Below are 72,089 nucleotides of genomic sequence, written 5' to 3'. Positions count from 1 at the left end.
TCTCCTTGTTCTCATCAGAGGATCCTCTCCTAGAGATATGATTAACTTTATTTGGCCCAGCGGTTGTACTTCGTTGCCCGTGAATCCATATAGGGGAGTGACCATCTGTTGAAGTTCACTCGGGTCAATCTGTAATTGATCAAAAGCCTTCTTGAGTATAATATTGGCAGAACTGCCCGTGTCTATGAAGGTACGAGAAATAGCATAGTTGGCTATCACGGCTTTGATAATCAGGGCATTATCATAGGGTATTTGTAACCCCTCAAGATCTCTAGGCCCAAAACTTATCTCGGGACCAGCTGCTCGCTCCATGCTGCATCCCACGGCATGAATTTCCAGTCTTCGGGCATCTGCTTTCCTGGCCCTATTAGAATCTCCATCGGTGGGCCCACCCGCGATCATATTGATATTACCCCGAACGACATTACTCCTATTTTCTTCTTGTCGGGTTGTCATGGCTTCAGAAGGAGCCTTTTCCAACACCTGGCTTGTACCGGCCGGGGTAGGCAATGTCTCTTGCCGAGGTTCGACCGGGCGATATTCCAATTTAAGCGGGCTTTGCTGCCTGGGGTACTGCTATCGATAATAATTTTGCCTCTGGTAGCGCTCTTTGTTTTCTCTTTTATTTCTTAAAACAAAACAATCTTCAGTATGATGACTGCTAGTTTTGTGATAAGTGCACCATCTTCTTGGTGCCTCTGACTGTATCTCCACATGCTGCACTGCTTGTGGGCGATATTCTGGATGGCGATGAGGTGGATGAACCACCCGAGGTCCCCTAGGTGGTGGGACAGGAGTAGAAGCCTTTTCCTTAATAGGAATAGGAGAAGAGGTGGTGCTCTCTTTTCTGCGGGCGGCTTGAGCTTCCTCAACATTAATAAATTCAGTGGCTCGTTCAATTAAGGAGTCAAAATTGGCAGAAGGATTTCTTACCAGATCTTTAAAGAAATCATTATCATTTAAACCCTGAGAGAAAGCACTCACTAAGATTTCAGTAGTAGCATTAGGTACATCGACAGCTACCTGATTGAACCTTTTGATGTAGGCTCGGATGGACTCTTTGGATGCTTGCTTAATTGAAAATAGACTCCAAGGAGTCTTATGATACCTCTTGTTACTGGAAAAATGGTGTAGAAAAACTTTCTTGAAGTCTTTGAATTTTCGGATGGACTTTTCTGACAGTCTCTTGAACCAACGTTGTGCAGCTCCTCCAAGGGTAGTAAGAAACATCCGACATTTCACCCCATCAGAGAATTATTGTAATAATGCTACGTTCTCAAATTTCAATAGATGATCTTCTGGATCTGTTGTTCCAGTGTACTCGTCGATCTGAAGATTTTGATACCGCTTAGAAAGCGGATCATCCAGTACACTTTGAGAGAATGGGGAGATGACTTTTTCTGGTGAGCTATCGCTGGTTATCATTTTAATCTTACGCTTTTCTTTGTCCGGTGCTTCACCAGAAGATTCTTGGAACACGGGCCTTCGACCCCCCTGCTCCATGGGAGTATGAAGAAAGGCTCACGGACGTCGCGTTGGAGAAACTACAGTTGGAGGAAAATATGCATGTTCCTCTTCTTCCGGCTCCTTTCCTTTTCGATGCTCAGTAGTTGAAATCGCTGGATTATGAGCTATTGGCAGAGTAGTTCCAGTATGAGCTTGAAGTTGTTGTTGTTGTTGTTGAAAGAATTTCTGGACATGAGAATTAATGAGGAAATCCAGATCTTCACGACTAATGGTAAGTAGGCTTGATTTTCCAGCCTCTTCCATCTTGTAGTCTCAGATTCAGGTGAACTTCCCACAGACGGCGCCAAATTTGATCTTGTCTGAGAAGCTTGACAAGACAGAGATCTGAGAGAAAAAACCTACCGCTGGTGAAGAATAATACCTGTAGAACAACGATCCGAGAAACCCAAATCGGATCGGAAAGAACAGCCACCGAATGCTCTCCTTGCACGAAGATCCAATGACGAGAAAGAAATCCAATCGAAGAGAAACCAGACTCGAAGCATCCAGGACTTCCTGCACACAAGAAATCAGCCAACACTATCGTTAGTGACCTAAGACCGGGGTGGGAATCCCTGGCTAGGCCCTCCGACGCTCAAGTTAATGATCTCTCTTGGGGTGGAAGAAGGAAGAAAAAGAAGAAGGAGGAGGAGAACAGTAGTTGAAAATTAGGGTTCTGAATGTGCGCAATGATGTGAACTTACCTAGCCAACGGTGAGGATTCCCTTTTTTATACCACTTCATATAACCTCCGTAGTCATGAAGTGGACCCCGGTTTATTAGAGTTTGTTATAAGATGACGTAAGCTGCGCACTTGCGGTAAATGACTTTTAAGGAATCTTTTTTGTACCCCAGATGTACCTTCTTTATCGTCTAGTACCTGCAAAATAGTCTAAAAACACATTTCCCACCAAAACATATAATACCTATCATACAATCACATATTGCAAATATCTTCCTGCACCGCTTTATTTGAAATATTACTTCTCCTTTGTTTCACAAGTTCTTTTAAAGTATTTCTACCTTTCCTACTCGTCCCTCCTATTTTTACTACATCATAGATAACTTAATATACTAATGTTTCTTGTATTGATCGAGGCTGAGTTTAATTAGGTTTGATCAATTATTATTACCTCTCATGAGGCTCCTGGGGCAGTGCTCGTCCGGGCTCCTTTATGTTTATTATTCTAGCTAGCCCTGGGCTATATTTTATCAAGTATCTTTTCAAGGTATTAGTCAACCTGGTCGATATTGGCTTTCCTTCTTAAAGGCATGTCTCAGTCGATATTAGTCTACTCACTCGGAAGTATATGTAAAATACCGAACAAAATAATAATTAAATAATAAGGTTATTTGACAAATAATCTTATTGGATTTTTCAGAAATTTTTAGAAATTTTTTGAGATTTAATTGGAGCTCGAATGATGTAGGTTAAAGAGATAAATATGGGGCTAGGAAAAAGTCTGTTTAAACTATCTTATTTAAGCGATGAAAAGTTTATTTTATTTTATTTTTTTCTATTCCTTTATTTGTTTTTTTCCCACGTGCCCTAGCACGCTGTTTCCCTTCTCTTCCTCCCTCAACCGGCGCCGACTTCCTCCTCGCGTCACCGCAGCATCACCGAGCCCTAGCCATCTCCTCATCGCCGACCCCTTCTCCACCCTCGTTCCTCTTCCTCCCTCGGCCATCTCCGCACGGACGCTCCCCGATGCCGACGCCTCACCGAAGCTTCATCTGCGTTGCCCACAGCCGCATCGCCGAATCTTTCCTTTCTTCTTCGTCGAGCTAGCGCCGCTGGCCCCTATTGCCTCTCCATTCCGGCACTTGGGCGCCGTCTTCTTCTTCCCTTGGCCACCGATGGATGTGTGCTGTCGGGGGTCCACCGTCAGAGAGGGGGCAGCTAGGGTGTAGCTCATCAAGGGTACCTGATTTGGAGACTAGCAATGCTACCTAGTTCTGGCCACCAATTTTTGGGAGCAAGCTTCTTCGGTTACGGATGGAGGACAGTGCAATTGGATTTGGGTACATATTTCCTTGATTCGTGCTTGAAGGTAAATCCAAATTGGGTGTGGAATGTTAGGGATAAGCTAATCTAATTAGGTCATGAGATGATTAGGGTTAATTAATGAATGAACCTAATCTAGTCAATAAGAAGGATTAAATGAAGTTAATCCTAATTTGATCCCTGAATTAGATTAATTGAAGTTAATCATAATTAGGATAATTAGGGATCGTTTAGACTTGGGTTTTCCCTTTTGGTGGGATCTTGGGGTTTAGCTAAATATTGTAAGTCTGACTAACTAAGCTGCACATTACGGGATTGCAGGTTTTCCCTTTTGGTGGGATCATGAGGGATTTATTCTGATACAATCTACATTTAAGGCGGGTACTTCTTGCTTTGTTTTCTTCTAGTACTTTGACCTTAGTGCATGAATTATTTTGGATAAGGACTGTGTACCTTGACTCCACTCTTATTTTTTTCCTGTGCTTGATACTTCCACGTGATCTTTGAGATATTCGTTTCCATATCTATACAGTCTCTAGTTGTTGTCCATGATAAGTAGCAGATATTAGATACCATATTTGTATGCTTGACTGTTGTTTATTATGTACTATACTGAGCATGCGAGCTTCATGTAGCATACCTGTTTCTGCTTATATATATATGATGACTGTTGCATTGTTTGCATCATGTCATTGCATGCATGTCGCATCCTCGGCCACTCGAGAGAGTGGTAGCTGGAGTTGATGCCGCTTGTCCTGTCGTGCCGCACTCGGCCATTCGTGCGAGTGGTAGCTGGAGTACGAGCAGCAGGGACCCCGTCGCAGATGTAGCTAGTTAGCTACTATGCAACTGTCCCCTCGGCCATTCATGTGAGTGGTAGCTGGAGTGGTGTACAGTCTGTCACTGACCCGGCCTCTCGACCATACAGGGGTCATGGTGCAGAGAGGTGGGCGGGAGTGACCATCCGTGCATACGCTGTTGTTATTATATTTGTTTTGGCTGCTGCTGTCTATATATGCTGTTATTGCTTACTTACTGTCATTGTTCACATATGCTGATATGCTTACTTGTGTTGAGATATGTTCTCGTTGTAGATGTCTAGTCATTGAAAATTGGTATATACCTTGCTTATTACCTCTGTAGTTATGAACAGTAATGTAGCAGATTAGTATCAGTTCTGACCTACTATACCTAGCCTAGGATATGGTTTCAGGTATGAGCATTTGTTTTGGTTCTTTTGTAGTATCTGCTATTTCTGTATAAGACTGTATACTCTTGGCTCACTTTCTAGTTATATGTATGTTTATGCACTATCTCTTTCCTTACCCGCTGAGTTCCAATACTCACCACCCTGCAAAAATGGTTTTCTTTCACCAGGTAACAGGTAGATGAGTCATGGATTCTTGGAAAGATGCCGGCTGCCAGTCCCACGACACACTCGAGGATAGTTTCTTTTTCTAGTTTTGGTTGCTAACGCTATTTATGTTTTGGTTTTGTGAACTTGGTATTGTATGCTTCGATATGAATTTTGGAGTCCCGTCTGGTGGTTGCAGACATTTTTGTTAGTGTCGTTGTTAGTTTTACGTTCGTATCATTTTATGTCTTCCGCTGCTATGTGTTTACGTTCAGCCATGTAGGCTTATTAATTGCGTGGTGATGTTGTTTATATTTTGTATATATAGTCCAGCCGTGTGTGGTTGATGTATATTTTGTATGTATTAATGTTTCAGATTGTCACCCGTACAGGGGAGATGCTGCCGAAATTTCTTCGGACAGGGACTCCTCTGGGGGCGTGACAGTATATCCCGGCCGATATTGGCCTTCCTTCTTAAAGGAATGTCTCGGTCGATACTGGCCTACTCACTCGGAAGTATATCCCGGCTGATATTGGCCTTCCTTCTTAAAGGCATGTCTTGGTCGATACTGGCCTACTCACTCGGAAGTATATCCCGACTGATATTGGCTTCACTCGGAAGTATATCTCGACCGATATTGGCCTTCCTTTGAGTTATATGTTGATTGATATGGGTCTTCCTCCTTGGTGGCATATCCCGGCCAATATTGGCCTACTCACTCGGAAGTATATCCCAACTGATATTGGCCTTCCTTTTAGGTATATGCTGATTTATATGGGTCTTCCTCCTTGAAGGCATATCCCGACCGATATTGTCCTACCTCTTTTGAGGTATATCCCGGCCGATATTAGCCTATCTTCTCCGTTTGGTTATCTCCTTTCCCTTCCTTATCAGGGACCTATGAAATCTAACCCATATCACTAAAAGCCTAGCTTTTGTGTAAACATTTATTTAGAAATAAAAAATCACAGTGGTCAATATATACATTTATTTGTTAAATGTAATTTGTTCAATTAATTTATATAGTAGACAACATGCTGTGTGGTATTACACACAGAAGATCATGTTGTCGGTTCTTTATAAATTATAAATAGTTGCTCGCGACTAAGATGGAAAGGAACAAACCGTTGAAGTAGTCATAGTGTAATTAAGTATTAGTTTATCTTAACTAATAAATTACACTGATACACTTCAAGTGTATTGAGTAGGATCATTTTAGGTAAGTTCTTTTTGTACTGACTTTATAAAAGAACTAGACCTTATTTATTATGGAAGTGTGTGCTCTTAATCCTAATATAATAACAAACACATATATTTAGTATTTATTTCTTTGACTTATCAATGGGTGAGATTTAACTCGATAAGTCAATAAGCCCGATAAGTTGGGAAATTATATTACTTATAGTGTGTGTTGTTGATTATAGAAGGAATCTGTGTCCTAGTTATCTAGGTTGAGAATGTCCCCAAGAGGAGCTCATAAGGATTGGCATGTTAAACCCTGCAGGTGGACTTAGTCTGACATGACAATGAAGTTGAGTGGTACTACTCTTGGAGCTAAAAATTAATTAAGTAAGTTGTCAGTAACTTACTTAATTAGTGGATACTCATTATCTTAAACACAGGGAGACTAACACACTCATGATAAGAAGGAGCCCATAATGTAATTTGGGATTGGTGCGGTAGTGCGATAATAACTCTCTAGGGGAATGAGTTATTATCGATGAACTTGAGTTGTGTGTTCGGGGCGAACACGGGATACACAAGCTCATCGGAAGGCCAAAACCAATTCCTCCTCTAGGTCCCTGTCGTAGCCTCATTAAAGCCTTAAGTTCATCCAAATATAAGCCCATCTTGGTGTCCAAGAAGGGGGTCAACCCAATGCTTGGTGACCAAGCAAGGGCCGGCCACATTGTCCTCTTAAGGGGTCGGCCCCTTGCTTGGTGCCCAAGCAAGAGTGGGCCGGCCACACTAATTCAAACAAGGAGGGGTATTTTTGAATTTTTAAAATATTCTCTTTGTAGAAAACTACAAATTTTAAAAGAGATATTTTAAATTTAAAAACTTTCCTTATTTGAATTAGGTCACATGTTTTAAAAGAAAGTTTAAAAGTTTTAAAACTTTCCTTTTTTAACCATCCTCATGGTTTAAAAAAAAGGGAAGAGAAGTTTTAAAATTTAAATTTTCTATCACCGTGTTAAAAAAGGAAATTTTATAAGAGAAGTTTTAAATTTTAAAACATGGTTTTAATTTTTAAAACTTTCCTTTTTTAACTCCTACTTTAGGAAATTGAAAAAGAGCTTGTAAAATTTTATAAGAGGATTTCTTCTTGTAAAATTTTAAAATATATATATATATATTTCCTTATAGGGGCCGGCCACCCTTGCTTGGTGCCCAAGCAAGGGTCCGACCAATAGGATTAAACCATCATCCAATCAAATATATGATTGGTGATTGATTCAATCAAGAGGGAAGAAAAGGAAAATTAAAAGGGAAAAGGAAAAACAAGAGGAAGATTTTAATTTTTGTAAAAATTATTCCCTTATTTGCCTTGGGCAAGTATTATAAAAGAAGGGGAGGAGAGGCTTCATGAGTTAATGAATTCTTTTTCTCTCTTCTCTCTAGTCTCCTCCTTAGGGCCGACCCCTAGTTCTTTATCATGCTAGGGCCGCCCACATATTGCTTGTGGTTCCTTTAAGTGGCCGGATACAAGAAGGAGGAGAAGGAGAAGAAGAAGAAGAAGAAGAAGAAGGAGGAGGCATCTAATTCTAGTCTCTTGCTTGTGCTCTCTCATGATGGCCGGATCTCTCCCCTTCCCTTTCCCTTGCTCTCTTTGGTTCCTAAATTGGTGGTGGTGGCTGTATTTTAGAGGAGGAAGAAGAAAGCTCTTTGGATGGTGTTCATCTTGGAGGATCGTCGCCCACACGACGTCCAAGGTGAGGCGAGGAATATGGCAGAAGATCTTGAGGTCATTAACATACAAAGAGAAGGTATAACTAGTAATTTTCTTCCGCATCATACTAGTTATTTTTCTTTGCATGAATTCCAAACACAAGAGGCATTAGATCTAGTTTTTCGAATTTATTTTTCAAGTTTGTGTTTTCTTTGTTTTTCGAATTTGTGATTCGATTGTTCTTTTTGGTTAACCTAGAGTTATTTAAGGAAATTAAATATTATCTTTTCTTAAAAGGCTTTGTCTAGGCGGTGGTGGTTGCTCCCATATCCAAGAAGGTCATGTGTCTCGCCATACAGTCCTGGAAGCCAATTTTGGAAATTAATATTTAATGGAATTAATAACATAGGTGGATTTGAATCAATAATGTTAAGTTTCGCTTGTGATTAAAATCTAAACCATTAAGAACAGATAAGTTAAATTTGGAATCAATGATGTTAAGTTCCGTCTGCGATTCCTAATTTAACTTCTAAAGAACACAATAGGTTATTTAAGGAAATGTTCGACACTTGTACAAAATTTTTGTACAGTGGAACCGGTACAATTTTCCTAGGACTAACCAATAATTGGTATCAGAGCTAGGGTTTGCCTCTGTGTGTTTAGAATTCAAATAGGTTATGCACATGACATACATAATTTAGGTAGGATAATAGTAGGATGTGCTAACTTTTTGGTTGCAGGCTCCAACTATTATAGCTTATATATGTTGTGTGCAATTGGAACCTTGGACATGTCAAGGGTATTATTGTGTGCATGATTGTATGTAACTAATATAGCAGATGCTGTATTATCCCTAGGATTTTAGAATTTTATTTTCGATCTAGATTTTATGTACATTCCCTCGTGGAATATAAGATCGACACATGTAAAATTCTATTTTTGTCGCGGATCGATGCTTGCGAGGCATGGTACTTTTGAAGCACCAGAGGCGCAGAGGAATAAGAAGCAAGATGGATGCGACGTCTTGACCCGATGGCGGTGACTAAAGGTGGCAGCAGCTAGGGTTGGAGCATACGGAGGACAGTGATGGAAAAGGCCATAATAGTTGAAAAAATAATTTTCATATTTATTGCTTTTATTTACTGTGATGTGTATGTATGCATGTGATGTATGCTAGGATAGTTTAAAATTCCTCACTTTAAATAACTAAGTGGGAGAGGGATTTATTTTAATAAATTCCATGGTCTCCATTACTGGTTTGTAAGTGATGCAAACAAACTTGCGCGTTGGCTCTGAGTGCCTTCCTCTATATCGGATGAGTTTGTTTACGGATCACTAGATCAAACTTTCATTTAGGATAACTATAGGAAATTAATTAAGAGCGTGTGATCTTCCACATCGGAATGGGCACAATCTTATTAATGGACTTAGTGTCAAGTAATGGTATACACTTAGGCACGTCTAATAGTATCCTCCCCATCGGAGGCACTGCTATTATTTGTGTGACCAAAGGAAAACCAACTATTAATTTGTCAAAAAGATAAGTTGACAAGATAATAAAATTAAAACCCCCTCTTACAAATGTCGAGTTTTTGTATACGTCCACACTATCGTGGCATACAAAATTCACGGTGTATGAGGTAATTTTATTTGTCAGGATGAAAAGAAAATAAAATTAATGGGAAAAACTCCTCTTACAAATGTTTGGTTTTGTATACGTCCACACTATCGTGGCATACAAAATTCACGGTTTTTGAGGTAATTTTATTTGTCATAAAGATTTATTGACAAGATAATTTATGGGTAAACCCCTCCTCTTACAAATGTTCGAATTTGTATACGTCCACACTATCGTGGCATGCAAAATTCCCGGTGTTTGAGGTGTTGGTGAATTTAAATAATATTGTTTGAGGAATCAATGTTATTTTAAATTCAAAGTTTTGACCAAAATATTTGATCAAAGATAGACCAACTATTAATTTTATTTGTCATGAAGTTAGGATGATGAGATAATAAAATTAATGGACAAAATCTCCTTTTTAAATTTGTATACGTCCACACTATCGTGGCATACAAAATTCACGAGGATTTTAAGGAGTTGGTCTTGACCAAATATTTTTGTGATTCTTAGGATTTCAAATGTTAGTCAATCCCCTAGTTGTTATACTATAGAAAAGACTTAGTAGTCTCAATTATAATGATTTGAAATAGGACTTGGACATTAAGGTAGACTGTCATCTTAGAACTGAAAGCAATATAGGTGTATTTAATTCATTAGTTGTTGAAACATGTTTAGTGGTGTTATCTACCAGTACCTGGAGTGTAGATACAGATGTCACTAATCATGTCTGTAATTCATTGCAGGGTTCCAAGAAACCCGACAGCTATATGAAAAAGGAAAACATCGTCTACATGGGCACTACTGCAAAAGTAGCAACTATTGTAGTGGGAGATGTTTATCCTCTGATAGGAATAAAATATGGATTTTCAGAAATTGTCTTTACGTACTAAGTTTAGAAAGAACCTGATTTCAGTTTCTAAACTATTAAAGAATAGATATTCTGTCTATTTTGATAACAAACTTGTTATCAAGAAAAATAGGGAAGTTATCTGTTCTGGTACGTTGGTTGACAATTTATAATCCAATAACTCCCACGATGCAATAAATGGAAATTAATAACACATTTTCTAACTTTAATAAGAGAAAGTAACCTTCGGAAATGAACCAATTATATTTTTGGCATCTAAGGCTAGGTTATATTAACTTAAGTAGGATTCAAAGGATAATAACCAATGAACTCTTGGGTTCATTGGTAGTGGAAATTTTTCCAACCTGCTAGTCTTACTTAGAAGGAAAAATAACCAAGAAGCTTTTAAGTCTAAGGGGTATGGAGCCAAAGATATGTTGGAATTGGTTCATTCTGATTTGTGTAGACCTTTGACTATCCAGGCAAGAGGTTGTTTCGAATATTTCATCTCTTTTATAGACGACTATTCGAGATAAGGATACATTTACTTGACACGCTACAAGTCTAAGTGCTTTGATTAGTTCAAAGAGTACTAGGCTGATGTGGAGTAACGTCAAAGTTAAAGTATCAAGACACTACGGTGAAATCGTAGTAACAAGTACCTCTTAGGAGAGTTTAGGAGTCACTTATCAGAAGTCGGGATTTAATCCCAACTAACTGTACCTGGTACACCCCAACAGAATGGTGTAGTAGTAAGAAGGTATAAGGCTCTTATGGAATAATTAGATCGATGATGAGTTATTCAGAAAATTACCAAATTCATTTTAAGGATATACACTGGAAACGGAAGTGAACATAGTACCTTCTAAGTCAGAACTCTCTACTCCCATAGAATTGCAGAATGACATAAGTCTTGTCTAAAGCATATTCGGATTTGGGTGGTCTAGCACATGAGAGACACTGATAAGTTGGACATGAGTTCACTTGTTTGTGAGTTATCTTAGAAAAACGAAAAGAGGTTTATAGTCCTTAAAAATGGAAGGTCATTGTTGGCACCAATGCCCGATTTTAGAAAAGGACTATACAAGCCCATGAGTAAAAATTGTTCTTAAGGAAATTAAATGACACGTCTAATCTAGTACCAACTGTATAAAATGAAATATTATAAGAAACTGCAACACGTATCACAAATGATACACAATTGCAGAAAGTGCCTCGTCATAGTGGGAGGGTTGTTAGGCAACCTAAAAGATTCATGTTTTGGAAGAGTCTTTGGATTTGATCCCTGGTGGACATGAACCTGATCCCCGTGTTGGAGTGTATACTAAAAGTCTAGCTTTTGTAGACATTTATTTGTTAAAATAAAAGAATCACATTGGTCAATATCTGCATTTATTTATTAAATTTAATTGTTCAATTAATTTATATAGTAGACAACATGGAGTGTGGTGTCACACTCAGAAGATCATGTTGTCGATTCTCTATAAATTATAAATAGTTGCTCGCGACTAAGATAGAAAGGAACAAACTATCAGTATAGTCATAGTGTAATTAAGTATTAGTTTATCTTGACTAATAAATTACACTAATACACTTTAAGTGTATTGAGTAGGATCATTTAGGTATGTTCTTTTTGTACTGACTTAGTAAAAGAACTAAACCTTAGTTATTATGGAAGTGTGTGCTCTTAATCCTAATATAATAACAAGCACATATATTTAATATTTATTTCTTTGATTTATCAAAGGGTGAGGTTTAGCTCGATAAATTAATATGCCCGATAAGTTGAGAAATGATATTACTTATAGTGTGTGTTGTTGATTATATAAGGAATCTGTGTCCTAGTTATCTAAGTTGAGAATGTCCCCAAGAGGAGCTCATAAGGTTTGCCATGTTAAACCCTGCAGGTGGACCTAGTCCAACATGACAATAAAGTTGAGTGGTACTACTCTTGGAGCTAGATATTAATTAACTGAGTTGTCAGTAACTTACTTAATTAGTGGACATTCGTAATCTTAAACACAGGGAGACTAACACACTCATGATAAGAAGGAGCTCATCATGTAATTTGGGATTGGTACGGTAGTGCGGTAATAACTCTCTAGTGGAATGAGTTATTATCGATGAACTTGAGCTGTGTGTTCGGGGCGAACACGGGATACTCAAGCTCATCGGAAGGCCAAAACCAATTTCTCCTCTAGGTCCCTGTCGTAGCCTCATTATAGCCTCAAGTCCATCCAAATGTAAGGCTCTTCTTGGTGTCCAAGAAGGGGGCCGGACCATTGCTTGGTGACCAAGCAATGCCCGACCACATCCTCTTGAAAGGGGCCGACCCTATAGCATGGTGACCAAGCTTGTAGGGGCCGGCCATAATAATTCAAAAAGGGAGGGTTGTTTTGAATTTTTAAAATCTTCTCTTTGTAGAAAACTATAAGTTTTAAAAGAGAGATTTTAATTTTTAAAACTTTCCTTATTTGAATTAGGCCACATGTTTAAATAGAGAGTTTAAAAGATTTTAAAACTTTCCTTTTTTAACCATCCTTATGGTTTAAGAAAAAAAAGGAAAAAAAGTTTTAAAATTTAAATTTTCTATCACCATGATAAAAAAGGAAATTTTATAAGAGAGTTTTTAAATTTTAAAACATGGTTTTAATTTTTAGAAACTTTCCTTTTTTAACTCATACTTTAGAAAAGAGAGTTTGTAAATTTTATAAGAGGATTTCTTCTTGTAAATTTTTTTAAAAAAAATATTTTTCTTTTCCTTTTAATTATGGTCGGTCACCTTGCTTGGTGCCCAAGCAAGGGCCGACCAATAGGATTAAACCAAATTCAATCCTAAACCAAATAGGATTGATCATAATCATTGATTGGTGATTGATTCAATCAAGAGGAAAGAAAAGAAAAAATAAAGAGGAAAAAGGAAAAACTCTTGGATGATTTTATTTTTTGTAAAAGGTTTTTCCTTATTTGCCTTGGGCAAGTAATATAAAAGAAGGGGTGAGGGGACTTCATGAGATACAACTCTTATTCTTTTGCTTGGGTGATCTCTTGGTGTGGCCGGCCCTCTCCCTTCTTCCTCTCCCTTTGCTCTCTTCTCCTTGGTGGTGGTGGTGGCCGGATTTTAGAAGAAGAAGGAGGAAGCTTTTGGGTGGTGTTCATCTTGGAGGATCGTCGCCCACACGACGTCCAAGGCGAGGCGAGGAATACGGCAGAAGATCTTGAGGTCATTAGCTTACAAAGAGAAGGTATAACTAGTATTTTTCTTCCGCATCATACTAGTTATTTTTCTTTGTATGAATTCTAAATACAAGAGGCAATTAGATCTAGTTTATCGAATTTATTTTTCGATTTTGTGTTTTCTTCTTTTTCGAATTTGTGATTCGATTGTTCTTTTTGGTTAACCTAGAGTTATTTAAGGAAATAAATATTAGTTTTCCTTAAAAGGCTTTGCCTAGGCTGTGGTGGTTGCTCCCATATCCAAGAAGGCCATGTACCTCGCCATGCAGTCCTGGAAGCCAATTTTAGAAATTAATATTTATGAAATTAATAACCTAGGTAGATTTGAATCAATAGTGTTAAATTTCGCTTGCAATTCAAATCTAAACCATTAAGAACAGATAAGTTAAATTTAGAATGAATGATGTTAAGTTCCGTCTGCGATTCCTTATTTAACTTCTAAAGAACACAATAGGTTATTTAAGGAAAGGTTCGACACTTGTACAGTGGAACCGGTACGTTTTCCTAGGTTTAACCAACACCCCGGACATATGACAAAGCACTCCAAGATAAAGATGCAGCATCTTTGCAAAGAAAACAGAATTAGAATATATGTATTCTAATAGAGTCTGGGAGCTTATAAAATCACCAAATGGTGTAAAAGCCATTGGGTGAAAATAAGTCTACAATAGGAAAAGAGAGATAAATAGGAAGGTAGAAACTTTCAAAGCAAGGCTTGTTGAAAAAGGAAACTTTTTCACCGGTAGCCATGCTTAAGTCTATCCAGAGTCTTTTATCTATTATTTCTCATATGGACTATGAGATTTAACAAGTGGATGTCAAGACAGCTTTCCTTAATAGAAGACTTGAAGAAAACATCCATATAAAGCAACCAGAAGAGTTCATTGCAAAGAGCAAAGAGCAAAGAGCAAAGAGCATCTTGTGTGTAAGCTCAATCAGTCTATGGACTGAAGTAAAGCTTCAAGGTCTTGGAACATCCGGTTTAATAAAGTAATCCAGACCTATGGATTTATTTTATAACCGAATGAGTCTTGTGTATACAAGAAGTGTGATGGAAACGTGGTGGTATTTCTTGTACTATACGTAGATAACATTTTTGGTAGTTGAAAATAATATCAAAGTGTTGTCAGAAGTAAGGGTATGGTTGTCCAAACAATTCGATATGAAGGATTTGGGAGAATGCATATATTCTTGGGATCAAAGGGATCGTAAGAAAAGAATATTTTACTTATCCCAATCTTCATATTGAAACAATCCTTGCTCGTTTTAAGCATGCAAAACTCCAAGAAAGGTTTCTTACCTTTTCAGCATGGAGTAGCTTTATCTAAAGAGATGTCTCCGAAGACATCAAAGAAGATAGAGGAAGTGAAGGCAGTTCCTTATGCTTCGGCTGTCGAAAGCCTAATGTATGCTATGCACGAGATCAGAAATCTGTTTTGCCAAGGGCATAGTTAGCAGATATCAAAGTAACCCTTGACAAGGACATTGGACTGCAGTAAAGCATATATTGAAGTACCTTAGAGGCACTTGAGATTATATGATAGCTTACAAGGCAGATTATTATGGTCCCTGTGGGTTGCATGGATTTTGACTTCCAATCGCATAGGGACAATAGTAAGTCGACCTCGGGGTTTTATGTTTACTTTAGGAGGTGAAGTCATAACTATGGAAGAGTGATAAGCAAAGGTGCTTTTTCAGACTCCACCATAGAAGCTGAGTAAGTGGCAGCCTCTGAGGCAGTCATAGAAGCTGTATGGCACAGATACTTCATGATGGACTTAGACATGTTTTCTGGTTTGCCCAAAAATTATTACAATTTATTATAATAATAGTGGTGCAGTAGCAAACTCGAAGAAACCATAAGTCCATAAGGCAAGTAAACACAATAGAGCGCAAGTACCACCCAATACGAGAAATCATATAAACGAGGAGAAGTTGTTGCCGCCTAGATTGCATCAGGTGATGACCTGTAGATCCTTTCACTAAGGTCCTTATGGCAAGATCTTTTGATGGGCATGTTGAAGGGTTGGGAATCAGATGTATGGCAGCATTTATGGCAGCATAATCTTTTAGTATAAGTGGGAGATTGTTAGAGTGTATACTAAAAGCCTAACTTTTGTATAAATATTTATTTAAAAATAAAGAATCACAGTGGTCAATAACTACATTTATTTGTTAAATATAATTTGTTTAATTAATTTATATAGTAGACAACATGGTGTGTGGTGTCACACACAGAAAATCATGTTGTTGATTCTTTATAAATTATAAACAGTTGCTCGCAACTAAGATGGAAAGGAACAAACCGTTGAATTAGTCGTAGTGTAATTAAGTATTAGTTTATCTTAACTAATAAATTACACTGATACACTCTAAGTGTATTGAGTAGAATCATTTTAGGTAAGTTCTTTTTGTACTGACTTTATAAAAGAACTAGACCTTAGTTATTATGGAAGTATGTGCTCTTAATCCTAATATAATAACAAACACATATATTTAGTATTTATTTCTTTGACTTATCAATGGGTGAGATTTAACTCGATAAGTCAATGAGCCCGATAAGTTGGGAAATGATATTACTTATAGTGTGTGTTGTTGATTATAGAAGGAATCTGTGTCCTAGTTATCTAGGTTGAGAATGTCCCCAAGAGGAGCTCATAAGGATTGTCATGTTAAACCCTGCAGGTGGACTTAGTCCGACATGACAATGAAGTTGAGTGGTACTACTCTTGAAGCTAGATATTAATTAAGTAAGTTGTCAGTAACTTACTTAATTAGTGGACATTCATTATCTTAAACACAAGTAGACTAACACACTCATGATAAGAAGGAGCCCATAATGTAATTTGGGATTGGTGCGGTAGTGCGATAATAACTCTCTAGTGGAATGAGTTATTATCGATGAACTTGAGTTGTGTGTTCGGGGCGAACACGGGATACTCAAGCTCATCGGAAGACCAAAACCAATTTCTCCTCTAGGTCCATGTCGTAGCCTCATTAAAACCTTAAGTCTATCCAAATATAAGCCCATCTTGGTGTCCAAGAAGGGGACCGGCCCAATGCTTGGTGACCAAGCAAGGGTCGGCCACATTGTCCTCTTAAGGAGTCGGCCCCTTGCTTGGTGCCCAAGCAAGAGGGGGTCGGCCACAATAATTCAAACAAGGAGGGGTGTTTTTGAATTTTTAAAATATTCTCTTTGTAGAAAACTACAAGTTTTAAAAGAGAGATTTTAAATTTAAAAAATTTCCTTATTTGAATTAGGTCACATGTTTTAAAAGAAAGTTTAATAGTTTTAAAACTTTCCTTTTTTAACCATCCTCATGGTTTAAAAAAAAAAGGAAGAGAAGTTTTAAAATTTAAATTTTCTATCATCATGTTAAAAAAAGGAAATTTTATAAGAGAAGTTTTAAATTTTAAAACAGGTTTTAATTTTTAAAATTTTCCTTTTCTATCTCCTACTTTAGGAAATTGAAAGAGAGCTTGTAAAATTTTATAAGAGGATTTCTTCTTGTAAAATTTTAAAATATATATATATATATATTTCCTTATAAGGGTCGGCCACCCTTGCTTGGTGCCCAAGAAAGGGGCTGGCCAATAGGATTAAATTATGATCCAATCAAATATATGATTGGTGATTAATTCAATCAAGAGGAAAGAAAAGGAAAATTAAAAGGGAAAAGGAAAAACAAGAGGAAGATTTTAATTTTTGTAAAAATTCTTCCCTTATTTGCCTTGGGCAAGTATTATAAAAGAAGTGGAGGAGAGGCTTCATGGGTTAATGAATTCTTTTTCTCTCTTCTCTCTAGTCTCCTCCTTAGGGCCGACCCCTAGCTCTTTATCATGCTAGGACCGCCCACATATTGCTTGTGGTTCCTTTAAGTGGTCGGATACAAGAAGGAGGAGAAGGAGAAGAAGAAGAAGGAGGAGGAGGAGGCATCTAATTCTAGTCTCTTGCTTGTGCTCTCTCATGATGGCCGGATATCTCCCCTTCCCTTTCCCTTGCTCTCTTTGGTTCCTAAATTAGTGGCGGTGGCTGGATTTTAGAGGAGGATAAAGAAAGCTCTTTGGGTGGTGTTCATCTTGGAGGATCGTCGCCCACACGACGTCCAAGGCGAGGCGAGGAATACGGCAGAAGATCTTGAGGTCATTAACATACAAAGAGAAGGTATAACTAGTAATTTTCTTCCGCATCATACTAGTTATTTTTCTTTGTATGAATTCCAAACACAAGAGGCATTAGATCTAGTTTTTCGAATATATTTTTCGAGTTTGTGCTTTCTTTTTTTTCGAATTTGTGATTCGATTGTTCTTTTTGGTTAACCTAGAGTTATTTAAGGAAATTAAATATTAGCTTTTCTTAAAAGGCTTTGTCTAGGCGGTGGTGGTTGCTCTCATATCCAAGAAGGCCATGTGTCTCGCCATGCAGTCCTATAAGCCAATTTTGGAAATTAATATTTAATGAAATTAATAACATAGGTGGATTTGAATCAATAGTGTTAAGTTCCGCTTGCGATTCAAATCTAAACCATTAAGAACAGATAAGTTAAATTTGGAATCGATGATGTTAAGTTCCGTCTGCGATTCCTAATTTAACTTCTAAAGAATACAATAGGTTATTTAAAGAAAGGTTCGACACTTGTACAAAATTTATGTATAGTGGAACCGGTATGATTTTCCTGGGACTAACCAACAATTCATTGACTTATACAAATATAAGTGAAACACAATCTACAAAATGACTTTAAAATTTAAGCATGGTTTATCAATATATGAGTGTAGATTTATGCTAACTTACTATAACGAGGTGAAATTGTAATCTCAGCGGTTCCTTTAGGATGACTTTCTACTATTTGAAAGGAAGGTAAATCATGAGAAATTTCAACTAGTAATAGTAGTGCATGTAAGGATGGATTGAGATAACCAACAGGGCATTTCGTATTGCTGGAAATCGATCCAAATCTATTGACAATAATACTTTTGTATAAACTAATATAATTGTGTCAATCCATGGAAACTACTATAACAATATAATTGATTATACGTTAAGAATCCATCCATATAAAGAGTTTTTTTTTAATTTTGCTATAATTTAATTTTCCATTGTATATACTCCCACTTCAAGAGTACTGCTTTATGTCCTATGTAATATAATATTGAACTAGTTAAATGTTTTGCAAAACCACTTATTTCATAAAATTGTTAGAGTTATTTAAGAAAAAAAATATTATGCTACTGGATCATCTATGAAATAGCAAACGCACAATGTCTAAATTTGACAAACTCGACCTACCCAACTCAAGTGTGATGGGAGTGGATACAAGGCTGAGCAAGTACTCTGCACAACCTCGATCTCATGGGCAGTTGTAGCAACGAACCGTTCTTCTCTTTCGCTCATGCCTCTTTGTTTGTGATCTAAATTTATTAGAATTAAAAAACTTATTGAAACGCTTTACCAGTAGTGCTGCTTCTGATTGGTTGATCGAGGCTTCAGAGTCAGAATCATTTGTTCTTGCCTTTAAAGCAATGTTCTGACTTGTTTTCTCCACTTCATTGGGCTCTGCAATCCGAGATCCGTGAAGTTCAAAAGTTGAAAATAAATTTTCTAAAGTACTTACCTCGAAGTCCTTAGAGATGTAGTATGCATCTACTAAGGACGCCCATTCTGGAGTTCTGGGGAAGGCGTTGAACGCATACCGGATCGAGTCCCGGTTCATTACTTCTTCTCCAAGGTTGCTTAGTTGAGTTATTAGCTCCTTTATCTTTGCTTGGAGTTGCGCTACCTTCTCGCCTTGGTTCATCCGGATGTTCGTAAGTTGAGTCCGGAGGATATCGCGTCTTGCAAGCTTCGCTTCGGATGTACCTTCATGAAGCTCCAGGAATTTTTCCCAGAGGTCTTTCACGGAGTCGTAGCTTCCGATCCGACTTACCTCTTGTGGTGGCAGCACACTAAGCAGGTGGAACTCTGTCTTTCCATTGGCGACAAACTCGGTTTGCTCCTTGTTCCACTGATGCTCTTCTTTGTATTTCAAAAATTCAAAACCATATTTCATAGTTAGTAAAATATCGAAGTCGATTTTAAAAAATACTTCCATCCGGCGTTTCCACATCGCGAAGTCTCCTTTAAACTTCGGGGGATGAATGCTTGTTCCGGCCATTTTCTTGATCTTCGTAATTCAGTCGGCGGTTAGTCCTTCTGAGGCCGTCTTGCTCTGATACCAATTGTAGGTGCAGCGGAGGCCGGCAAGAGGGGGGTGAATTGCCTGAAAAAATAAAAGTATACCCTCCTCGTCTTTCAACTCAAACAGATAGCAATAATAATAAAAATAAAAAGCAGAAATAGAAGAGAGACAGAATTTTAACTTGGTTACAACCCAAGGGGTTGTTAATCCAAGGCGGTCGGAAATCGCACTAGCAGAGTCTCCTTCACTGTAGGCGAAGAAGCCTTTTTTACACACTTAGAGCGCTCACTAGTTGCTAGGAATGAATACAGAGTTGAAAGAACAATTGATGAATAATTCCTAGCTCCATGGGCCTTTATATAGCCGCTGAAAATTCTATCTCGGATGTCCAAGGCGCCTCCAATAGAGGTCCAAGGCACCTCTAAGGGACTGAGCGGATAGAACTTTATCCGCAGCGCAAACGGTCATTTTGACCAGATGAAGGTGCCTTCATCAAGCCTTGAAGGCGCCTTCAAGGTGAAGGTGCCTTCAAGCCATGATGAAGGCGCCTTGAGCAGTGTTTCCAGCACACTTGCTTCTTTGCTTCAGCTTCCGAAGTTCTGTTCTTTTGGGTGATTGCGGCCAACCGGAATAGGGCTCACCTGAACCCAATTCCCAACCTTCTCCTCAAGCAGCCTTCCTCCCCGGCTTAACGTCCCTTGAACGCCGCGCACGTTCTTCTCGTCCACTAGTGTACTCTTCCGCAGCTCTCTCGTCCTTCGGACACACCGAGCCCGTCGACTCCCTTCCCGTGTCGTCCTTCTCGCTAGCTGCATCTTCCGCTCGACTTCCTGTGCTCCTATGCTCCTACACACTCAGACATAGGGATCAAACACAAAGCAGGACCTAACTAACTTGGTTGATCACATCAAAACACCCACGGAGTCTAACATATTGGTCTTTGTTCGTAAGATCATTAAGTCTTTTGTAGTTGAAGACCATTCGCTCCTTCCCTTTTATCTCTTTTCTTGTTTTAGGATCAACTGTGGTTTCGGAATTGACTATAATTGTCGTGGTCCTATGTCGGCTCTTACTAGGCCTAATTACCCCAATTTCCAGTAGTGCTTTGATATGTTTAGAGAAGGCTTCATTCTGGAGCGGCATCAGGTGTTTCAAGGGTCTATCTTCAATAATAAAATCTGGATTTTTGATGTCTAGCTGACAGACAATTTTATTTTTTGCCCATTGTTGTAGTGGGTTGTCACCAATATATCCTTGGTCCTTTAGCTGTTGTAGTAAGGGACCAAATTAGGTTTTGAACCTCTACTGGGAAGGTCCATTAGAATAGTTGACTATCTCCTTGATCTGGATGTATTCTTCTTCTTCCAGATCAAGCTCTTCTATTGTTGCAGCTACAACAGGTAACGCGTTAATGGTGGTGAGATTCTTATAGAAAGTTATGACATTGCCTTTGATGCGGAGTCCACCATGCATTGCTCAGATGAAGTTGCATCCAATTATCATTTAAATATTATCCCTAGTACCATGGGGAAACTGTATGTATATGGGATTTGGAATATGTTCTCACCAAAAAGCATCCTTCCCTACTTCATTTTCATGTTAGTCGTTTGTTGCGAGTTTATCCCACTGAAGCTCACTATGAATGTATTCTTTTCCAGGGCCTCTGGGGGTACTGACCTTTGATCTACGCAACAGGTAGTCGCTCCTGTGTCTAGTATGTCCTTCAGGGGAAACCTTGGTACTCTGGGAATTTCCATATCAACTATAAGATTATACAGCATATTCTTCACCAGTTTAAGACCCCTGGCTTCTTGCACTGCAACTTGGTGTGTTTCTTCTAGGAGCATGCTAGCAGTTTTTGTTTCAGCTTCCTTCTCTTTTTCCAGCTGCTGGAAGTCTTGACCCGGTTCCTTTTCTAGTAATAGTGCCTCATACTGGGTTTTGTAGTATTCAACTTCCTTTTGAAGGCATTCTATCTCGCCTTCACACCACAAATGTAGTATTGCTGCTTTTGTAATAACTTTCTCGGAAAAATAATTGAGCTGGTGCAGATGGAGCGATGGGTACCTCCTTGTTGAAGTAATAAGGTCCGCAAAGATTGCACGCCATGACCAAGCATCTTGGGCAATGAATCCTTGCTCTTTGTAATGTAGCCCTTTTGCAGCATATACAATTACTTGGCTGAGGGGGAATAATGGGCTCGTTGTGGTGCCATTCATGTAGACAACTAAGTTGTTCATTTGTTACTCTAATTTTGGGGTGATAGCCTCCTTCTAACTATCCAAGCATAAGTATAGAATGGTTAGATAAACTAAGAGTTAGTATGGACCTTTGGAGATCTTCATCGTCCTCTTCTCCTTTAGAAATGTTGAAAATGGCGTCACTTTGGTATTCTCCCTCTTGTACTGATAGTATATCACAGTCATCAGGGATGTCAAGTTGCTCAAATATTGCGACCCGTTTGATGTTTCTGCGCTCATTAGGGCACTCTTGGGCAAAGTGGCCTTCTTGCCCACACAGATAACACATGCACTTTTTGTTTTGTATGAGGTGCTTGCATTTTTCAATCCTAGCATGGGATTCATGTGACTTGCCCTTATAAGTCTTTGAGCGCCTAATGCCATATTTCTTCTTCTCTTGCCCTTTGTAGTAGCCTGGTATTGGAATTTGGCTATAGAAAGATAAGTTCTTCAAAGCTCGCTTAAATGCTGCATCTTTGCATTCTTGTTCTAAAAATTTATAAGCAAAAAGTATCCTTGGTAAGACACTGGCGTTCAGTCCTGGAAACTTGGTGTCAAATGTTGTTTTTATAGTTTTGGCTGCTAGTCTCATATAGTCATTCAGGTACTGGATGATGTTCTTGACGTTATCTCAAGAGAGTTTATCCATATCTCGATAAGCAGTGTCCTGGATGGCTATTGATCCTTGGTAGGATCTTCAGAAGAGAATACCCTTCTCATTTGCGAGAGGATATTCTGAGTGCCTTCTCTCCCTTCTCCAGTATTAATGAGGGCTTTATACTCTGTTGGGTAGCTCATGCGCCATTGCACCCATGTTATCTTCTCAATTTCTCCCAAGAGATTCTCTATGTAGTCTATTTTATCTCTGGGATCAGTAAAGGCCTAATTGGCGACATAGTTTTTTGTGATTGATTCTCAGCGTGAGAATGCATCATCAAAAAGGCCTAATTGTTTTGGGATAATGAACATGGCGCCTCCTTGTTGCTAGGTCGACGGTAGATTCCACATTTCATTATTCATTCCAGCCCTGAATCTCGTTCTTGCAGCCCTTTGTTCATAAATGGGTTGGGGTGTTGATGGGCCTGGTTCCCCTCTTGCAGGTGGGTATCCAGGCGGTCCCATAGTCGTGTCCTCTGGTAGTCTGTAGGGGAAATTACGATACTGGTCGAGTATACTTGCTGCTATCGTTCCTCTGGTAGAGAGATTTGGGTTAGACACCTGAGGCTAGGATACTCCATACCAATTGCAATCAGCTGGATTTGGAATTCCCCACCACCTTCCAATGCGAACGGATTAATGAAATCCTCAGAATCTTCGTCATATGAGTCCCAAATAGGTTGGTCGTCATGTTCACTTTCATGTGGGCTAGGCTCTGTCATGGAGGCGAGAAACTGAATGTGTTCAAAGAAACTATCAACCTCATCAATTTCATCTAAGGAAAGGTCCATGGACCGGAGTGCAGAGGCCTCTGGGCTTGTATCCCCTGTATGATTTTCCAGAGATGAGCCTAGGTTGGCGTTGCCTCTTTTTATCTCAATAATAGGTAGAAGGTATCTCTTCTCCAGTTCCTCAAGGGTGATGTAATGTCGCCGCCTAGGTGCCACTGGTGGTTCCTCCGCTTGTTGTTTTGGAACCAAAATATCCCATAGTGTTGGTGTCAACGTGGGTTGCTGAGCTGTTGGTGGTGCTGTATCATGTTGCCTGCTTGTACTAGGGATGTCGGTGGAGCCGAAACCTTGAGTTCCCCTACTAGTTGTAGATAGCTCGGATATCGCTATCATTTCTGGCAGTAGTATTTTTTGTAAAGATAATCTGGGCTATAAATTCGCCCTGGGGGATTGCAACATTGGAGTCAGTGTGGTTGAATGCAAGAATAATGATCTCACCTCTGTAATCGGTGTCAATTACTCTTGCACCAATGTCGAGGCCTAGTTTCCATGCAGTTCCTGATCTAGGGGCGTAATAAAAATAAATAGGTTGAAAAGTCTTTTAACTGTGCACTTTAAAGCACGCCGATAAAAATTTATTTTAAAATTTAATAATATTTATTGGTAGTGTGCATTCTTAATGGCGCTATTTATATATGTATAATAAATATTACTAGTACGCTCCACACGTTATTAATATTAAATTTTAACAATGAACTCTGTACGTCATAGAAAAGTTTATTGATAACGTACTTTTTCTACACGTCGTTGTTTGCATAAATATTATACTATCCACAATGCACATAATTGGACACGCCATAAAATCTATTATTAATGGTGTACTTTAATCACGTTAAAAAGTTACTTTTGTTGTAATGAAGGTTCACTCAAGGTCTAATAAATTTATGCCCTTAAAGATATGAATTCGATTTAAATCATGAAAAGTTGTTAAAATTTTCTAAAAATTCTATAAGATTATTCCTTAATTAATATTTATTGTTTTATTATTATTTAATTTCCATATATAACATGTGGTCATTGTTTACTTGATGCTTAAGCAGATTAGCATTTTAGTTTGCATCAAATAAATGAGGAACCTTAATTTCTATTCTTATCCAGGGAGACGAAGAAAGAGTGAGGAAAGAAGATCACCAATGAGGGAAAAAAAGAGTATCCTTAGAGAGTATCGATGAGGGAGAGGAATGATACAAGATCATTACACAAATGAGGAAAAAGGCACGAGAACATCTACAATAGAGAGGAAGGGCATGAGATCACCAGGACTATGGGACCGCACATTTTTGAGAATCAAATGCGGAAAACTAAGAGTAGATTAGATTTAAAAAAAAAAATATTTAACAAATAACATAAAAATAAACGAAAATTTAAAATAAATATTATTAAAGATAATTTAAAATTAAAAGTAATCTTTTAAAAAAATAATATAGAATATCAAAATATCATAAATTAGGGGCTCCAATAAAATTGGAACCATAGTTATAAACATTAATAGCTTGTCTTGAGTGCTTTGAAATATAGGAAAATATTCATTGACTTATACAAATATAAGTGAAACACAATCTACAAAATGACTTTAAAATTTAAGCATGGTTTATCAACATATGAGTGTAGATTTATGCTAACTTACTATAACAAGGTGAAATTGTAATCTCAGCAGTCCCTTTAGGATGACTTTCTACTATTTGAAAGAGAGGTAAATCATGAGAAATTTCATCAAGTAATAGTAGTGCATGTAAGGATGGATTGAAACAATCAACGGGACATTTCGTATTGCTGAAAATCAATCCAAATCTATTGACAGTAATATTTTTATATAAACTAATATAATTGCGTCAATCCATGGAAACTACTATAACAATATAATTGATTATACGTTAAGAATTCATCCATATGAAGAGTTTTTTTTTTTTAATTTTGCTATAATTGAATTTTCCATTGTATATACTCCCACTTCAAGAGTACTGCTTTATGTCCTATGTAATATAATATTGAACTAGTTAAATGTTTTGCACAACCACTTATTTCATAAAATTGTTAGAGTTATTTAAGAAAAAAAAATATTATGCTACTGGATCATCTATGAAATAGCAAACGCACAATGTCTAAATTTGACAAACTCGACCTACCCAACCCAAGTGTGATGGGAGTGGATACAAGACTGAGCAAGTACTCGAGCACAACCTCGATCTCATGGGCCTATCCCCGACTCAAATTGGAAGATCACAGGTCATGCCATTTTGACTCGATTTGTGCCATCTGCTAAGTTAATTTATTTGTAAAATAGTTTACACTAATATACTTTTATTTCTAAAAAAATCATTTTAATAGAAAAAATATATGGTTTTTTCTACTATTTAGATGTGATTATAAAATATGTTAGAAAATATATTTGCTGGCATATCTTTTTTGTTTGAAACCAATGGCCAGGGGAAAATGAAAAGAAAAGAAAAAACAAAAGATCTTGGCATTGCCTTTCATGGGAAAGCATCATCTTTAATTGCAGTCACACACATATGACACGACTTCCTCTTCGACTAGGACCTCCCTGGCCTCCATTGCCATTTCTTGCTTCTTCAGTTATTTTTCTTCAAACAAAAATGAACCTCACACTTGGCTCTACTTCAGAAACTACCTCCAATTCGATCAATCATATTGCTCCATATGTTTCGGACCATAATTTGCACGGGCTTAAAATTAAATACAAGCTTTTTAAATTTGTAGAATTAATATATTTCGCAGGGAGGCACAGCCACACTTTTTTCCTGAATCATGGCTTGTTTCTACATCAGTATATGATGCTTGTATTTGCCACATTGTATTGATGGGTAGAGAGAGAGGGTTTATCTATGGTTGCTGTTGCAAGTTGGAATTCCTGTGCACTGATATTTTCTACCAAGGGAGTAGAATTCATTCATTATGGTTTTAGACTTGTCGCTCCTGATGTTTGATCACACAAGGCCACTGATGTTTGAGTTGGAGGAGCCGTGAGCAAATTCCATATCTCGTTTGAATAGAGTTTCAGAATTAGAGCCTGTGCACTGTCCTCTAGTTTCAGAATCTGTGTGGCGTCTGGGAGATTGCAGCTACTTGTTTGACTGACTGTTTTCTACAAATACCCGGCTCGCAAGCCTAACAATTATCTCCTCCCCCTCTCCCTGCTCTCGCTTCTCGTCCCCTCATTCCAAACTCCGGCTTTTGTTTACGCCGGCCGGAGAATGAGGTTCGACCTGGAAATCCCCGTCCCGTGGAGTGACGAGGACAAGGAGAACGAGCAGGTGCACCTGATGTCATTACCTCGTCCGCCGCCGCAGAAGAGGCTCATCGTCGGGTACGCCCTGACGTCCAAAAAAGTGAAGAGCTTCTTCCAGCCGAAGCTCGAAAGATTGGCTAGGTGAACCTTATTTGCCTTGTTTTACTTCTTTCTGCCATATGGCTGTTCTTAACCTTTTCGAAATGTTCGATCAGATTTTTTTTTTCTTTTCAAGTTTTCTTCTGTTAGACATTAATTAATTACATTGCTAACGGTTTAGTTCATTGTTTACAATCTGATTTGTCCCTGATCTATGCTATGCTGCTGACTTTTTGATGAGACTAATTAATTTTTATTGCATCGGATTTGCAAGTCGCTTCCATTTCAATGTTCATATATTGAGACATGCAGGAAGAAAGGGATTATATTTGTGGCAATTGATCAGAGCCGGTCTCTTCTGGATCAAGGTCCTTTTGACATTGTTCTTCACAAGGTCAGTAGTCCAAAACTTGATGATCTTTCATTTAATCACTCAGAAAAATTAGCCTAAGAATGATCAAGGCTAGCACTAAACTTTGGTAGATAGATGAAAGATCCTTATTATGAAAACAGGCAACAGACTGTAGGCATTTTCCTTTTAAGAATTCCTCTTACTGGCACTTTTTACGATCCTTGAGGAAATGCATTCATCCAACTTTTCTTATCAATCTATAATTTTTTTTTTTTTTTTTGCAGTTCACTGGAAAAGAGTGGCAACATGTCCTGGAGGTAAATAAATAAAAGTCTTCATTCTTCCCTCTTTAGCCGATCCGGATAGTTCATCATCTAAATTGTGCTCATTTAACCAATCTGAATGATAATAGTTCAGAGTAATATATGGATTGCTAATGAGAGATCTAGAATACGGTACTTTGAGCTATTCTGTACTGTGATTTCTAATTTCATGATTGTTGATAGGATAAGTGTCAAGATTTCATACATCTTTGTCCATTCTCTTAGTTTTCGATGTCTCTTGAGGTTGCATTTAAATATGCATGACTTGGGATTTTTTTTCTCTCTCTCTCTTTTCATGTCTTTACCCTCTTTTCCTTATTTTTTTTGAAGGATTATAGGGAAGAGAATCCAGGAGTTACTGTTCTTGATCCCCCAATTTCCATACAACACCTTCATAATCGACAATCAATGCTTCAGGTCGTAGTCGATTTAAACTTGTCGGACAGCTATGGTAATTTGTTTTAGTTTTGCTTCTACCCTTAGTTTGTTTCATCCAAACTTCATTTGTTAAAGAAATTAGTGTGCAATATATCACTTGACTAGAGAATTTTTGAGGATTTTGAGATTCTCTTTGCTAACTTTTAGTAGGCATCAAATATTTTTTTATTTATTGCTTTTGCTTCTAGTTTGGAACAATTATAATCGATACCGAGTCGAAATTTTCAATTCTTTTCTAGGTAAAGTTGGCGTTCCAAAGCAACTAGTTATTAGCAAAGAACCATCATCAATCCCTGAAGCTGTTAGCAAAGCTAGGCTTGGTCTGCCATTAGGTAATGCCCTCCTTCAACATCTTGTTGCCTTCCAATTTTTGAATCAAAATATCGCATATCATGTTCTAAGAGAGTTATGTCTGTGATCAACTCATAATTCTTTTAATTATGCATGCAGTTGTTAAACCATTACTGGTGGATGGCAGTGCTAAGTCTCATGAGTTATCACTTGCCTATGATGAGTGTTCATTGTCAATGCTTGATCCACCCTTGGTTCTTCAAGAATTCATTAATCATGGTATGTGATTTTTGGATGTTATCTGACTAGTTAGTCTCTGCATATATTCCTTCTAAAACATTTTCCTCACCGTTTCAAAGGTGGTATTCTCTTCAAGGTCTATATTGTTGGAGAGGCAGTAAAAGTTGTTCGTCGATTTTCCCTTCCCGATGTCGATAAGCGGGAACAGTTAAGCAATAAAGGCGCTTTTCGGTTTCCTAGAGTTTCATGTGCAGCAGCATCTGCAGATGATGCCGATTTAGACCCTAGTATTGCTGGTAGGAGCTGTGCAATTCGTGTGGTCTCTATGTATAATGATATTCGGCAGTAGTTTGTCACTGATTTGAACTTTATAATCGATCTAGAACTCCCTCCAAGGCCATTGCTTGAGAAACTTGCCAAGGAGCTCCGTAATCGACTGGTCAGTTGGATTCTACTGGTGTCGTATTGTACCGAATAATGTTTTGTAGGCTAGCATAATATAATCTTGTCTCGTGTTTATCACGTATAGGGCCTTCGATTGTTCAACATAGACATAATCAGAGAGCGCGGAACAAGGGACAGGTTTTATGTTATAGATATCAACTACTTTCCTGGTAAGTGGGCACATGTATGTTTTGGTCTTTCTCATTCATTTAGGTATTTTTACCATATGGAGTCAATGTTTATTACTGAACATGGCTTAGATATCTTTACCGTATGGAGTCAAACCATGTTATATGACTGAACATGGCAGCTAAGTATTTTCCTAAACCCTAAATCCTAAATCCTAAATACTGCATTATTAGTTAGTAACTAAAGCATCTCATTTTTCCACGTTATGCAAATTGTGCCATGCTTTAACAGTTCATAGAACTGCATTTGCGCAGGAAAATTGTTTCTTCTCGCACCAACTTATTCAAATAATTCTCACTTTTGGTCACTAGTCCATTTGGAGTTTCCTCTATAGTTTTGAATTCAATTGGTCTTCATTGTTGATCGCATGATAGGTGTTTATATAACTAGTCTTGCTTGTGTTTCTCCTGAGACAAGTTACTTATATGGTTGCAGGTTACAGTAAAATGCCAGAATATGAGCACATATTTACCGATTTTCTTCTCGGCATTGGACAGAGCAAGTATAGAAATAGAAGGCGACTTAGTAGCAGTCGAACGTCTCGACCAAATCCCAAAACTGACGAAATTGCGTCCAGCTTCTAAATGCAAATGGCTCGAGAATACATTTCAAGTCATAAATCTAAAGCTTTACGTTTGTCTTGGTTTTATTTATTTTTTATTTATTTATTGGCGTTTCTTTGTTTATTTTTCTAAATAATGGCGTGGGCGTTGATATTTTTGGTAAGAAAATTATAGTTTGCAAACCTAGAGTAATGGCTTTGTCAAATGGAATTAACTCATTCAACCCGCTTAGCCCAACCAATTTGATTGGTCCATTCAGACCAACCTGCTTGATAGGTTCATCCAATGTGATCATCTTGTTTGTCACGAACCATCTAGCTCGTTTAGCTTAATCAGCCTACTCAACGTGCTGGGTCTACTTAATTAAGTTGTTGCCTGCCTAGTTCACATCATAATATAAACTTTTGAATGCTTAAACACTTATATATTTGATGAATGGAATGAATAAAAAATAACTATTATTTATAAAGAAAAAGTCATTCTTCCACGAGAAACTGATATCCTAAATTAATTTTTGCAATCAAATTAAGTATTTATTTTGTGAGAATATGTATAGTATAGTTATTTCCATAAACCAAGCATTGTCGGTTTTATTTTACTTACGGAAAGATAAAGGGGAAGCTAGGAAAAAGTTCCTTAATTGTTCCATTTTCTTCAATATAAGGCTATGTCTACTCTTGAAGGAGAGGAGGGAGGAGGGGGAAGCGAGGAAACGGGGAGTGAAGAGAAATATTTCTAGGCTCCAGAAAGAGGTTAGTACTTGAGCTCTTTAGAATAGGTGATACAGTGTTCATCAGATAGGACGATGTGTAACCAGATGAAAATGATGGAAAATCTAAACGATCATCTCCAACAAAACGAATCATCGACTAATTATCAAATGGAAGTCATTTCTTAAATTATCTATGGAGTAAGAGGCATAATTTGCTAATATCCTTAATGAACAATAAAGTGGTTTTTGCCTATTTGGAGGACAAATGGGTTCTATATTTTGTTGATACTTCAACATTTCTCACTACCAATCATTTATTGAGAATCTAATTTAGGAGAAAATAATACATTGCACTTACAAAACAACCTCTATCTAGGCAAAAATCAATTTACTTTCAAGGCATTTAAAACCTATAGTTGGAAAATAGTCAAAGACTACACCGCATGAATTTAAAGAACAGAATGCTCAGTGCCATATTGCATATTGCATTTCCAAAACATGACTTGTATATAAAACACTGTTGATGGAAAGACAAATCAGAAACTGAGTTCAGTTGATATGCTATACATGCAAAAGCAGCTATTTCCCTAGCAAACTCATGAACAGAATGAACCACTGAAAGAATCTATGAATAAGAAGAGGGGAAAAACTATGCAATGTATTGGCTTATTGAATAACTACTAAGATGAAAGCATTTTACCCAAGGAACCCTGGCTCATTGCCTCCGAGGTTGCAATTAGGGGAGAAGTTCCTTCGACCCCGAAGACGTGCAAATCCCAATCTCGGACCACCTGTAACCATACTGCCAATTTGGGGGAACCAGTCATAATATCCCCCTATCATCGGAAATCTGTGTGGAATAAATGCGACAAACCGCATATTCGGCATAGTAAATATGTTCCTTTCAGTCCTCTTGTCAGCATTCTTTTTTCTCACCCAGTAATTTGCATATTTATCTTTCCAGCTTCTTCCTATAAGTAACCTTTCATTAACATCCCCAAATTCCTCAAGAAACTTCTTCTTCCAAAGATCGTTATTTGATGATAGATACCTCAACTCTGAACAAGTGCAGCCAACCTTAGAAACATCGATGCCTGAAAGGAACTCGAAAATCATGATCTTAAGATCTGTAGGAAGGAGCATAAAGCAAGCTGGCGATTGCAATCCATTCTTTTGACAGAGATCAATGAGAAGAGGCAACGAGAGCATATCCTTGACAACCTTCCACAGTTCAAAAATCTCTATTTCTTCAGATCCGCTGAGGGAATCAAATGATGAGGACAATATAGGTGCCAACTTTGGCAGATCAAAACAGACTCGGTAAACATCCGGATGAGCTCCACTCAGGAATCCATAAACCGTGGCATAATTCCCTATCACAGAGAACCTCAATATGGCTGTCTTGGCGTTCCTTCCATCACGGGCTCCTGTGAGTTCAGGAAGAGTGTAATGAATCGAAAAGTTAGAAGCTTTTGATGACCATCCTTCAGGCAATCGAGATCCATAGCCACTTCCACCATCATTAACTACGAAGCCTGACTCAAGAAAAACAGCTTGGATGGTGATCACAAGCCGCCCCAAAATGCCCTCAGCCTCCCCCTTCTCCGCTTCCATAACCCTCTCAAGAAAACAAGGAACCGAGAAAGACTTCCCCGTTATCATGTGCTCTACGTCTACCTCCATTTTGTCATCTTCTTGAATTATTTCCTCTTGTCGAGATACAATCGGCTCTGTGGCTATGGCGGTGGAATTATCTGGAACCAAAACTTGCCCAATACTCGAGCTATCTGCATTTACCTTCGAAGCATGGACGGGGGAAGACAATAGAGCTAGATTCACAGATCGAAGGCTTACCGATGCACCACCGTCATCCCCGAGATTATCCATCAGTGAAACCGGATGAAGATTCGATATTCCCATTGGAGAGGGGCGGGAGGACGCGGACGGGGCTAGTGTTTGGGAGTCGGAGGCAATCGAGAAGTAAATGAGGTCTCCAGAAGTGAGCCCGATAGCTTGAAGGGAGTCCTGGTCCGATGAGGCGAAAAGTTCGTCCTTGCGGTTGAGGGAGAGGCGAACTGACTCCGGCAAGATCGAGGAAGTCGAGGCGGCGGTGGAGAGGGCGCGAGCTACGAGGGTTTTGAGATGGTTGATGGAGCAGGGATCGGGGGCTTCGATCCTCAGGGTCTCCTTCGTCGCCATGGAGCGGATCCGAAGCTTCATGCTTTCTTCGATTGGAGCTTGGCTTGGTTTGGCGAGAAAGAAACGCCTATTCGGGTGGGCTCATCCGGTCAAACAATTTAGCAAATTAGGTTCAAATTTTATCAGTAAGCCCTCCGTGGGCCGATCTATCTAGGCCCGTGACTCGCACAGGTCGACCCACGATGGGTTTAGATTGACCCTAAGTTTTATGTCATTTTATTATCTTTTTTTGTTATAATTTTGAAATAAAAATGGTATTGTTCATCTAACATAAGTATTTGTTTGTGTACATTTATATTTAAAATACATATTTGTGGATATATTTAATTGATGAAATCTTTCAAATAAAATGTTAAAGATATGAAATATTTTTTTAATTTTTTTAAAAAAAATTAATGGTCTCGCGGGTTGATCCGCTAAATCCGCAACACACCTTGGATTGGGTTGGGTTGGAAATTTTCTAATCCGCCATATTAACGGGTTGGTTCGTCTCGCCACGGGTTGGCCCGTCTCGTCACGGATTGGCCCGACCGCTCTATTTCTTAAGATTAGTTGTCTAAAAAAATAAGTCAAAATTTTAAGGATTTGAGTTTTCCAAATTATTATATAACTTTTTTACATTAAACATTTTTATATATAATTTAGGTATTCTATAAGTGGACGGTCGATCCCATGAATGCCTATCAAATAAATTCAAACAATATGGATGGATATCATGCAGAAGAGAATTCTATAAGTGGACGGTCTATAAACTTTATATTCTCAAAAAAAAATAAAAAATAAAAAAATAAAACACATAGATGAAGACTCCCAACGCTATTACTAATAAACTCCATGGACGTTCAAAAATATCCAACATCAAATTAGAATCATCGTTATATGAGAACAAGTCCCGCCACTTTACCACTGCGTTATATATTTAGAATATTCTTGAATATATAAATATATATATCTTTCTTAATATTTTCAGGGCTATAAAGCTTACCGTTTTAAGGTAATTTATGTCGGAGATTGCCTTCCCTAGATGGGCTTCAATAAGGTAATCTAATCAATAAGATATTTTTATTTTATTTCTAAACTTATATTAGTATTTGATTATTTTCAACTACCTTTTTCTGCATCTCTTCTTATGGCAAAGCAGCATCTTTGAATACCTTTAGAATCTATACATTTGGAATCCCCTTTTTTTCTCCCATTTCTTTCCATCTTAATTCTATGTCTAATAATAATAATAATAATAATAATAATAATAATAATAATAAATAAATAAATAAATAAAAAATAAGCGAACAAATTCAGAGATGGGCCATGAATTATAAGAGTCTTGAGACAGCTTGTTATCTTGGTTGTCCCATGATAATGATGCAACATAGATTATTTTTTTAATTTTTTACACCGAGTTTTAACTTTAATAAATTAATAAATAAAATTTTTTTAATAGATGATTGAACTAAAAATATTAGACAGGAGGATCATTATTTTAATAGCGAATAGAAAACTTCTATGAATGAGACCAATTAAATAGAATTAATTAATAATAATAAATAGATAAAAGATTGATGAACAAATTCAATGATGGACCATCAATTCTATAAATTCAATGATGGATCATCAATTCTATGAGTATTGAGATAATTCCTTTTAGTATAGATAGGGAGTGCATGGTTCTGTGGTTGAAAGGTTCAGGGGTTGATCCTCGGGGTGTCACTGCCTGGGGTTAACGTCTCCGCCATACACTTTCCACCTGTGTACCTGCATTTACCTCCCTCCATATCCGTGGGATCGGCTCTAGGGGGGCTGCTGATGTGGCGGTTCCACATTTTATTGAGACAATTCCTTTGTGAGACCGGCTCTATGGGGCATGTGGCGATTCCACATTTTTTTTTTTATTGAGACAACTTCCTATCTTGGGATAATGCTAAATCCAGATCAATATAAAAATATTTTCTTATTCATACAAAATCAAAAGCTTTCATTTCTCTTGTGAAACTCTCATGACAAACTCTGATGGACTCGGGGATCTAACACCGTTGGCAAGCTCACGAACTCAAACTTGATCATGAGTCGCGGTCATAGCCTAACCACCAATCGATGATCATAATAAACTTGTTGCTTGGCCACAAATTATCAATTGTAGATTGTGTGCGAGCGATAGTCGCTATCACAGGCTGGTTATGAATCACGACTGCAAATTAGCCACAATTTGCAATGTTGACCTGATTGTGAATTTGTAGCCAGGCCGCGTGGATCATGGTTGTAAAGTAGGTTTGTGTGTGTGTTTTTTTTTAGGGAGGGTCATTTTTTTTCTTTCTTACCTTTTTTTTTTTTTTTTCTATTTTTCATTTCTGACTATGATCCTTTATCTTAATTATTTTTTAAAATAGTACCTAAACTCTAGTATTTTTTTTTTGAGGTTGAAATGATATTTTTGATAAGCTAGTAGTCAAGAAAGTAGGGTGAGAACGAAATAAATGGATTTATGTAATACAAGATTTGCTTTTAATGACGAAATGAGCAACTACAATAGAAGAGATTGATATTTTGTGCACTAGGGCTTCGAAACTGTGGACGTGGTGACATAGAGGGAGGGAGCTTCAATTTCTTCAAAGAGTCGCTTTTTCGATTTTTTTTATTATTAGAATATTTTTTTAGTTTATGTTAAAAAAATAGAAACTCGATCCAATTAAAAAAAATAAAACAGTAGACTCGAAGAATTCACTTCCTGTTTTTTTTTTAAAAAAAAATAATTAATTATATATAATGTAAAATATAAAAGAGGAATAAGAAACATATATAATAAAAAAATATAACACTCAGACAAATTGATGAGAGATTTTTTTTTTTAATGCGGAGATGTGTGAGTTTTTTAACTCATCATATGTCACTTACAAAAAAACATCATTTGCAACTAATTAAAAAAAACGTCACAAATTCTTTTGTGACAAAATCTACAATGGAAAATTTTCGTCACTAATAAGGCATCACCAAATTCTATAGCAAATAAAGAAAATTCGTCATAGATTTTATGACAAACTTAATTTTATCGCAAAATTTATTGTAATTTTACGACAAAATAAAATTCATCACAAAATTCACAAAAGCAAATTTGTGACAAAAATAGTGTTTCATCGTAGATTTGCGAAAAAAATGAATTCGTCAGAGTTTGTGATGAATTCATATTCATTGTTGATTTGTGAAAAAACATTTTCATTGCAAATCTGCTATGAAAACATTTTCGTCGTAAATCTACAATGAAAATAGCTTTTCGTGGTTGATTTGCGACAAATATAGATTCGTCGTAAATCTACGATAAAATACTATTTTCTTTACATATTTGCATAGTGATTTAGTTCGTGATAAAAAAATTTCATTGCAAAATTCATCACAAAACTAAAAATTTTTCCTCAAATTTTTACATTTTATCATGTATACATTTGTAACCAAACATGTTTAATTGAGATTAACATACACAAAATTCATACAAGACATCATATTCATACAACACACAACGATACAAATACTTAGAAGTTTCCTAACTAGAAAAGGCTCACATCATCGATGACATTCAGTTTTGTCACGTCTATGGACATATCATTAAGGGATTTATCTACACCAGATGTCATGCCCCATGACTGGGGACCGACCGGGGACTGACATCAGCGTTGCTTTCAACCCAAAGTTCGAAAACAAGTAGCCTTGGTAGTATCGTAATTGCTACATAAAGTCAGTTTTTACTTTCCTTGTTGGGTGCTACTTGGAATTCCGTTTTGTTTCCCTTGTTCAAAAATTTGTACAAGAACAAAACTTTTCCTAGTAACCCGTGTGCTATACAGAAGTTAAACTTGGATTGCAAACGAAACTTAATATTATTAATCCAAGTTGTTCTTCAGAAGTTAAATTTGGATTGAAAATGGAACTTAACATTTTTACTCCAAGTTCAACCCATGTGTTTTTCAGAAGTTAAACCATATTACAGAAGTTGATTAAATATCTATTTCAAAGATTGACTTCCAGGTTAAACATGGCGAGACACTCGACCTTCTTGGATATGGGATCATCCACCACTTCCTAGACAAAACCTTTCAAAGAAATTGAATATTTAAACTTCTTACAGTAAACTTAGGTTTAACTATAGAGACCACAATAGAAACACAAAATCGAAAGACAAAATCAAAAATTCAAAATCGATAGCCTCTTGTGTTGGTATTTCAGGATCCATACAAAGAACAAAAAGTAATTATGTAGTAAAAATAAATAATTAGTTATACCTTTCTTTGCAGCTAAAGACATCTTGATCTTCTGTTGTATTCCTCTCCTCCTCTTGGACGTTGTGTGGGCGACGATCTATCAAAATGAAATCCACCCGAACCTTATTCTTTGCCTACAAGTTTCGACCACCCAAGGAATGTCAAAATAGGAAACTTCCTTCTCTTCTTCTTCCCCTCCAAGCAAACCGGCCACAAGAAGATGGAGCTTGATGTGCCGCTGGCCTTAAGAGAAGAAAACAAAGGGAGAAGGGAAAGAGAGAAGGGTCGACCACCAAGGAAAATAGAAGAGAGAACTTTAGGTTGTGTTGTACCATAAGGCGTCATCTACCTCTTTTTTATAATCCTTGGTGAATGCTAAAAAGGAAAGTTTTAAATATAATTAAAACTTACTTTTAATTCCAATCATGAAAAAAAGGAAATTTTAATAATAATTAAAATCTCTCTCTTTTAAATTTCCTATTGTGATGGCTACAAAAGGAAAGTTTAAAATTAAACTTCTCTTTTAAATCATGGTTACAAAAAAGAAAAGTTTTATCAAAAATAAAATCTCTCTTTTTAAACCAATATAGATGACAACAAAAAAAGAAAGATTTTAAAATTTAAAACTCTCTTTTAAAACCATGTAGATGGCTTCAAAAAAGGAAAAATTTTAAAATTAAAATCTCTCTTCTATTCCTTTGTAGATTGCTATTAAAGGAAAGATTTTAACAAAAATTAAAATCTCTCTTTTATTTCTTTAGTGGCCAACCCCTTGCTTGGTCACCAAGCAAGGCTTGGCCGGCCACATCTTGGACACCAAGATGGGCTGGCCAACCCCTTGCTTGGGCACCAAGAAAGGATGTGCCCGACGCCTAGCTTGAGTAAGAAGCTGGACTTTGGGTGGATAAAAAGGCTTTTAATAAGAGGCTATAACAGGGACCTAGAGGAGGAATTGATTTTGGCCTCCTGATGGACTTGAGCTTTCTGTGTTCGACTCGAACACCCAACTCAAGTTCATCAATAATAACTTATATCACTAAAGAGTCATTATTGAACTACCGTATCAATCCCATATTACATTATGGTCTCCTTCTTATCATGAGCGCATTAGTCTCCCTGTGTTTAAAATATTGAATGTCCATTAATTAAATGAGTTACTGACAACTCACTTAATTAATATCTAGCTCCAAAAGTAGTACCACTCAACTTCATTGTCATGTCGGACTAAGTCCACCTGCAGGATTTACATGACAATCCTTATGAGCTCCTCAAGGGGACATCATCAACCCAGATAACTAGAACACAGTTTCCTTCTATAATCAATAACACACCATATAAATAATATTATTTCCTAACTTATCGGGCCTATTGATTTAACGAATAAATCTCACCCATTGATAAATTAAAGAAATAAATACTAAGTATATGTTCTTGTTATTATATCGGGATTAAGAGTACGCACATCCATAATAACAGAGGTTCTGTTCTTTTATGCAGTCAGTATAAAAAGAAACAACCTCAAATGATCCTGCTCAATACACACATAGTATACTAGTGTAATTTTATAGTCAAGATAAACTAGTACCAAATTACACTACAATCATTTCAATGGTTTGTCCCAATCCATCTTGGTTGTGAGCTACTATTTATAATTTATAAGGAACTGATAACATGGTTTTCTATGTGACACCACACACCATGTTATCTACAATATAAATTAAATGGACAACTGCATTTAACTAAATGCAGACATTTGACCAATGTGATTCTTATTATAAAATAAATGTTCATACAAAAAGATAGGCTTTTAGTATACATCCTAACATTCCTAACATAAAAAATACACTGTTTTCACTATTTGACGAATTAAATTACATTCTCCTAATTAAATTAAGAAACTCATAGTTGTAGTAGAATATAGTCCTCCTGCCCGTAATTAGTGCCGGTTCACCATCCCCAGAACTCAGTTTGCTCTCTATCCTCGATCTCATTCTCGGTACCACTTTTGTCTCTAATTGAAATGAGTTATAAGAGGTGAGTGATTTGGGAATTACTCAGTAGGCAGGGGATAAAACATAATTACTGAAATTCTTACAAAGTAGTAGTAAAAATAACAAAAAAAAATAATCTAGACACAGATTTTCACATGAGCACTTAAATTAAATCATATTCCTCGTGGCTTAATTGATATTAGATCTCTAAAATTATCCCTCCTAGAGGAGAGGTCGGAGATCAAAAATATTACAGAAGTCGAACATGTTCAGAATACATATTCCTATCATTTAGTTTATAATCAGTCTAGTACCCAAAATTATAGAAATAACAATAATCGATAATCAGATATGTTCAGAAGTCAAACAAATTAATTTTTAAAGAATAAAAACTATTGCCTTTAAAAAAATCTAGAATTTTCTTAATAGGTCCACTTACTCGTTCCTTAGAAGTTGCTACGATGGTGACATCTTCTTCCTTGCCCAAAATGAATCTGTTGGGGTTCTATCTTCTCTTATGGTTAAACCTTCCCTCCGATAAATGTAAGGTTATTTATAGTGGTGGGGGTGAAAATTTGATCTCCCACTAACCCCACTACTCTCACCTTCCATTATCCCACTAACTCCATCCCTTCCACTACTTCTATTATCCAAGTGTTCAAATCCCACTAACTCTATCCTTTCCACTCCTTCCATTATCCGACCGGTTTACACATTCCTCTCTCCTTATGTGATGTTTGTCCTCAAAACTTAGCTTGCCTTAGACCTCAAAAAGTTGTGGGTATAGTACATGCATTTACTCTTCTCGTTCCCAAGTAAGCCTCCCTCATAATATGGCTATACCATTAGACTTTAATATACGGAATAGTCCTTCGTCTCAACACCTAATCCTTTGAATCCATGATTCAAATCGGGATCTCTTTGTACTTCAGGTTCTCCCTTAAGTTTCCTTGAGTTACCAATGGGAACTTGCTTTCAGGATATGGCTCGGGTCCTTCACATATCTTCTCAATTGAGAGATATGGAAGACATTGTAGATTCTCGATAACGTTGAAGGTAAGGCCAATCTATATGCTAGAGTACTGACCCTTCCTAAGATTTCAAATGTTCTTATGTATTTAGGACTTAGCTTTCCTGATTTGCGGAATCTCGCCACACCTTTCATTAGTGATACCTTTATATGTACTTTCTCACCAATATCAAATTCTAAGGGCCTTCATTTTGCATCTGCCCAACTTTTCTGACGGTTTTGGGTCATCTTTAGTCGCTCTTGAATAATTTCCACCTTATTCACAGTGGCTTGTATAAGCTCAAACTCCATAGGAGTTTTCTCTCCTATTGCATCCTAGTATAAGGGCGATCGACATTTTCATCCATGCACTGCCTCATACGAGGTCATCCCGATACTGCTGTAGTAGTTATTATTATAAGCAAACTCGATTAAAGGTAAATAGTCGGTCCAATTTGAACTAAAATCTAGCGCACATGCTCGTACATATCTTTGAGTGTTTGGATGGTTCTTTCCATTTGCCCATCTGTTTGTGAATGGTAAACTGTGCTACGAGTAACTTTAGAGCCCATTGTTTGTTAGAAGCTTTTTCAAAATTTGGATACGAATCTTGGATCCCTATCAGACAAGATACTTACTGGCACTCCATGCAGCCGCATTATATTATCCATATAAAGATTTGCTAGCTTGTCGAGATTATAATTTATGCGGACTAATATGAAGTGAGCAGATTTGGTAAGTCTGTCCATAATTATCCATATAGCGTCATGACTCTAGCGTGATTTCTGTAACCCTACCACAAATTCCATTGAAATGTGTTTCCATTTCCATTTTGAAATTTCTAATAATTGTAAGAGTCCTCTGGTCGCTGGTGTTTGACTTTCATTTGTTGACACACTAAACACTTAGCTACGAAATCTGCTACGTCTTGCTTCATTCCACTCCACTAGAAGCTTTTCTCAAGTCTCTAAATAGTTTTGTGCTTCTGAGGTGAATTGAGAATTTAGATTTGTGTGCCTCAGATAGTACTTCCTTACGGAGGTTGTCAACATTTGGTACACATAGTTGTTCCCTCATCTAAACTATGTTATTACCATCTACCTGAAATTCTAAAGATTTTCCATCCTATGCTTGGGCTTTGAGTTTAATCAAATTAGGGTCTTGGTTTTGACTCATTTTGATTCTTTCATGTATGCATGGTTTGACTAACACTAAAGCAAGAATCCTCTTTTCCAAGTTTTTTAGGCTCAAACCATCTGCCACTTTGTTGGCTTTTCTTGGATGATAACTAATAATGAGATAGTACTCCTTGAGGAACTCAATCTATTGTCTCTGCCACATGTTTAGTTCCTTTTGAATAAATAAGTATTTGAAGCTCTGGTGGTCGGCAAAGATTTCACATTTAACCCCGTATAAGTAGTGTCGTTAAATTTTTAAAGCGAAGACTACTGCTACCAACTTGAGGTCATGGGTAGGATAATTTTTCTCATATGGCTTTAACTCTCTTAATGCATATGCAATCACTCTACCCTCTTGTATAAGCATACACGTAGGCCTCCTTTTGAAGCATCACTATAGACGATAAAACCCTTGCCTTCAGTGGGTAGAATCAATATTGGTGTCGACGCTAATTTTCCTTTTAAGGTCTCAAAACTCCTCTTACATCTCCATCTCAATTGAACTTGAAATTTTTCTGGGTGAGTTTGGTCAGAGGTATGGCTATGGAAGAAAATCCTTCGACGAATTTCCTATAGTAGCCAGCTAATCCTAAGAAGCTTCGAACTTCAGTAACCGTTGTTCGACGTAATCATTCTAGTATCACCTCTACCTTCTTTGGATCCACTGATACTCCCTCTGCTGATATGATATAACCCAAGAAGATTACACTCTTTGGCCAGAATTCACAGTTTTTGAACTTGGCGTATAATTATTTCTCACAAAGAGTTTCGAGTGTAAGTTAGAGGTGTTCTATGTGGTCTTCTTTACTTGATAGTAGATGAGGATATCGTCATTGAATACTACCACAAACTTATCTAAGAATGGTTTGAAGATGTGATTCTTAAGGTCCATGAATGCTACGGGAGTGTTTGTTAATCCCAATGGCATTTCCCTGAATTCGTAATGTCCATTTCTCGTTCGAAAAGCAATTTTTAGAGTATCTTCTCCTTTGATTTTCATCTAGTGGTATCCCGACCACAAGTTGAGCTTTGAATACACTTTAGTTCCTTTGAGTTAGTCGAACAGATCATCAATTCTTGGTAGAGGATATTTGTTCTTGATTGTGATCTTATTTAACTCCTTATAATCGATGCACAATCACATGTTATCATCCTTTTTCTTTACGAATAACATTAGTGCTCCTCATGGTAATATACTTGGCCTTATCTGGGTCTTATCTAGTAGTTTTTAGAGTCATTCCTTGAGTTTCTTGAATTCCACTTGGGTCATTCGGTATGGAGTCTTTGAAATAGGTGTGGCGTTTGACACTAAATTGACCTCGAATTTAATTTCTTAGGCCGGAGGTGCCCTAGAAGTTTGTGTTTTCGGAGGTGCCCTAGAAGTTCTTCTGGAAACACATCTGAAAATTCTCTTACTATCATTATATCTTCTAGTCTTAACTCAGAGTCTTTCTTGATCTCACTCATCATTGCAAGGTATACTTTTCCCCACATTTCATGGCTTTCCAAGTTTGAGAAGTGGATAAGAGTGATTTCCACTCTTTAACTTTACCATGGAACACGATCTCTTCTTGATCTAGGTTTGGAACTAGATGGTCTTCACATGATAGTCTACAAATACATGATTTTTTTCCTAACCAGTCCATCCCAAAGATTACATCTAACTTCATCATGTTGAGTTAGATTAGATCGACCCTAATCTCTTGATTTATTATTTGGGCACTAAAACTCTTATATAGTGTGTGGGTGTTTCTAGGGTTTTATTTGCTGGTGTCGCTACCTTATAAGATTCTTCTAAGTTTTCTAGTTTGGCCCTTATTTTCTTCACAATTCTCTTAGAGATAAATGAGTGTGTGGCACCATAATCAAATAATATATAAGCAAGTAGTTTGTTAATTAGAATGGTACTTGCCACGATGTCATTGACTGCATTTGCTTCTTCCTGGGTTATGGCATATACACAGGCATTTGTAGCTACTTTGTTATCTCCCTGAGCCCTTGTACCTGTATCATGGCTTGCACCTCCACCCTTTTACTCCGGATAATGGCATTGAGTAATACGATGCCCCCTTGTCCACATCAGAAGCACGCTCCTGCCTTCTTGTTGCACTCTCCAGGGTGTGCAATTATGTAAGTGGGACACGCCTTGGCCTCTTGGTTGGTCCAATGGGGTGTGGGTCATCTGGGTTGGTGGATTGAAAGATTTGACCTTTTGAACATTTGACCATTGCTAGAGGAGCCCTAACTTGTGTGGGTCTTTTAAATTATTTTCCTCTTCTCACCGCTTGATATCCATTTCGACTCAAATTGCTACCCCCATTACATCTTCAAAATCCCTTGGCTCAAAGATTGCAAGAGCTAACTGAATTCTGCTATTCAGGCTCTTCTTAAAATGATAAAGTTTTAATGTCTCATCTGTCATGATTGCTGGAGAATAGGTTCCTAGTGTGTGGAACTTGGATGAATATTCTACTACTGACATATCTGGAGTTTGAGTGAGATTGTTGAATTTTGTCAGCTTCTGAAGTCATATGACCATTGGGAAATATTGCCTCAAAAAGGCTTCCCAAAACTTCTGTCATGTGATTGGTCCCATTTCCGATATGGGAGGTACAATGCTCTCCCACCACTTTGTAGCTTTATCCATCAAGAATGGGGTTACCACCTCTAGTTTAATTTCTTGGGAAACCTCTACCAATCGGAGATGATTCTTTATCTCCTTCAACCAGTTTTGTCCCACCTTCGGGTCTAAGTTCCCATCGAAGCTCGGAACTCTTGTCCTCTGAAGGGATTTATAATGGTTTTTAGTCCCATTGGGTTGAGGGGCTCATGGTGCTGGTTGGGTAGGGGTTGGATTTACAAACCCTTGACGTATAGTTGCCACTATTGTTGCTATAGCCACTAGATCCTCGTGACTTAAGCCTTGTGCTCTGGGTGGCGATTGTTCACTACCACTTGTTCATTCTCATTTGGTGATCTTGGTGGTGGTTGTTCACTACCACCTGCTTAGTTGTTATTTTCTCTTGGAAAAGCATAGCATGAGTTATGATTTGCTCGTGGTGTCATTTCCTACAAGATCATGATATTTTAAGGATAGCTGTTGGAATGTGTAACTTAATGCTAGGAAAAAGTAGAGAAAATCATTTTAAATGATTTTAATGAATAACCACATAACATAACATAATGAAGCACTCTATTCTAACTCCTAGTTGTCTATTGCCTAGTCTATTATTTCTCCATCTCCTAACTCCTCATCTCCATAGGGTCCTCTTCAAGGCCCTCTTCCTCTTTCCCATTATTGTCTTCTCCTTGTTGCTACTTAATAGCTTCAAGTAAGATCACATTTTGATTATTGAGGAGTTATATTTCGCCTTGCAGTTCTAACACATGGTTCTCCATTTGATTGTAGTGCCCGTCGTATTTTTGCTGGATATGATCCATCTGTTGTTGCAGGATTTATTTTTGCTTCAATAGTGATTTTTTTTTTAGCGATGAGTCCTCCAATTATGTCTTGGGCCTCTCACAATTCTTCTAGTGGGTCTTTGAGTTGTTTCTCCGCAGCGCGGTGATAAAAGGCAAGTTGTGTTATATCCGCTCGGAGGTGGTTTGCTAATCCCTACAATTCAATCTTCTCCCGTCGTTTATATGCTAAGGCCATTTTTAGTTCCTCGACCTCTCTATCTAACTGTCTAGTTACATCGCGCGGCTGCATTGGCCATTATCCTACACCCCATGTCAAGGTAATGTCTCCGCCTAGGTTGGCCAATGGTTCGAATGTTCGATATATCCCATACATATATATAACCCTTTAAAGATATCACAGTGTTAACATCCCATGACACACTGGATAATGGTTGAACTTTAAACTCGTTAACGTACCACTAGATAAGGAAGGACACAATATGAATAAAATCTAATTAACGTGCATGAACAGAAGTGGATAAAACTCAAACTAGTGAGAATAGAAAAGAAGTAAGAAATAAAATAAATAAATAATTAAAAATAAATAAAATAGAATGGATAAAATCTAGTTAATATGCATGTATAAAAATAGAAATAGGAATCATGCACATAAAAAATCCAAAATTGTCGAAAAAAATGTCTTCTGAACCTTAAGAAGGTTAAACCCAACTCTATTCTGATGGTTCAGAAACACAAGGGCAAGGGCAAGCCCAAAGGCAAAGGAAAGTCTCAAGCCAAGGGCAAAGGCAAGGCACTGAAGCCTAAAGGAGGGGTCGCCAAGGATGCTACCTGTTTCCACTGCGGTCAGACCGGGCATTGGAAGAGTAACTGCAAGGTGTACCTGGAAGATCTTAAGAAGAAGCGAAGTGAGACTTCCACTTCAGGTATATATGTTATAGAAGTCAATCTATTTATTTCTTCATCATGGGTATTAGATACCGGATGTGTTTCTCACATTTGTACTAATGTGCAGGTGCTGAGAAATAGCAGGGCATTGGCAAAGGGCGAGGTGGACCTACGCGTAGGCAATAGAGCACGGGTTGTTGCTGTTGCTGTAGGGACTTATTTTCTATCTCTGCCCTCTGGGCTTGTATTAGAATTAGATGAATGTTATTATGTGTCTGCTTTAACTAAGAACATAATTTTAGTTTCTTGTTTGGACAAGAAAGGTTTCTCTTTTATAATAAAGGACAAATGTTGTTCTGTTTATTTAAAATATATGTTCTATTGTAGTGCACCTCTGATGAACGGACTCTACATTCTAGACCTTAAAAGCCCTATCTATAACATAAATACCAAAAGATTCAAGTCAAATGACATGAACCAAACCTATCTCTGGCACTGCCGCTTAGATCATATAAATGATAAGCGCTTATCCCAGCTCCATAAGGATGGTTTGCTGGACTCATTTGATTTTGAATCTTATGAGACGTGCGAGTCATGCCTACTAGGCAAAATGACCAAGACTCCCTTTAGTGGGCACAGCGAAAGAGCGACTGATTTGTTAGAACTTATACATAGTGATGTATGTGGCCCTTTCAATGTCACTGCTAAAGGCGGTTATAGGTACTTCATCACATTTACTGATGACTTCAGTAGATATGGTTATGTGTACTTGATGACACATAAGTCTGAATCCTTTGAAAAGTTCAAAGAATTCAAGAATGAAGTACAGAACCAGCTTGGCAAGAGTATTAAGATACTTCGATCAGATCGAGGTGGTGAATACCTTAGCCATGAGTTTCGTGACTATCTAGCTGAGTGTGGGATCCTATCCCAACTCACTCCTCCTGGAACACCACAATGGAATGGTGTATTCGAAAGGAGGAATCGTACCCTATTAGATATGGTACGGTCTATGATGAGTCACACAGATCTTCCTATATTTCTTTGGGGCTATGCTCTAGACACGGCAGCTTTTATACTCAACCGAGTTCCATCCAAGGCCGTGATAAAGACACCATATAGGATATGAACTGGGAGAGATTCCGAGGTGTCTTTTATGAGGATTTGGGGTTGTGAGGCTTACGTTAGATGTCAAGTCTCAGACAAACTGGGGCTCAAATCCGACAAGTGCTATTTTATTGGATATCCCAAGGAAACTAAGGGATATTACTTCTACATTCCCAGTCGGCACAAGGTAGTTGTGGCAAAGACTGGGGTCTTTCTAGAAAGGAACTTTGTTTCTAGAAAGACTAGTGGGAGTACGTTCGATCTTGAAGAAGTTCAAGATGCAGACCATAGCACTGAAGCCTCGATGGAAGTTGAACTGGAACCACAAAGTGTTGTGGATGATGTTGTTCCACAAGAAGTTGAGGAACAACAACCAGTTCAAGTAGGCATATCTCTTCGCAGGTCTGATAGGGTACGTCGTCAGCCTGAGAGATACTCATTTCTCTTGTTTGACCATGATGACGTTGTGCTCATAGAGGATGAGCCTACCACCTATCAAGAAGCTATGATGAGACCAGATTCCGAGAAATGGCTAGAGGCCATGAGATCCGAAATGGAATCCATGTACACCAACCAAGTATGGACTTTGGTTGATCCACCTGAAGGAGTAAAACTCATAGGGTGTAAGTGGGTCTTTAAGAGAAAGACTGACATGGATGGACTTATCTATAAGGGTCGCTTGGTAGCTAAAGGTTTCAAGCAGATTCATGGTATTGACTATAATGAAACCTTTTCTCTAGTAGCGATGTTTAAGTCCATTCGGATCATTCTTGCTATTGCAGCATACCATGACTATGAGATATGACAGATGGATGTCAAAACCGCGTTTCTGAATAAAAACCTGCTCGAGGATGTGTACAAGACACAACCTGAGGGTTTTGTAGATCCACAGCATACTGGCAGAGTATGCAAGCTGCATAGGTCCATTTATGGACTAAAGCAAGCTTCTCGGAGCTGGAATCTTCGATTCGATGATGCAATCAAACAGTTTGGTTTCATCAAGAATAAAGATGAACCTTGTGTCTACAAGAAGGTTGTAGGGAACATAGTTGTCTTCCTCATATTATATGTGGATGACATACTGCTCATTGGGAAAGACATCCCTTTGCTACAGTCTGTCAAGACTTGGCTAGGGACATGTTTCTCAATGAAGGACTTAGGTGAGCCATCCCGCATTCTAGGGATACAGATCTATAGAGATAGATCTAAGAGATTACTTGGCCTAAGTCATAGTACATACATTGACAAGGTACTCCTTCTGTTTGCCATGCAGAACTCCAATAAGGGATTTCTGCCGATGTCACATGGCGTGAGTCTTTCGAAGACTCAAGGTCCCTCTTCTAGAGAGGAGAGAGACCGCATAGATCAGATCCCTTATGCCTCAGCCATAGGATCTATCATGTACGCCATGCTATGTACTCGTTATGATGTCTCGTATGCTTTGAGCATGACGAACAGATACCAGTCAGATCCAGGTGAAAGTCACTGGATAGCGGTCAAGAATATTCTTAAGTACTTAAGAAGGACTAAAGAATATTTCTTGATATATGGAGGCAATGATGAGCTAGCTGTAAAGGGTTACAGTGATGTCAGCTTTCAGACCGATCAGGATGATTATCGATCGCAGTCAAGGTTCGTGTTTTGCATTAATGGTGGTGCTGTGAGCTGGAAGAGTTCGAAGCAGGACACAGTCGCTGATTCTACAATAGAGGCCGAGTATATTGTTGCATCAGAGGCAGCAAAGGAGGCAATTTGGATCCACAAGTTCATCACTGAACTTGGGGTGGTTCCTAGCATTGCTGACCCTATTGAGCTCTATTGTGACAACAATGGAGCTATAGCACAGGCGAAGGAACCTCGCTCACACCAGCGGACCAAACACATACTACGGTGCTTCCATCTCATTCGAGAGATTATTGAGAGAGGAGATGTGAAGATTTGTAGAGTACCCACAGAAGCTAACATCGCAGATCCCTTAACCAAGGCTTTGGCACAAAGAAAGCATGAAAGTCACACTAGGTCATTGGGGCTTAGAGCCTACACTGATTGACACTAGTGCTAGTGGGAGATTGTTAGTTAGAGCCCTAAAGTCAATCATTTGATGATTGTATTATGGACTTGTTGTATCATATTCTTATATAAATAAACGCATTTGTTTTGTTTATTATACTTACTTGTATTGGTGCCAAATAAACTAAGTATAATAGCGTCCTTGAGTACAATGTTCTTACCTATATCAATCGATTGGTTAAATCGATAGTGAGATGATATAGGGAACACTACTCTTAATCATTCCTAATCGAGTATTAACATTCAAGGACAATGTTAATGCAATAAGACTAGCATGTAGGTCAACTTGATGACTTGATCTCACAGTCATGGAGATAGAGATATCAAGTTGACACATGGGTATGCATTGGAGAATGTATACTGAATGACCCGTCATGAGAAAGTATCATGGATCGTTATATGAGTGTCATATACTTTCTCATGTGGCTATTAGTATGACTACTAGTCCTTAGACCTGAAGTCACCATGGTTCCCTACATAAGGAGTTATGTACTTTGGTTTCGTCAAACGTCACCCGTAACTGGGTGGGCTATAAAGGCGATTACTGGGTATGTAACGAATTATGCAGAGGGATGTGAGTGATGTAGATGGGATCTATCCCTCCTATATGACGGGAGAGACATCGATATTCTTGATAGAGTGAGACCACGAAGTGCATGGCCATGCCCAAATGAGTCAATATGAGATATTGAGCTCATTTGATTTAGTGAGTCTACTTGAAGTTCAAGATTTAGATTGGTCAGAGGATGACACGGTCTATGCCTTACATTGATCAATTTAGATGTCTAGGATAGAAGGGCATTGTCATATATTGTGAGAAGTCACAATTAGTAGTCACAAGATGATGTTGGATCTCAACATTCTTGTAACTTGGGTAGTAATGATGTGTTGCTAGATACCGCTCATTACTTATGCTTTTAAATGGGTTTAGAAGCATTTCCAATGTTACAGGAACCTATAGGGTCACACACAAAGGACAATTAGATGGAGATTATGTTCATATGATGAACCAAGAGGATTAGATTCATGTGATGAATCAAATTGGATTAAGAGTAATCTTAATTGAACTAATTGAGTTGGACTCAATTTGATTCATGTGTTCAATGAGTCTAATTTATATTATGACTCATTGAATCAATTTAATTAAATGAATTAGATCCATTATATTAAATTGGCTTGAATCAAATGGTTGGATTTGATCAACCATGGGAGTTATAATGTCAAGTTTGACTTGACTTGAGAGGAAGAGGAAGAGGAAGAGTCAAGTTTGACTTGACTATTTGCCACCTCATTTGTGAGTTGGCATTAGGAGGACTAATGATGATGTGTCACATCATCAAAGTTGGCACATGTATGTGCCACCTCATGGAGGTTACAAATCCGCTCTTTAATGGCCGACCACATTAAATGGAATGGGGGTTACAATTGTGGTCGGCCACTTATGTGGAATGAGGAGTTAATTTTCATTCAAGGCATTCATTCTATCTTCTTCCTCCTTGAGCTCTTTCTTCTCTCCCTCTCATCCTACCTTGGCTGAACCCTACTAAGGTGCTAGCACACTTTAGTTTCGTTTTCTCCCTCTTTTGTTCGTGTGGATACGTGTAGAGGATTATCTACTTTGACAATCTTGAGATCCGGCACCTTGGACGAGCGGCATTCGCGAAGGGCGCGCATCAAGGGTAAAAACTCTTAACCATCTAGAACTCTAATGTAGATCTAGAGTTAGTAAACTCGTACTCGAAGGTTTTTCGAAATTTTATTCTTCGCACGGATCCGGTGACGGGGGTTTCGGGGTTTCCGCGAAGCGAAAAAGCGGTTTTCGCGGCCCGACAAGACAACAGTAAGGTGGGTGATCCCTATCCATAGATGGATTAGCCCCTGGCAAACTCCGACTACCTCAAGTATCCTTGTGGGTGGAGAAGCATCACCACAACACCAACCAAGACCTCTTGCATTACAAAGAGCACTTGAAGACTTTGAAGACTATTAATTAGGGTTAACCAAACACTAATTTTGTCAACCAAGGCCAGCCACCCCAAGCTCCATTATATAGAGTTTGAAAAAATTAGTAAGCTAATTTTACCTTTACCGGTCAACTAATGCTTTCACCAGTCGACTGGTGCTAGCCAACGGTCCTTCACAGAACTCGTGATTCTTCCAATGGATCTTTATCAGTCAACTAATGCCACCACCAGTGAACTGATCCTTTCAGCCATAAAGCATAAAAATATTCTATGCCCTACTCCAGTCGACTAGTAAAATTCTAAACTTAAGGTTTTCCTTCTCGAGTACATTTCTCTCACACTCAGACCCTCATGACTCACTTGATTCTTCTTCACAACCTTGATCTCTTGTCTTCAAGCCTCCTTCCTTTGGCTCTAGTCTCTCGGATGTATTCAAGTCCGTAGCTTGTCCCAATGTCATCCTTCGCGTATGCCTCGAAGTGTGCTTCCCTCAGCTTGTCCTTGCTTCCTTGTCCACGATCCCGGATCCGAAGCCATCAAGCTAAGTGATATGTGTATCATGAAAATCCGCACAACTCAAATACACATATTAAATACAAGGGTAAACCTAACTTAAACCCTTTATCCAAATATCAAAACTTATGGTCACACCGGACCCTCAAGATTACTTCCAACATAACATAATCCAACTTATCTTTAGAAAGATACTTTGTTAACATCTTTCGCTCTTCATTGGTTGCTTCTTCATGTCCATAAAAATCTGATTTTTCTCTAAATTCATTCATCACATCCTCAATAGCATTCCTTCCTATTTTAGGTATACTGGTGTCTCCCTACATGGGAGATAGATTTAGGAACATAAGAAAAAAAATATAAACATAATTAGCAACAAATAAATAAAATTAACTCTATTTTACCAATTCCACCATTATAGTGTCAACAAGCGATGTTAAAACCTCTTTGTCCGCCTTTCTCCTACATTTTGGCATTGTACTCAGTGGCATAACAAATATTTTATCTTTTTTTCTAAATACGGTCTACCCTTCTCATTACGGTCATTGCAATGGACGAGGGGAAATGATTGGTCATGCCTGTGGCTAGTGAACTACCAACGATGCTCCTTGAGTCGCTTTTATGATTAGTCTCACTGATATCTTCACTAGATTCATCTTTCTCCTCGATTTTACACTGATATGCATTACTTTCACATTTAATATTTGGCTCATGCTATGGCTCACTATCAATGTCTTTTGTCATCAGTCCACTATTCCACCAACTTGTACCATCAATGATTTCACCACACTTTACACATTCTAGAACCTAAAAATTTTGATTTATGTAGTAAATAAATGTTTTGTCAATTTCATTTAATAAAATATTTAATTATTCATAATATTACTGAAAAACCTCCTCGCTTTGGATGAAAAAGTTTATCTTTATCCGAAAATTGTACGATGGACAACACATTTTCACAATTAAAAATAAATGGTCACTACAACCGATCATATTTGAGTATGCCTACAAAAAAATATGACCTTATTTTAGTATAGTTAATGCATTTTAATAACCACTAGGCCGAATCAGCTTTTTTAGTTATCTTACTTTCACACCAACAGACTAATCGAGGAAAAGTAGGTAGAGAACGTATAACTCCAACTCTAAGAGAAGAAATTTTTTCATATAGCCATACCTACATAAATAAATATATTAATATAACAATACAAAATATAATAAAAGCATACTTAAAAAACTCACCATGAAACCAACGGGTTGAACCATCTAAATACTCCTTTCTTAGAATATTTCCTTCACCCTTTCTAATATATTGCAAAATTTGGTAGTTGAAAAATATGTATACGGCATCTCCCCACAAATATCAAAGAAGATTGTCAGGTCATCAATGTATGGCATAATGAATCAAGGTGTTAAGTAGTGCCCAACATAAAATATGATACAATTAAACACAAAATAAATAAACATCCTGACAAAATCATCAAGACCGGAGTTATTCTCCGATCCTGCTAAGGAGGAAAGTCTCTCATAAATCGCACTTCTGCTAATGTTGCCAGCTTTTCCTGAGAAATGTCGAGCTATAAATTTACACTCGAGATTGACATCTAAATCAACTGGTTGCCCTAAATAACGCAATCCAACTATGGAAAACTCTGGCGATAAGGGAACAACATTAGTTTCACTACTAAACACAAATGAACGAGAATGCAACTGAAATATTCTTTTTAAAATTAGATGAACTCTAGAATTGTAGATGGGCAATTTGGGCATCTTTAGTGATGGACTAAGTGGGGTGTTTTCAATACTCTTTTTTTTCTTATCACTCATTTTTGGGCTGACTTTAGTCATTACAGCTCTGAAAAAAGTTGACAAACAGCACAATAGAGCTTTTTTACCACTCTTAACCTCCTTAGCTTCTTTGCTATTCTTAACCTCCTTTTCTTCTTTGCTAATCTTAACCATCTTTGCTTCTTTACAACCCTTAACCTTCTTTCCCGTCTCAAAATATCATTTCTTAAATTTCTTAAATTTTTTACTATTTTTCTACCAAAAACATAAAACCAAATATCACACAAATTTAAACATTTGCGTATTTACAAAAAATAAACATTCAATTTAATAATAATAATAGAAAAAATTAAATATCATCATTAAACATGAACAATTTACTAAGTGAAGAACTTTAACTCCCCACTTCTTGACGGTTGATACTATATTAATAGAACTCATTTCTCACATTAATCGATACTAATCCCTCTTAAAATATTTATTATTTAGTTGAAGAATTTATAGGTTTAAAATAGTTAGATACTTCATATATCTATAGAAAGGATATCAAAATGTAAAAAACCACCACTAAATAACACAAAATATTGCACAAATCACACAATGACTAGCTAAAAATCGAGAAGTGAAAAAATTCGAATAATAACCAACAACAAATAAATAATGAAATGTGGAATCGAATAAAATGGGACTAATTGATCAAAAAACTACAAATGGTGAAAAAAACTTATTATTTTTTGAGGTGACTAGCTAGCTTTAACTCTCTTTCTTTCATCGCTTGCTTCAATATCCTCGTTGGTAGATTTGGTCGGTTGGTCGATGGATCTCGATGGTTAAGGTTTTACATTGTTATTAGTGGGGATTGACGGACTAATGGCTTTGTTTGGTTAGGGTTAGAATTTTTTCTTCATAGAGATGAACTGATGAGTGTGGCTAGGACAGAAATGAAGAAGAGGGAAAGGAATTAATTGGGAGGGGAGTAAATTTATAGATTGATGTATTAGAGAGTAAAAAACAATTTCAAGGAGTGTAAAATAAATGTTTTTTTTATATGGAGTGGACATAAAGAAATATTCATGATTAAAGATTTTTCTATAATTTACTCTTTTTTAAAATCAATTCACTAACCTAAATAACCCTTTATAAATTATGTTTCTCCTACAATCACAGCGCGCACACACATGTTTGAAAAGGTCTCTTATGTCCGCACACGGATGACTTCTTGAGCACAAAGGAAGAAGACATCCAGGACTTCATTTGTCATGTCATGACCATGTCCTGTCCAACTGATACTTTGAAAGGAATTTGGCATATTGCTCACTGTTCTGGTCATTGGTACAGGGACACCATTTTCTCTGGAAAAAAAAAAAGTAGGATAATTTTGTTCTCTGGGTAGCTATAGTTAGACGACTCCTTTCAAAGGTTCTCAGATGCCTCTGCTGCATTTGACCGCTTCAAAATGAAATTATCACTTTGCAGGTCATCAATACCTTTGAGTCTTGTCCATGAGTTCTCCATATTCTGATGGATTTCATCATATCAGATTCCAGGATGCAAATCTACCTGTTGCATTAGCAAAGAACAATCCACGGTTTGGATTGTGACAAGTTTACTTAACAAACAACAAAGCCATGACAATGGTATTACCACAGACATCCAGCAAAAAAGGTCTTACCGGTAACATATGTTAAGTTTGATCATCAAAAACTCAAGGCAGCAGAAACAAAAAACCATCACTCTCAATTTAAGGTAAGTGGAGCCTGGAATAGTACTTCATTTGTTCAAAATCTCACATGTTTAAAAATTACATCGAGGCAAGTATTATACCACCTGGTTTGATAGAGCATGCTACCATAACCTACCAGCTTATTGAAGGATGACATCGTTGATAAAACTTTCGACAGAAAATCCATCTATCTTTTTTTCACATTTCATAACCAGATACCCTCAATGAGATGCTTCTTTATCAAGAATGAGACTCCCAAGTATACAAATTGTACAGAACAAAAATAAATAACAGCTCAAACATATACCATCTTAGCTCCCATAAGGATTTAATATCGCGATCTAAACTTGCAATGATGGCATTTCAAATGCAGATTGGGATACCAAGAAAATAACACTTCAAATGGCAATCAACTTGTGTCATTGCATTGTTCTCGTCAGCTTGCACTTCGAGATGATGACGGTCAGAGAGTAATTATGGCTACAGAGCTTCAATAGCTCAGCCGCCCGTTGCTTCATTTCCGGATTGCAACCACTCTGGAGGACAAGCAGTAGTTTTGCGGCCAACCCAGCCTCAACAGCAAGGAAAGCACACTCATTGAGGGCAAGCTTACAGACGGCCCACAATATAGACAATGCATGATGAGTGCAAGCTTCAGAGGCATGCATCAAGAGCCTCACTGCTGTAGGGATGATCTGATGGCAATCCTTCAACGCTAACAACCCATCAGGTATAGTTGAAAGATCGTCCAAGATCTGCAACGCTGGTTCTATAAACTTCAGCTCCCATTTCGGGTTGGACAACAGCTCAGCAAGCTGTGGGACTGCTCCAATGCTCACCATTAAGCTGCGAACTTGCTCATGAGAGCCAATATCCTTGAGCAAGCTGAGTCCTGCTGCAACTCCATTTGGATGTCGCTTGTCCTTCACCAATCGCAATAAAGCAACCAAAAGGCTCAAACTTGGCCCCACCTCTGACCGGAAACTTTTCTCCCACATTAGCATTTCGATCAACCTGGTGCAGTTGATCTTGGTATCAATTGTCCCTTCGTTTAGCAAGTCCACAACGAGTGAGATCTTTGCCGGCTGCATCAAATTAGCCTTTGTATCTGAATCCAAGGTGAGATTGACGATAATAGCAATCACCTCGGAGCCAACAGCATGAGAGGTGAAGGGGCCAAGGAGAGAAGAGAGAAGCGTTACTCCGGCAAAGTCCACCACTGACGTGTTGACAGGTGCATGGGCGACTACGATCTTGTGGAGCTCCTTGAGGGCTTGAACTCTGGCCTGCCCCTTGGCCTTTTTCAGGGTTTGGATGAGCTCGGTGGCGCGACCCTGCACGTTTTCGGACCGCTTCTTCATTTGGAGGTAGCGCTGCGAGAACCAGGCGTTGATCAGCTGGCAAAGGGTCCGGTTGGGAGTGACGGCGTCGTCCCAGAGCTCCTGCATCGTCGTGGGGCAGGTGAGGTGCCCCATAGAGAACCACTTGAGGATGTTGGCGCGCTCATAGGTCTGGCCAGTGATGAGGGTGACGGGATCAACCATGGGCTCGAGGGAGATCGGGCAGATAAACACTGAAGGCGCATCCTCAACCTCCGAATAGAGCTCCTCGATCATGTTCCTGAGGTTAGGCTTCTCAGCGACAGGCACCAAGGTGGCATCTTTCCCAGGCAGGAGGCCTCCACCCCCGCCTCTGCCACCCAGTATCCCGTCTTTGACGGCAGTCTCCAGATCCATGATCTGGCCGCCGCCCTCCAACTTCCAGGAAGCGTGTTGCTGGTCCTGTGGCATCGTCGCTACGATCCGCAAGAACCCAACTTTGCATCACAAGGTTCGGCCTTTATGCAAGAATCAGACGAGAACAAGGAAGTAGAGGAAAACTAGCAGAAGCTCGCGGAAGAGACAGGAGCGGAGTTGAGAGCATCCTTTTCCGCAGCTTTATGTGAAATTAGGTGTCGCTGTTCTCGGGTAGCGCCGGTCAAAAGAAAGCAACCTGTCATCATAACCAGCATAATGAACTCATAATCGATCACTGCTCCTGCTCTCTCCCAAAGGCCGCCCCCTCTTTCTCTCTCGCTCGCGACCTCTCTCACACACTGGCTTCATCAGAGCTCGCTAAAAGGCAAATCATGGGGGAACAAAAGCCCAAATAAGGAGGTGAAAAAGGGCGTGCAAAAAAAAGTACGCGCGAGAGAGGGAAATCCAGGCTAAACAACGCGAAAACGAGAAAGCAAACAAATTCCCCACTGTTGCGGTTCAAAATCAACAAATCGCACATGAAATCTGTGAGAGAGGGAGGAAGAGGGCCTCACCGGCTCGGCTATCAGACGGATCGAAGAATGAGTAGGCGAGATCTAACGCAACCTTGTGAGGCAGCAGGAAGCAGCAGATAAAAGGCACTAACAGCGATGAGATAAGACCATTAAATACTAAAATCTTCATTATAGAAAGGGAAGGATTTTGAAAAGATAAGCCATAGTCTCGTTCGCTCGCTCGCTCTTCTCTTTTGCCTTTGGCAGAGAGGAAAGAAAGAAAAAGAAAAAGTAACGGAAAGTGATAGGAGGATGGGGAGATGCCTGGAAGGAGCCGGTGGCAATTGCATGGCATCTCGGCCGGAGTAGCGCACGTGCAGTCGTGTCGCCTGACGGTCGCCGTATTCCAGCGCTGCTGTTTGTAATTGGACGACGACGCCTTTGACTCGGGTCCACGAAAAGAGTCATCCCATCGGGACCGGATCCCCTCTTATCTTGGTCCGCTCCTAGATCGAGATAAGAGAATTGGTGGAAGATCATGATCTTCACCTGTTCACAGGTGGGGAGTCATTATCCTCCCCCAATGTAAAAGTTGGACCATGAGTTGGTCCAGCCTTTGCGGATCAGAAGATCCGCCCCCATCCCCATTCCTCCTCGAACGCTAAACGGCCGATTCTCGCAATTGATGATAAAATTTGTATTTATTTCTTGGGAAATTTTGCATGTAGTTCCTATTGCCAAATAAATTTTTACATGCAACCCCTATCCATAAAAATCTTTATTTTCACTATTTAGTCAAATATATTTACCTAATTACTGATGTGCGTAGATTATATACTCTTTTATGCATGTTTTTACGCACATTTACATACTTTGAGCATGTTTGATCTATGCATTTTTATACTTCCAGCTTTCCTTTTAGCATATTTACTCTTTTGGTTCGGAGATCTGCTTTTTGTGCATTTTCTGTACACAGGAGTCGATTTGGTGAAGAATCTACATCCTTGGGCAAGCATTGGAGGAAACAAAGGGAGAAAGCACCGGGCCGTGTAGAGTTTGGCACCAACAGAAGTGGAGAATGACATGGCCGTGTGAACTTCACACGGCCGTGTCAAGATTTGAAGTCAACCAGAGCAGAAGCCTTACATGGTCGTGTGGATCTACACGGCCGTGTAAGGTTTCCAGAGACTAAGCAGGCTGTGGTCGTGTGCACCACACGGCCGTGTAGCATTTCCAGAGACTAAGCAGGCTGTGGCCGTGTGAACCACACGGCCGTGCAGAAGGAACTGGACATGGCCGTGTGAATCTCACGGGGCCGTTTGGCGCCCGATTCCCTCCTCTATTTAAACCCTCCTTCATGAATTGAAAGGGGATCTCTCCCCCTTTGGGAGAAGGCAAGATTTGGTGGTTTCCTCCCATTCTTGGGAGGATTTCTGGGCGATTCAAGGGGAGTTCTTGGCGATTCCGGCTCCAGAGCGAGGATTGGATCCGAAGACGAAGCTTCTTCGTAGATAAGTTTTCTCTTTCCCCCTTTTCTTGGTTTCTTGGATTGGGGATTTAAGGAATGCTTGTATTCTCTATTTCTTCGGGTTTTCTTCCTCGATTCATGGAGTAGATCTTGTATTCTAGGATGAAGGGAGTATTTGTATGATGGATTGATGTAATCTCTTATGGATTTGCCATTCTCTTGTTTCAATGACATTATCTTGCTTGTATCAATTAGATCTTGAACGATTAAAGATGATTCGTGCTTAATTCTCATTCTTGATTAATTGTTTGAATTTCTTATGGACTTTGTAAAGATAAACTCTCACTCGATCATCCGAGGGATCCACGTGACAGGTGCAAGCCCGTGTAAGGACGTTTGAGAGACAATCTTGAAGAGGAAATAGGAATATTCAAGAGAGTAGGATGGATTTTGTGATTAGTTTCTTGTATCTTTATAGATTGATAAGTCGTGGGCTTCTACGTTGATATCCGAGGAAGGCATAGTAATAGGTGCACTTCTGTGTAAGGACAACATAGGTTCACGTCTAATTAATCCTATTTAGATACATTTCTCAGTCCTTAGCCGGTTGTCTATTGCAAGAGAGAACCGGCAACTTTCTACATGTTTGGCAATTGAGGGATAAGAATTGGTGAACCATTTACATTCGAGAAATCCTATAAAGAAACCGAAACTCCTAGAATCTCCCTTTATCATAACCCAAAACACTAAACTCTTGTTTGTTGATCTTTAAGATTAGATTTGTTTACCTTACTTTGCTTTTGAAACGATTGGATAGTTGTTTGACTAATTCGCATTGAGACATTTCTAGTACTTATTCCAGTCCCTGTGGATACGATAATCTTTTATATTACTTGCGACATTTTCGTACACTTGCGGAGAGCGAACAATTACCCATTGATCCGGTAGTAAGAGTGGAGTCTCGTGCGAGATAGAGATCAATGACACGTGGAGGTCAAAGTCAAGATAGTCAATCTAAAAGTGTGGCCGATCGGAAGGCCACCTGGCTGATCAGCCATGACAGCGCCTGATGCGGCGCAGGAACAGCTCGGTCGTGGGCCGGGTTTCCGACGCTCATGAATCCGGCTAGGAAAGTTGAGGCGCCGAGTGACCTGTTCGCTCGGACGAGTCGCGAATCAACGAAGACACTCCCGTCCGAGTATGTGGCCGAGCGGCCTTCCCACTCGGACCAATACACGTCCCCTCCCGAACGACAGTGGGTCCCTGCATCTCTGGTCCCTGCATCTCTCCCGGTCAAGCTAGTAACAAACAAAAGGAGCAGAAGAGGACAAAGAGGATAGCCGGTGATATCATTCTCGAGACATGTGTCACCAACGAACAACATGGTTAGCGGTCGGACTGGACAGAGAATCGTACGGTGGAAGTTTCCACTGTCATGTCAGAGATATGCTCGGACGATTATGGTATGGCGTCAGACGTACTTTTGTTGGTGCAATCGACCTCCAAGATTTTAATGTCACACAAATATATTTAAGTATGTTTAAGTATAGAGTTTGATCAAGGGAAGTCCTAGTTGTAGGCTAGGCAAGGGGAGAAATTTCGGTAGATCGTGGAAGCCAAGTGGATAGATCTGGAGGATCTGATCCCTGGGTAGCCGAATACTGAGTCCTAGTTGTAGGCTAGGTAAGGAAAATCTCGGCATATCGTGGAAGCCAGGTGCATAGGTCTGGAGGACTTAATCCTTGGGTAGCCGAATACTGAGTCTTGGTGAGTGAAGCCAAGTGGAGAAAATCCTAGGGGGTGGTAACCTTAGATAACGAGAAGTCTTGGAGAAGTGAACTCCAAGCAAGGTTGTTCAGATGGTTTTCGGTCAACCGCACGCGGTCGACCAGACCAGCGGATCTCAGTAAATCTAGGTTGAGGTCTACTATTGTATTCTGTAGTACTATTATTATTGTTGGCTAATGTAGTATTGTAGGAAAAGTCTTAGTGGGTCGGGCGATCCGACACTGAGCATGCAAAAGTCCAAACAGGTCTGGAGGACCAATGTTTGGCAGGTAAGTTGAGGTATGCAATTGAAGGAGCGATAGTGAGGTCGGGTTCCTAAAGAGAACAACCTTAGGTCGCTGATCCAACTGAAGAAACCGGAAAGGTTTCTAAGTTGAGATCAAGACAGTTCTACTGTCTATATTACTCATGCATTATATTACTGTGCTAACCTTTGTTTTGCAGGAATATTGTTTAACTCTGTTTTACAGATTCGGCCTAATCGGTCGACCGAACAGGAGGATCGTGTTAGTTAGAACCCTAGAGCCAATCATTTGATGATTGTATTATGGACTTGTTGTATCATATTCTTATATAAATAAAAGCATTTGTTTTTGGGTTATTATACTTACTTGTATTGGTGCCAAATAAACTAAGTATAATAGCGTCCTTGAGTAGAAGGTTCTTACCTATATCAATCGATTGGTTGAATCGATAGTGAGATGATATAGGGAACACTACTCTTAATCATTCCTAGTCAAGTATTAACATTAAGGGACAATGTTAATGCGATGAGACTAGAATGTAGGTCAACTCGATGACTTGATCTCACAAGTCATGGATATAGAGATATCAAGTTGACACATGGGTATGCATTGGAGAATGTATACTGAATAACCCGTCATGAGAAAGTATCATGGATCGTTATATGAGTGTCATATACTTTCTCATGTGGCTATTAGTATGACTACTAGTCCTTAGACCTGAAGTCACCATGGATCCCTACATAAGGAGTTATGTACTTTGGTTTCGTCAAACATCACCCGTAACTGGGTGGACTATAAAGGCGATTACTGGGTATGTAACAAATTATGTAGAGGGATGTAAGTAATGTAGATGAGATCTATCCCTCCTATATGACGGGAGAGACATCGATATTCTTGATAGAGTGAGACCACTAAGTGCATGTCCATGCCCAAATGAGTCAATATGAGATATTGAGCTCATTTGATTTAGTGAGTCTACTTGGAGTTCAAGATTTAGATTGGTCAGAGGATGACACGGTCTATGCCTCACATTGATCAATCTAGATGTCTAGGATAGAAGGACACTTGTCATATATTGTGAGGAGTCACAATTAGTAGTCACAAGGTGATGTTGGATCTCAAGATTCTTGTAACTTGGGTAGTAATGATGCGTTGCTAGATATCGCTCATTACTTATGCTTCTAAATGGGTTTAGGAGCATTGTCAACGTTATAAGAACTTATAGGGTCACACACAAATGACAATTAGATGGAGATTAGGTTCTTATGATGAACCAAGAGGATTAGATTCATGTGATGAATCAAATTGGATTAAGAGTAATCCTAATTGGGCTAATTGAGTTGGACTCAAGTTGATTCATGTGTTCAATGAGTCTAATTTAGATTATGACTCATTGAATCAATTTAATTAAATGAATTAGATTCATTATATTAAATTGACTTGAATTAAATGGTTGGATTAGATCAACCATGAGAGAGATTAAGTCAAGTTTGACTTGACTTGAGAGGAAGAGAAAGAGTCAAGTTTGACTTGACTTTATGCCACATCATTTGTGACTTGGCATTAAGTGGCCAATAATGGTGTTACACATCATCATGTTTAGCACATGTGTGTGCCACCTCATGGAGGTTACAAATCTCTTTAATGGCTACATTAAATGAGAATGGGGGTTTCAATTCCCATTGTGGCCGGCCACTTTTGTGAGGAATGAAAATTCATTTTTCATTCAAGGGCATTCAACTCATCTTCTTCCTTGTTCTCTCTTCTTGCTCTCCCTCTCCTCTCTTGGCCGAACCTTACCAAGGTGCTAGCACACCTTTGTGTTAGGTTTTCTCCACCTATTTGTTTGTGTGGATAATTCTAGAGGGTTGTACACTTGACAACCTCGAGATCCGGCATCACTTGGAAGAGCGGGATACGCGAAGGGCTTCGCATCAAGGGTAACTTCCTTCTCTAGTGTAGATCTAGGCTTTATGAAACTCGTACTCGTATTTTTGTTTTATTTTACTTCGCACGGATCCGGTGGCTTGGGGTTTCGGGGTTTCTGCGACGCGAAAAAGCGGTTTTCGCGGCCCGAAAAACCCAACAGATCGGTCAACCGAACCAGCTTGACTCAGACCAGAGATTAGTTCAGACCAAAGCGAAGCAAAGTCTGGTCGAAGCTTGATCGGTCGACTGAACCAGGGATCGGTCGACTGATCCAATCAGCATTAAACAGCATTAAAAGAAGATCTCTGGCAGATTTCGACGAACAAGGAAAAGGCTTGTTCGGTCGACCGAAAAGATGGTTCGGTCGACCGAATCATTAAAGACCAGTAAATGCAAAAGTTCGAGCCAGCTTCGGACTTCGGCCAGGAAGGAAGGGAGCGGGTTCGGTCGACCGAACAGTGGGATCGGTCGACCGAACATCCAGTACACCTATAAATGAAGGCTCGAAGTCAAAGGCTTAGCAACTTTTTCTAATCGATTTAAGAGTCCTTCTGCAAGCTTGCCGTGCTACGAATTTTCATCAGTCCTGTAAAGCTACTCCATCTGACCGAGCTTTGACTTTAAAATTTCATTGTCGGTATATTTCTTTTTGTATTGCACTTAATTCTATAAGATAGTAGAGTGTTACTATCTTATATCATTTTACCTGTACGATCCACTTCTCTCTGAAGGTTTCGGAAAGAAGTGTCATAATTGTTTACCCATCGGTGCGGTCAAGGACCGCGGGCCTTCGAGTAGGAGTCGAGCTAGGCTCCGAACTAAGTAAACGAATCTGTTCTCTATTCTTCTGCTGCTCGACTTTGGTTTTTAAAGAGAAAAGAAAAGTTTTAAAAGAGTACGATATTCACCCCCCCCCCCCTCTATCGTACTCATCCGATCTATCAACTTTTCTGACATAATCATTTATAGGTATACTTTGAGGAGAGTGCACGCGCCTCCTGGGAGCCCTATATAAGGGCCCCCAACCTTTGACGGAGGTATGCATTCTCATCTACTGTAGCTCTTGGCCTCGTTACACTGTTTCGATTTCTTCTCGCCTGACTTGAGCGTCGGAGGACCGTCGCCGGGATCCCCCTCCTGGCTTGGTTTTGCTGCAGGTTCATCGAAGTCCACGTCAGTTCAGAGTCTACACGGAGTCAGCAGAGAGCGCCACGCCCCCAGCATCCATCGACTCAACTCTCGGACAGGATCAAATTGGCGTCGTCTGTGGGAACGCACCTGAATCCGAGCCGAGAAGATGGAGGAAGCTGGACGTTCACACACCGTGACGCTCTCTCCCGAAGAACTCGACGCGCTCATCCAGGCGCGAGCGGCGAAGATAGTGGAGCAGCAGCAAAAAGCGCTAACCGAGCGAAGGGTGCAGCAGGAGACCTCAGCGTCGGGCGGCCAAGCGGCCCAAGAAGATCGACCGGAGCAACACTCCACTTGGGCGCAGAATAAAGGTCAGACTGGCACACCAAGAGACGTGTCACCCGCTCCTATTCCGTTCCATCGAGCCTTATTCCAGACTCCGCCCGAGCTAGCTCAAGCAAACCACGGGTCATCCGACGAAGCGCCCGTACGGGACGCCAGGAAGGGGAAGGTGCCTCAGACCGAGTCATCCCCCGAGCGGATCAATCGCCAGTTCTCAGTGGCAATTCTGCAAGATCCACTTCCAAAGCATTACACCCCCCTAGCGATTGGAGAGTACAACGGTACAACCGACCCGGATGACCACCTCGATAAGTTCGACAACGTCACCACTCTACATCAATACACAGACGGAGTTAAATGCAGGGTCTTCCTCACCACCCTGTCCGGTTCCGCACAACGATGGTTCAGGAGGTTGCCAGACAGATCGGTACAGAGCTTCAAGGACTTCCGAACGGCGTTTCTCCACCACTTTGCCAGCAGCCGACGCTACCAGAAAACCAGCGTCAGCTTATTTTCTATAAAGCAAGGGCCGAGAGAAAGCCTCCGAACTTACATCCAGCGTTTCAACCAGGCGGCCATGGATATCCCCACGGTCTCATCCGAGACCATGATGCATGCCTTCACTCAGGGCCTAGTCGATGGGGATTTCTTCCGCTCGCTCATTCGAAAGCTGTCCCGCGACTACGATCACATGTTGAAGAAGGCAAACGAATACATTAATGTGGAGGAGGCACAGGCAGCCAGGAGGAAGGAAGCACCACCCGAGCCTTCAGCGTCGACCGAGCGTAGACCACTGGCCAGTCATCAACCCCCAAGGGGACCCCGCGCTGAAGGAGCACGCCCTCATCAAGAGGCAAGGCTGCACGCCGTCCAACATGTGGCAGCTAATCGGCCCAAGCCAAAAGGCAAGGTATGGACCCTCATGTTTTGTTCGCTTCACCGGTCAGCAACCCACAACACCCGTGACTGTAGAAGTCTCGGCCCGATCGCTCACCCAGCGCCGAGAAGCTATCACCGTCGATCGCCTTCGCCTGACTGACGGCATAATCATCAAAATGCTGGACGGCGAGAAGTCATACAGTCACCCGAGCAGCGACACCCGCACCAACCAAGAAGCAACCTCCGAGCCTCCCATGAGCAGGCCAGACCGTCTGCTCGGGAGGAAGAAAATAGAAGCAACACCGCCCGGGGGGAAATCAACATCATCGTTGGAGGGCCAACCAGTGGAGACTCCAACCGAGCCCGCAAGTCGTACGCCCGACGGTTGGAGATCCATGCTGTAGGATGCAGCCGAGAGAAGGTGAACGGGCCCGAGATCATCTTCGGTCCTGGCGACCTCGAGGGAGTTGAAATGCCTCACGACGACACCCTCATTATCCGAGCGGTAATAGAAAACTATACTATTCATCGCATCTTTATTGACACAGGGAGCTCGGTCAACATCATCTTCAAGAGGGCGTTCGACCAGCTTCAGATCGATAGGGTTGAGCTGCTGCCTATGACAACACCCCTGTTCAAATTCACTGGTAATGAGGTTCAGCTGGTCGGCCAGATGAAATTGGCCATCTCGCTCGATGAAGAGCACTCAGAAGGACGTGGACCACTAACTTCATCGTAGTGGACGTGCCCTCGGCGTACAACATCATTTTGGGCCGACCATCCCTCAGTGAATTCCGGGCTGTCATCTCAACATTCTATCAGAAGATCAAGTTCCCCGTCGAGGACCAAGTGGGGGAGGTCAGAGGCGATCAGTTGGCAACGCGGCGCTGCTATGTGGAAATGGTCCGAGCCGAGTTGAGGTCCGCTCGGAAGGCCCTCCGGATCGAGGTAAATGCTATAACTGAAAGGCCTCCCACCTTAGTTTATGAAGAAAAAGAAGAAGTGCAAATCCGGGATGGTCGACCGGAGGCCACCACCTTCGTTGCATCCGACCTGGAAGTCGGCCCAAAGGAGGAGCTGATTAGGTGCCTACAGCGCAACAATGACGTCTTCGCGTGGTCAACACACGAGCTACCAGGCATCTCGCCGAGCGTTGCACAACACGAGCTTCATGTCCGACCGGACGCTCGACTCGTCAAGCAGAGGAAGAGGGACTTCAGCGCGGAGCAGAATGTCATCATCCGAGCAGAAGTCGAGAAGCTTCTGGAAGCCGGCCATATACGGGAAGTGCAATTCCCGAGTTGGCTCGCGAATGTGGTGCTGGTCTCCAAGCCGGGTAACAAGTGGAGAGTCTGCATCGACTTCCGAGATCTAAACAAGGCATGCCCGAAGGATTTTTACCCTTTGCCCCGGATTGATCAAATGGTGGATTCGACGGCTGGGTGCGAGCTGATATGCATGCTGGATGCATATCAGGGCTACCATCAACTGTCGCTCGCCCATGACGATTAGGAGAAAGTAAGCTTCATAACTGTGGACGGCACTTACTGCTACAACGTGATGCCGTTCGGATTGAAGAACGCAGGTGCTACATACTAGCGGCTCATGAACAAAATGTTCCGGAAGCAGATCGGACGAAACCTTGAGGTATACGTTGATGACATACTTATTAAATCAATCCGAGCGGTCAACCTTTGTGCAGATATAGAGGAAACCTTCGGGACGCCGAGGACATACAGGGTCAAGCTAAATCCCCAGAAGTATCTGTTCGGAGCAAAAAAGTGGGCGCTTCCTGGGGTACATCGTGACCGAGCGGGGCATAGAAGCAAATCCTAGTAAAGTAAAAGCGCTGCAAGACATGCCGCCTCCCAGAAATCTGAAGGAAGTTCAACGCCTTATAGGACGAATAACTGAGTTGTCCAGATTCATCTCGAAGACCGCCGACCGGAGCTTGCCCTTTTTTAAGATTCTGCGCCGAGCCACTAAGTTCCAATGGGACGCAGAGTGCGATAAAGCCTTCGAAGAGCTCAATGTATACCTCAATTCCTTACCTGTGTTAGCCAAGCCGGTCTCCGGGGAAGCCCTTAGAGTTTACTTATCCTCGACTGAATATGTCGTCGGGTCGGCTCTTGTGAGGTCGGACGGTGAAGAACAACCCGTGTACTTCTTAAGCCACATACTAAAGGATGCTGAGTCCCGCTACACTGGTCTCGAGAAGTTAACTTTTACGTTGGTACTCACCGCTCGAAGGCTCCGCCCATATTTTCTGGCGCACCCGATCGTTGTGATGACGAACAGCCCCCTGGGGAGGGTCCTTCTCAATCCAAAGGCGTCCGGTCGGCTAATCAAATGGACCACAAAACTTAGTGAATTCGACATACGGTATCATCCCCGGACGGCCATCAAGGCGCAGTCGTTAGCAGATTTTGTCACTGAGGTACCAGATCCCGAGCCCGAAGCCACCTAGAGGGTGTACGTGGACGGATCGTCCACTCGGCAAGGAAGTGAGATCGGTGTGCTGTTAATCTCCCCCCACGGGGAACGGATGCATTTGTCCATACGGCTGGATTATCGAGCGACCAATAATGAAGCAGAGTATGAGGCGTTGATAGTGGGCCTGCAGGCCGCTCGGCATGTGGGAGCCAGCAAGGTCTTGATTCATTCAGATTCACAGTTGGCGACTCAGCAACTCTCGGGAGCATTCGAGATAAGCAACGTCAGACTTAAGCTTTATGCGAGAGCCTTCAAAAAACTAAAGGCCAGTTTTCGAGAGGTGCTCATCCAGAAGATTCCCCGAGCGGAGAATCAGGCTGCAGATGAGCTGGCTAAGCTAGCTAGCTCGATATCACCAATTGTCATCCAACAGTCAATCGAGCAGGTATCTCTGGTCGCCCACATCGACCGGATGGAGGAGCTCACATTCCCAAATGACTGGCGGACGACTATAGCAGAATTTCTGAAGTCAGGGGTAGCACCTTCCGATCGGGAGAAAGCGCGTCTGCTCAGGAAGAGAGCTGGTCGATTCGTCCTCATTAGCGACCAGCTCTACAAAAAAGTGTTCTCCAGGCCTCTACTCAAATGTGTTGGTCCGGAGGATGTGGACTATATTCTACAAGTGGTACACCAAGGCTCATGCGGCAGGCATCCGGGCGACCGCTCGTTAGCGAGAAAGATTCTTTTGGCCGGCTACATTTGACCAACTTTGCAGGAGGACGCAGCTCGGACAGTCGCCACGTGCTTATCTTGCCAAAAATATCATAATTTCTCACATCATCCCGCGGAGGAGTTAAAGACATCCACAGTGTCCTGCCCTTTCAATCAATGGGGCATGGACATTAGGACCATTTCCAATGGCGATCGGACAGCGGAAGTTTTTGCTAGTAGCGGTAGACTATTTCTCAAAGTGGGTGGAAGCCGAGCCGCTCGCGAAAATAATTGAGCGGATGGTCAAGAAATTCATCTAACAGCACATAATATGTCAATTCGGCATTCCATGACGGCTCGTGTCCGACAATGGGCGGCAATTCATTGAACAACAACTCAGAGAATGGTGCGAGGGGTATATCATTCAGCAACACTTCACCTCCGTGGCTTATCCGCAGAGCAACGGGCAGGCTGAGATCGCTAATCGGAAGATCCTTCGGATTCTTCGAGTTCAGCTCGACCATATCAGTGGCAACTGGGTAGATGAGCTCCCGGGCGTGTTATAGGCGATTCGCACTACCCCTAAGGAGGGAACGGGGGTCACGCCTTTCCACTTAGTGTACGGAGGGGAGGCTGTCGTTCCCGTGGAGGTCGGAGTAGAATCCGATCGGGTGCAACAGTACGACGCGGAGACAGCTGGAGTTGGACATGGTAGACGAGGCACGAGCCAAGGCAGCCGTCCGGCTAATGGCGTACCGGCAAAGAATGAAGCAGAATTACAACAGGCGAGTGATTCCCAGGGCATTCCAAGTTGGCGACTTTGTATAGAAGAAGGTGAAGCCGGTCGGAGATGTGAGCAAGCTGGAGGCACCCTGGGCTGGGCCCTTCAAGGTCATCGAGAAGCTCCGATTGGGCACCTATTACCTCGAGGATGAAGATGGACGGTAGCTAGAACGACCATGGAGCGCTAAACATCTCCAGCCGTATCAAGTTGGATGAAAGGTGTGCCCATGTAATTCGTTATATGTACTTTCCATTCCTTGGCTCCCTTTGAATGCAGGAATGATATCAAAAAGAAAAGAATACGCCGAACAGCTAGGCCCCATGTAAACCGTCGAGCGGCGACGTTAAACTCTAGGGTCGAAGCGGCGATCATAAATATCCCGCTCGGAAGACCGTCGAGCGGCGACGTTAAACTCTAGAGTCAGACCGGCGACTATAAACTCCCCGGCCTAAAGACCGTCGAGCGGCGACGTTAAACTCTAGGGTCGAAGCGGCGAGCATAAATATCCCGCTCGGAAGACCGTTGAGCGGCGACGTTAAACTCTAGGGTTAAAGCGGCGACCATAAATATCCAGCTTGGAAGACTGTTGAGCGGCGACGTTAAACTCTAGGATCGAAGCGGCGACCATAAATATCTCGCTCGGAAGATCGTCAAGCGGCGATGTTAAACTCTAAGGTCGAAGCGGTGACCATAAATATCCCGCTCGGAAGACCGTCGAGCGGCAATGTTAAACTCTAGGGTCGAAACGGCGACCATAAATATCCCCCTCGGAAGGTCGTTGAGCGACGACGTTAAACTCTAGGGTCGAAACGACGACCATAAATATCCCGCTCGGAAGACCGTCGAGCGGCGACATTAAACTCTAGGGTCGAAGCGGCAACCATAAATATCCCGCTCGGAAGACCGTCGAGCGGCGACGTTAAACTCTAGAGTCGGGCCGGCGACTATAAACTCCCCTGGCCCGAAGATCGTCCCCCGGTCATAAAGTTCAGCCTTGTCACCGCGTAAACCTAATGGGAATTACGAAAGAGTGATTGTCTGGTATTCGACTGCCGAGCGGTAGCTCAAAGGGCAGGGGGTGAAGGTCCGCACGAATCAGACAACTCGCTCAGATATACACAGCACGTAAAGCAAACAGTGAAAGGCCAAAGATTCATTAAGCAAAATAAGCCGAACGACGAATACATAAAATGAAAAAGACCGAGCAGTCAGTACACAACCACGACTTCACTCTAGATAATTGAAAAGCTCATCCGGAATCGTGGTTAGAAGATCAGCATGATCACGGACAGGAATAGTGAAATCCTCTGGAAGACAACCCTTTGTCTTCAGATAATCCGCCGTGGCGGTGATGGCGAGCTCGAACGCATGGACGAGCCGAGCGCAGGCTTTCTCAACAAATTTCTCCGAGCGAATGTAGTTCTACTGCATGACAGAAAACCGGCTCGGCTCAGCTTCTTGATATTCTTGGAGGGTGGCTTGGGAGGCCTCAAGTGCATCCTTGAAGGTCTTTAAATCGCCCTGGAGAGCAATCACCTCCGCCGAGCGGCCATCCTTCTCGGCGGTAAGAAGATCAGTCAACTCCTTCACCTTCAGCTCATGTCCTTGAGCCTCGACATTCTTCGAGGTCGATGATGGCTTGATTCTTCCTATTGGTGGCCAAAGTGATCTTCTTGTCGTATATTTTGACCTGGGTCTCGAGCCGGTCCACCATAGTTTGCAAGCTTGAGGATTTGTGTCGCTCGGCCTCTAGCAGTTTATTAGTCTTATCCAAGTCGGCCTTCAGCTCGGCGTAAGAAGGGCCTTGAATGGGAGCCCCACCAGAAACCTTGAGATTTTTGAACTCCTCTTCAAGTAAAGCTAAGCGGTGGCATACCGCTATACTTTCCACCCAATGCTGCAACTCGGGTCAAAAGAAAATAGTCAGTACCGAACGGAGGAGAAGAAATGAAGGCTTGCAATAAAAGTTACCCCGGTGGTTTGTTGTAAATAGTTGTTGCCGAGCAGCCCAGGGGGCATCACATCCACGCGCGCTCGGGCGTCCTCCCATACTTTCGCAAGGGGTCCCCGAGCGGTTATTAATTGTTCGGGCTTGTCGACTGTTCGGCAGCTTGCATATATTCCTCTGTCGGTAGGTGGAGCAAGGCTTTGATAGTCCTGCACCGGCCCGGAGTAGATTGGGCGGACGCGGAAGGGGCAGAAGATTGTCCGACCGACTCAGAATGAATAAGAGATCGCTTGATTACCCTTGGAGCCGGAGGGAGCGAGCTGAGAGGCCGAGCAGAGATGGGGTCGGAAGGCCAATTGTTGGGATTTTTGAGCCACAAAAATCGCTTTTTGCGTTGTGGAAACCCCAAAATCCCATGCCACCGGATTCATGCGAATATTAAAATTTACATGTACAAGTTTCTCTAAACCTAGATCTACACTAGATCTACAAGAAGAAGGGTTTATACCTTTGATGCGAAGCCCTTCGCTTATCCCGCTCGTCCAAGGTTCGCCGAATCTCAAGGGTGTCAAATGAACACCCATCTATGTGTATCCACACGAACAAAAGGTGGAGAAGAAACCTTAGAGTGTGCTAGCACCCTTGAAGGTTTCGGCCAAGTTGGAGGAGAGGGAGAGAAGAAGAAGCAAGGAGGAAGAAGATGAGAGTTACAAAACAAAAATGAAACTCACAACCATTGAATGGTGGCCGACCACTTTAGAGGTTTTTAAACCTCCATGGGATACCAAGGGTCACAACTCTTGGTCTCCCTCATGAGGTGGCACACACATAAGCCAACCTTGATGATGTGGAACATCATCATTGGCCCACCTTATGCCAACTCACAAATGAGATGGCATTGGTCAAGTCAAACTTGACCTTTCATCTTCCCTTCTCAAGTAAAGTCAAACTTGACCTCTTCTCTCCCATGGTTGATCAAATCTAACCATTTAATTCAAGCCAACTTAATTTAATGAATCTATATTAATTGAATTAAATTGATTCAATGAGTCATAATCTAAATTAGACTCATTGAACACATGAATCATATTGAGTCCAAATCAATTAGTTTAATTTGGATTACTCTTAATCCAATTTGGTTCATCACATGAACCTAATCCTCTTGATTCATCAAATGAACCTAATCTCCATCTAATTGCCCTTTGTGTGTGACCCTATAAGTTCTTGTAACATTGGCAATGCTCCTAAACCCATTTAGAAGCATAAGTAATGAGCGATATCTAGCAACACATCATTACAACCCAAGTTACAAGAATGTTGAGATCTAATTAACATCACCTTGTGACTACTAATTGTGACTCTTCACAATATATGACAAGTGTCCTTCTATCCTTGACATCTAGATTGATCAATGTGAGGCATAAACCGTGTCATCCTATAATCAATCTAAATCTTGAACTCTAAGTAGACTCACTATAATCAAATGAGCTCAATATCTCATATTGACTTAGTTGGGCATGGTCATGCACTTAGTGGTCTCACTCTATCAAGAATAACGATGTCACTCCCATTATATAGGAGGGATAGATCTCATCTACATCACTCACATCCCTCTGCATAATTTGTTACATACCCAGTAATCGCCTTTATAGTCCACTCAGTTATGGGTGACGTTTAACGAAGCCAAAGTATGTAACTCCTTATGTAGGGAACCATGGTGACTTCAGGTTCAAGGACTAATAGTCATACTAATAGCCACATGAGAAAGTATATGACACTCATATAACGATCCATGATACTTTCTCATGGTGGGCCATTCAGTATACATTCTCCAATGCATTCTCATGTGTCAAC

At 40.1% G+C, this 72,089-nt stretch overlaps 3 protein-coding genes across 6 annotated transcripts; 1 reads left to right on the top strand and 2 right to left on the bottom strand.

The window, feature by feature from the left end:
• Window positions 1-26,186: 26,186 nt before the first annotated feature.
• LOC122026076 (inositol-tetrakisphosphate 1-kinase 3-like) lies at window positions 26,187-29,685 on the top strand. Of its 3 annotated transcripts, none has more exons than XM_042584710.1 (10): window positions 26,187-26,719; window positions 26,990-27,071; window positions 27,314-27,346; window positions 27,683-27,803; window positions 28,030-28,122; window positions 28,241-28,360; window positions 28,441-28,617; window positions 28,705-28,760; window positions 28,851-28,935; window positions 29,390-29,685. In XM_042584710.1, the coding sequence occupies exons 1-10, from the start codon at window positions 26,544-26,546 to the stop codon at window positions 29,536-29,538; spliced, it is 1,092 nt and encodes a 363-aa protein (XP_042440644.1). In that variant the 5' UTR covers window positions 26,187-26,543; the 3' UTR covers window positions 29,539-29,685. The 3 variants fall into 3 exon arrangements, with proteins under 3 accessions (XP_042440644.1, XP_042440646.1, XP_042440645.1); XM_042584712.1 differs by having other exon boundaries at window positions 26,704-26,719; window positions 27,691-27,803; XM_042584711.1 differs by lacking the exon at window positions 26,187-26,719 and having other exon boundaries at window positions 26,731-27,071; window positions 27,691-27,803.
• Window positions 29,686-30,677: 992 nt separating this feature from the next.
• LOC122028124 (putative F-box protein At1g23770) lies at window positions 30,678-32,500 on the bottom strand. Its single transcript, XM_042587136.1, has one exon. The coding sequence runs from the start codon at window positions 32,447-32,449 to the stop codon at window positions 30,926-30,928; it is 1,524 nt and encodes a 507-aa protein (XP_042443070.1). The 5' UTR covers window positions 32,450-32,500; the 3' UTR covers window positions 30,678-30,925.
• Window positions 32,501-54,354: 21,854 nt separating this feature from the next.
• LOC122027499 (U-box domain-containing protein 30-like) lies at window positions 54,355-56,962 on the bottom strand. Of its 2 annotated transcripts, none has more exons than XM_042586492.1 (2): window positions 56,638-56,962; window positions 54,355-56,440 (listed from the first exon to the last, which is right to left on the bottom strand). In XM_042586492.1, the coding sequence occupies exon 2, from the start codon at window positions 56,114-56,116 to the stop codon at window positions 54,746-54,748; it is 1,371 nt and encodes a 456-aa protein (XP_042442426.1). In that variant the 5' UTR covers window positions 56,117-56,440; window positions 56,638-56,962; the 3' UTR covers window positions 54,355-54,745. The 2 variants fall into 2 exon arrangements, with proteins under 2 accessions (XP_042442426.1, XP_042442427.1); XM_042586493.1 differs by having other exon boundaries at window positions 54,355-56,318.
• Window positions 56,963-72,089: the final 15,127 nt, after the last annotated feature.

The sequence above is a fragment of the Zingiber officinale genome, chromosome 10A, assembly GCF_018446385.1.
Source record: "Zingiber officinale cultivar Zhangliang chromosome 10A, Zo_v1.1, whole genome shotgun sequence".
NCBI lineage: Eukaryota > Viridiplantae > Streptophyta > Magnoliopsida > Zingiberales > Zingiberaceae > Zingiber > Zingiber officinale.
This window is presented reverse-complemented; position numbering and strand designations above follow the sequence as displayed.

What these genes read in the sequence shown, in the direction of transcription:
- LOC122028124 (XM_042587136.1), bottom strand. Translation starts at nt 32,449, where the DNA reads ATGAAGCTTCGGATCCGCTCCATGGCGACGAAGGAGACCCTGAGGATC.
- LOC122027499 (XM_042586492.1), bottom strand. Translation starts at nt 56,116, where the DNA reads ATGCCACAGGACCAGCAACACGCTTCCTGGAAGTTGGAGGGCGGCGGC.
- LOC122026076 (XM_042584710.1), top strand. Translation starts at nt 26,544, where the DNA reads ATGAGGTTCGACCTGGAAATCCCCGTCCCGTGGAGTGACGAGGACAAG. An exon ending in TAGGCTTGGTCTGCCATTAG is followed by an intron (nt 28,123 to 28,240) that starts GTAATGCCCTCC and finishes TTATGCATGCAG; the next exon opens with TTGTTAAACCATTACTGGTG. An exon ending in TTTAGACCCTAGTATTGCTG is followed by an intron (nt 28,618 to 28,704) that starts GTAGGAGCTGTG and finishes TAATCGATCTAG; the next exon opens with AACTCCCTCCAAGGCCATTG.